The sequence below is a fragment of the Pteropus vampyrus genome, unplaced genomic scaffold (assembly GCF_000151845.1).
Source record: "Pteropus vampyrus isolate Shadow unplaced genomic scaffold, Pvam_2.0 Scaffold1000000569, whole genome shotgun sequence".
NCBI lineage: Eukaryota > Metazoa > Chordata > Mammalia > Chiroptera > Pteropodidae > Pteropus > Pteropus vampyrus.
Window position 1 is genome coordinate 32,738 of NW_011914971.1, and position 61,219 is coordinate 93,956.

Here is a 61,219-nt window from a genome sequence, read left to right on the forward strand (position 1 = left end):
AATATGTACTGCTACACCAGACTTAGCTTTCTGACGGATGGGGTACTGCCTTACGCTGATAGGCTCGGCAGAACTCAGCAGGGTCACAACAATAGGAGGCTGATGGGCTGCTAATCCGGGTGGGTGAGTCTCAGCCCACACCCGAGGGATCCTGCACTGCAGTTCTTTTAACAATGATGCATTAGGGGAGGGATCGAAAACAGGCTCCTCCAGTAAAAGGTATTCTTCAGAGAGGGGGCAAGTGAGCATTCATTATTGCAGATGGAGTGGCCCCCAGAGTTAGTTCAGCGTGTCCTTCCTTAAAAGAGATGGCGGCCTGTAATTTTTGTAGTAAGTCTCTCCCCAGCAAGGGGTACGGGCATTCAGGCATAACCAGGAACGAATGAGTGATGGTCCCTTTTCCTAGGTCAGTAATTCTGGCCTGGGTCCAAGGGTAAGATTTCTCTTTTCCTGTGGCTCCTTGTATTAAAGCCTTTCCTTTAGATAGAGGGCCTTGGGCACTCCGCAAAACTGAGTAAGTAGCCCCCGTATCCACTAAAAAATTTACAGGTTGGCCCCCGACTTGCAATGTTACCCTGGGCTCCTGGGGGCTCATAATGTAGGAGCCCTGACCTCCTCATTCTGCATCCTCCAACCTAATGAGTGGGGCCTTTTTCCCTGGGCCCTGGCCCTTTTCAGGGCACATGTTCTTCCAATGTCCTTTCTTCTTACAGTATGCACATTGGTCCTTCTCTAAGTTACTCCGACCCCGGTCCGCCTTTCCCTCAGGGGGTCGGCTTGGCCCTCGGCCCCGGCCCGGTCCCAGTCCCGGCCGAGCGGGCCCCATGACTTATCTTGTCCAACAAACATAACCTTCTGGACATCATCCCTGTCGTTGAACACTTTCTGGGCAATCTCGAGAAGCTTAGATAAGTTCTCTCCCTCAAACCCTTCTAGTTTTTGCAATTTCTTTCTGATATCTGGGGCCGACTGACTAACAAAGGCTAGATTCATGGCTCACCGATTATTTGGGTCCTCCAGGTCTATGGGAGTATTCAGTCTATAAGATTCTAGTAACCTCTCTAAAAATGCTGCCGGTGACTCCTCTTTAGTCTGAATAACCTCACTTACTTTGGATAAATTAACTGGTCGGCGAGCCGCTGCCCGGAGACCTTGGAGTAATAACTGGCGATACCTTAGGAGAGCCTCCTTACCTTGATGTGTGTTGGGGTTCCAGTCAGGTAGGGTGCTGGGAAATACAAGTTGTACCCGTGCGGGGTCAGTGGTGGGCTGCCCAGTGGGGTCGGAGACCCCCTTCGCAGCTTCCCTTAGAATGCGTTCCTTCTCCTCTGTAGTGAACAAAACCTGTAAAAGTTGCTGGCAATCCTCCCACGTGGGTTGGTGGGTGAAGAAGATGGATTCTAAAAGGGAGGTCAAGCCTTGGGGTTTTTCTGAGAAGGACGGAGTTTGCAATTTCCAATTATACAGATCGCTAGTTGAAAAGGGGACATATACCATGAAAGAGGTCTGGGTGTCTCCCCCAGGTGGGGCTATCTTTCAGAGAGGCGCCAGGACAGCTGCAGGTTGCGACGAATCGGGGATGGGGTCAGGATCCTGTGGAGGGTAGTAGACAGCCCCCGTCCGAGTATGTGGTGGGCTCCGAAGAGGGGCTGCCTCCCGAGAATCAGAAGGCCTAAAGGGGTTACCAGGAGAGCAATAGGGAGGGGGATTGAGGATCTCCGGATCCTCCGGATGTGCCTGTAGAACAGGTTCAAGGGGTTTCTGAGGTGCCGGAGTGCTCCTTGGCTCTGCCAGAAGAACCGTATGAGAGGCAGGCGCCGGCAGAGAGTCAGCCACCAGAGAGTCTGACTTACTCTGACAATTTTTCAGATACTTAGGAGCATCAGACATAATGTCTATCCAAACATCTATGTATGGGGCCTGATCAGGGTAACCAGGATTCCCATAAACAACACTTCTGACTCTGAATGCAGTCTGCAAATCAAAGGAACCCTCAGATGGCTATCCAACTCCGAAGGCCGGCCAGTCCACTTGGCAGAGCCTCTGGAGATCAAACGAAGTGACTGATGACCCATAACCTCGGGCCCGTCGCCTGAAATCCTTAAAATTGTCCACAAGGCACCACAAGGGAGTGGGCTTAGAAGAAGCCTGTCCCATGGTGGCGGGGATGGAAGTGAATAAGAATAAAAGTCCTGCGAAAGATAAGAATGTTGGACAAGGTCCACTCGGTGACTTAGGTGGCCACTTGGGCGGTGCTGTAGTGCTGTAACAGCAAGAAACCCTGAAAAAAGAAGAATGAATAACAAGAAAAATCACATGAGACATTCAGGGACCAGAACGATCAGACAATGAGACAAACTTGACGGAAACCACGGAAACCACGATAAGTAAACTTATGAAGACCCAGGCAATAGGAGGGTAACAGTACATTCTACCGGTCTGGACAAACATACACAATACAGGCAGACAAAACAGACTACAGATAACACAAAACGCTAGCATATCAGAAACCGAATCCGAAACAGGTACTGGGTCAGGATCTGACGTCTCAGACCTGACCGTGCTAGGGAAGTTGTGCTGGGTCCAGCCTTCCACTAGTTCTTAGGGCCCACAGACAGAAACAGGTCTAAGAGGACTCTTAGACTAACTCACCGGTGATCAGAAGGCTCACGTCCAATTTTCAGAAATATTTGTCCACCGGTCTTTCTGATCTGGGGCCGCCCAATGTCCGGGGCTGAGGAACGTCTGTCAGCGGCCACCCCCTGGACGCGGTCGTGCCCCACCCGGAGCGACCGGGGTCATGGGTCTCAGAGAAAACTCCCCTTCTCTCTCTGGGGAAAATCTCGCTGAGGGCCTCCAAATGTTATGGCGTGAACGATTCTGAGACCCACGGAGCCAATTAAGATTAATTATGAGCCTTTACTAGCCGGCCAGCGACTGACTCTCTACCACGCAGGGCTAGAGGAGATCAGCCCGAGCTTTCAGAGCAGGCAGCTGATAAAGCTCAAGACCATATCCTGGTGGTCTCCTGAACAAGCCAGCAGATTACAGAAGTGGAAGTTGGCTTTTAGCATATCTTTGCCCGGAAAAACACCCTTAATTAACAAGTAAGTGGATTACAGAAGCAGACATTGGCCATCTACATATTTTATACAATACACTTCCTAAACCACACACAAGCAAGTAGGACAACTTCTGATATCTAAAGATATTCCTTCCCTGTAGCTGACTTAGCTAGTTTGCTCACTTGAAAATTTTCCACCCTTAACATAAGGATGACTTCGGGTCAAGATTAAGAAAGAAAAATATTAGAAAAATACAAACAAATAGGGATTTCTGTCACACTTTCTGGCTTGCGGGGGCCCCCTTTGCCTGAACTTTTAAAGAAAGTTCCCAACTGCTTGCTCACCAGTAGTGTGAGTTTCACTTCCTCAACATCTTTGTTAACACTTAGTAATAGGCATTCTTAATTTTAGCCATTCTAATAGGTGTGTAGTAAGCTCTCACTGTGGTTTTTTAAAAGCTTTATTGAATTCGAATACCGTTGACTCATTTAAAGCTTACAATTCAATGGTTTTTGGTATATTACAATGTTAATTTGTAAAGTTGTGGTAAAATATATATCACATAAAATTTCCTATTTAACCATTTTTTGCCCTCTGAAAATCTTTTCTGTAAGACTATGCTTCATGTCAGTACATGAACTCTGAATTTTCACATTACACATTTATTTTAGAAAGAATGTTTCCATCCCTCTCTTCCCATTACTAAAATAAATACATACACAGACAGACAGATCACTAAACTCTGACTGTTCTTTGCCTTTCACCTTGACAAAAGACAGAGATTAGGAAACACGGGCAGGAAAAAAATGGCCTGGAAAAACTTTTTATGTTTAATAACTCCCATTTAACCATTTTTAAGTGTACATTTAAGTAACTTTAATTCCATTCAGTGTTGTACAACTATCACCACTATCTAGTTCTAAAAGATTTTACTACCTCAAGCAGAAAATCTGGATTCCCCCGCCCCCCGCCCCCCCCGCCATCTCCAGGCCCTGGTAATCTCTGATTTAATTTCTTCCTGTGAATTTGTCTACTCTTCATATTTCTTGTAAGAGGAATGATATAATATTTATCCTTTTGTGTCTATCCTATTTCACTTAGCATAATGTTTTCGAGGTTCATCATGTCATAGCGTGTATCAGTACATCATTTCCTCTTATAGCTAAATAATATTCCGTTGTATATCACATTTTTAAATCCATTCATCTGTTGATGGATACTTGGGTTGTTTCCAACTTTAGGCTATTGTGAATAATGCTGCTATGAACATTGGCATATCTGTTTGAGTTCATGTTTTGAAAACCTTTGGGCAAATATATTGGAATGGAATGCCAGATCATATTGTAATTCTATCTTTAACTTTTTGAGGAATGGAAAAAATGTTTTCTATAGTGGCTGCCATTATTTTATACACCTGCCAGCATTCTATGAGAGTTCAAATTTCTCTACATCTTCATCAACACTTGTTATTTATCATTTTTTAAGTTCTAGACAGTCTAGTGTCTGTATCTCACTTGGTTTTAAATTACATTTCCATGATGACTAAGATATTGAGTATCTTTTCATGCTTACTGGTTATTTGTATACTTTCTTTAGACAAATGTCTATTCAAATCAGTTACATGTCTTGAATTGTGTTTGGACATTTTGTTGTTGAATTGTAGGAGTTTTATATATATTCTGAATATTAATCCCGTATCCGATATATGGTTTGCAAATGTTATCCCATTCCATAGATTGTCTTTACCCTCTCCTTATATTCTCCTTTGAAGTATAAAATTTTTGGATTTTGACAAAGTCCAACTTTACTATCTTGTTGTCTGTGCTTTTGGTGTCGTACTAAGAAATTATTGCTTAATCCAAAGTCATAGATTTTCACTTGTTTTCTTCTGAGATTTTTATAGTTTTAGTTCTTCAATTTAGGTCTTTTATACATTTTGAATTAATTTTTGTGCACTGTATGAGGTAAGGGTTCAAATTAATTCTTTTGAATGTGGATATCCACTTTCCCCAGCACCTTTGTTTTCATTTTGTTTTGTTCTGTTTTGTTGTTCAATTACAGTTGACATTCAATAAAATATTAGTTTCAGGTGTACAGCATAGTTAGATATTTATATATCTTAAAGTGATTTCCCCCCAAAAGTCTAGAACCTACCAGGTACTATACATGTTTATTACAGTATTATTAACGATATTTTCTAAGCTCTACTTTACATCTCCATGACTATTTTGTAACTGTCAATTAGTATTTCTTAATATCTTCATCTTTTTCACCCACGCCTGCAACTCCCCTCCCGTCTGGCAACTATCAGTTTGTTCTCTGTATCTACAAGTTTGTTTCTGTTTTGTTTGTTCATTTATTTTGATTTTTGGATTACACATATCCTCTGATAACCACTAGTCTATAGTCTACGTCCATGAGTCTTTGTTTGTTTGTCCTGTTCATTTGTTGCTTTTAGGTTTATATCCCACATATAAGTGATATCATGTGATTTTCAACTTTTTCTGTCTGGTTTATTTCGCTTAGCATGATAACCTCGAGGTCCATCCATGTTGCAAATGGCAGTATTTCATCTCTTCTAATGGCTGAGTAATAGTCCATCGTATATATGTACCATCTCTTCTTTATCCAATCATCTATAGTAGGACACTTTGGTAGCTTCCATGTCCTGGCCACCATGAATAATGGTGCTGTGAACATCGGTGTGCAAATATCTTCTCGGATGCGAGTTTCAAGACTTTGGGGTAAATACCCGGCAGAGGAATTGCTGGATCACATGGTAGATCAATTCTTAGTTTTTTGAGGAACCTCCATACTGTTTTCCATAGTGGCTGCACCAATTTGCAGTCCCATCAGCAGTGTAAGAGAGTTCCTTTATCTCCGCATCCTCTCCAACATTTGTTATTACTTGTCCTGTTGATTATAGCCATTCTAACAGGTGTGAGATGGTATCTCATTGTGGTTTTGATCTGCTTTTCTCTAATAGGAAGAGATATTGAGCATCTTTTCATATATTCGTTAGCCTTCTGTATGTCCTCTATGGAGAAGTGTCTGTTCAGGTCCTCTGTCCATTTTTTGAATGGATTCTTTGTTTTTTGTTGTTATTGAGTCGTATGAGTGCTTTGTATATTTTGGATATTAGATCTTTATTGGAGGCATTACTTGCAAGTATATTTTCCCATTGGGATGGTTGTCTCTTTATCTTGTTGACGGTTTCATTTACTGTGCAGAAGCTTTATAGTTTGATGTAGTCTCATTCATTTATTTTTGCTTTTACTTCTCTTGCCTTTGAGGTCAAATTCATAAAATCCTCTTTAAGTCCAAGGTCCTTGAGTTTAGTTCCTATGTTTTCTTCTATGCATTTTATTGTGTCAGGTCGCAAATTCAGGTCCTTAATCCATTTTGAGTTAATTTTGGTGTGTGGTGATAACAGTCTAGTTTCATTCATTTGCAGGGGGCTTTCCAGTTTTCCCAGCACCATTTATTGAAGAGGCTTTCCTTTCTCCACTGTATGTTTTTGGCTTTTTTTGTTGAAAATTATTTGCCTATATAAAGATGAGTTTAATTCTGGACTCTCGATTCTGTTCCACTGGTTTGTGTGTGTGTTTTTCTGCCAATACCATGCTGTTTTGATTATTGCCGCCAAAAGGGATTCTGATGGAGATTGCATTAAATCCGTATAATGCTTTATGTAATAAGGTTATGTTCACTATGTTGATTTTTCCAATTCAAAAACACGAAATATCTTTCCATTTCTCTATATCTTCTTTGATTTCTTTTAATAGGGTCTTATAGTTTTCATTATATAGATCCTTCACGTTGCGTTAGATTTATTCCTATGTATTTTATTCTTTTTGTTGCAATTAAAAGGGAATTATTTTTTCCACTTCTTTTTCTGACACTTCATTATTAGAGAATAGGAATGCTATGGATTTCTTAACATTGATTTTGTTATCCAGAAACTTTACTGTATTTGTTTATTTTTTCTAGTAGTGTATTTCTGGAGTCTTTGGGGTTTTCTATAGAGAGAATCATGTCATCCGCAAATAGTGACAATTTGACTTCTTCATTTCCTATTTGGATGCCTTTTATATCTTTCTCTCATCTGATTGCACTCACTAGGACTTCTAATGTTATATTGAATAAGAGTGGTGATAGTGGACAGCCTTGCCTTGTGCCTTATCTTAGAGGGAATGTTTTTAGTTTTTCACCATTAATTATAATGTTGGCTGAGGGCTTGTCATATATGGCCTTTATTACGTGAAGGTACTTTCTTTCTATACTGATTTTGTTAAGTGTTTTGATCATAATTGGATGCTGTATCTTGTTAAAGGCTTTTTCTGCATCTATTGATATGATCATATGATTCTTATTTTTTAATTTGTTTATGTGGTGTATCATATTAATCAATTTGCATATGTTGAACCATCCCTGTGCCTGTAGGATAAAGTCAACTTGATCGTGGTGCATAATCTTTTTAATATGTTGCTGTATTTGGTTCGCTAGTATCTTATTTAGGATTTTTGCATCTGTGTTCATGAGAGATATCAGTCTATAGTTTTCTTTTTTTGTGTTATCTTTACCAGGTTTTGGTATCAGGTTAATATTGACCTCATAAAATGAGTTGGGAAGTATTGCCTTCTCTTTGCTTTTTTGGAAGAATTTGAAGAGAATAGGTATTACATCTGCTTTGAATGTTTGGTAGAATTCACTGGTGAAGCCATCTGGTCCTGGACTTTCACTTTTGGGTAGGTTTTTGAATATTGTTTCCATTTCCAAACTGTTGATAGGCATATTTAGGTTTTCCAGTTCTTCTTGATTCGGTCTAGGAAGGTTGTATTTTTCTAAGTACTGGTCCATTTCTTCTAGGTTATTAAATTATACTTCTTCATAGTATTGATATATGATCCATTGTATTTCTGCGTTGTCTGTCATAATCTCCCTTTTTGGCACTGATGTTGCTTATTTGTGTCCTTTCTCTTTTTGCTTTAGTGAGTCTAGCCAGGGGGTTGTCAATTTGATTAACCTTCTCAAAGAACCAGCTCTTTGTTGCACTTATTTTTTCTATTGTTTTTTGTCTTCAATTTCTTTCCATTCTGCTCTGATTTCGATTATTTCTTTCCTTCTGCTGACTTTAGGCTTCATTCATTCTTCCTTTTCTAGTTTTTGAAGAAGAAGCATTAGGTTGTTTATTTGGCCTCATTTTTGTTTTTGGAGATAAGTCTGTAATGATATGAACTTTCCTCTTATGATTGCTTTTGCTACTTCCCAAAAGTTTTGATATGTTGTACTATCATTATCATTTGTTTCTATGTATCTCTTGATTTCTCTTTTTATATCTTCTCTTACTAGTTATTCTTCAATAGAATGATGTTTAATCTTCATGTATTTGTGGGTTTTCCTGCTTTCGTTTTGCAATTGCACTCTAGTTTCAAGGCATTATGATTAGAGAATGTGGTTGGTATGATTTCAATCCTCTTATATTTGTTGAGGCTCTCTGTGTCCCAATATGTGGTCGATCCTTGAGAATGTTCCATGTGCACTACAGAAGAATATATAAGCAGCTGTTTTGAGATGGAAGGCTCTGGAAATGTCGATTATGTCCAGTTGGTCTAATGTGTCATTTAAGGATGTTATTTCCTTATTGATTTTCTGTTTGGATGATCTGTATATATCTGATAGTGGGGTATTTAGTTCCCCTATGATAGCGTTTTGGTCTGTTTCTCCCTTTAGTTCTGTTAGTAATTGCTTTACATATTTCAGGGCTCCCCCATTGGGAGCATAGGCATTATTAATAAGTGTTGTACCTTTTTGGTTCATGATTCCCTTTACCGTTATGAAGTGTCCTCAGTATCTCTCTTTACCTTTTTTATTTTGAAGTCTGCTTCTTCTGATATTAGTACTGCTATTCCCACTTTTCTCTGAATGCCATTTGCTTGAAATATCATTTTCCACCCTTTCACTTTGAGTCTATATTTTTCTTTGGAGCTGAGATGTGTCTCTTGAAGGTAGTATATAGTTGGGGTTTTTTTGTTGTTGTTGTTGTTGTTTTTTTTGATCCATTCTGCAACTCTGTGCCTTTTTATCGGTGAGTTCACTCCATTTACATTTAAGGTGATTATTGAAATATGAGATCTTCGTATAGCCATTTTATCTTTTGCTTTCTGGTAGCTCGGTGTTTCCATTGCTTCCTTGTCCTTGGCTTTGGTGGGTTTTCCCTCTAGTCCTTCTTGTTTTATGTTATATACTTCAGTTCTGATTTATGTTATATACTTCAGTTCTGAATCTTTGGTGTGTGGTTACCATTACAAATATGTAAAGGATAGTTATATATCTATATCTATATCTATATCATCTATATCTATACTTATATCTATATCTATATCTATATACCTATATCTATCTATCTATATATATGTATGTGTTTGTGTATGTGTGTATATATATATATATATATATATACACATATATATGTATGTATATATATATATATATATATATATATATATATATATAAAATTCGCAAAGGGGAATAGAGATAAGGCACACGCAGAAAAAAATAGACTAGTATTTGCGAATCTGGATCTTTGAATCCTCCACGCGAATCTGGATCTTTGAATCCTCCACGTTTCAGTCATTGTTTTCACATTTTGTTCCTGTATATCTGAATACTTACTGTTTAAGCTTATAATGCTCTGTTCTTAAGGGTTGCACTCCTCTGCTTCTATTTGCATAATAGTCACTTTATTCCTAATTATGTTTTTTTTTTTTTTTTTTGCCATTTTTTTTAGGTGAGCTGACCTCTTTCAGTGTTTCCTGTAGTGCAGACCTCATAGTGGAGAATTCCCTCAATTTTTGTATGCCCTGAAAGGTCTTTATTTCTCCCTCATATCTAATGGAGAACTTAGCTGGATACATTATTCTAGGCTGGTAGTTCCTTTCACTTAGTGTTTTGAATATTTGATTCCACTTCTTTCTGGCCTATAAGGTTTGTGCTGAGAAGTCCAACAATAATCTAACGGGTTTTCCTTTATAAGTTACCATTTTCTTCTCCCTGGCTGCCCTGAGAATTGTCTTTGTCATTGATTTTTGATAATTCTAATACAATGTGTCTTGGCAAAGGCCTTTTTTGGGTTGAGATAATTGGGTGTCTGTTGACTTCTTGAATTTCAAGCTCCAGTTTCTTCCTTTGCTTTAGGAAATTCTAGTCAACTATTTGTCTGAAAAAGCTTTCTAATCCCTACTCCTTTGCCTCACTTTCGATAATGCCCATTATTCTTTTTTTAACATTCAATATTATTTTTTATTTTTTTATTTTTTGCATTTGCTTTTCTTTTTTTAAGTTTATCGGGGTAACATTGGTTAATACAATTATATAATTTTCAGGTATACATTATAATTTGACATCTATATATTCTATTGTGTGATCACCACCCAGAGTCCAGTTTCTTTCAGCTACCATATATTTGATCCCTTTTTCCCACTTCAACCTCTCCCAACTCCCCTATATTTGACACCCTTTTCCTTGTCTACCTCTTCTTTCCTCTCTCCCACTCCCTACCTTCCCTTATTCTTATATTTCTTCTCCAGATGGTAGCAGCTAGTTTTTGTATTTCTCTTTCCTTATATTTCATTCTTCAGTTTCTCCCTTCTTCCTTCTGATTTATTTCTATCTTCGATATCACTGATCCTTTCCTCCATTTGGTCAACTCTATTCCCCAACCTTGTTATTTCATTTTTCAACTCCTGCAGTGTGTTTTTTATCTCCAGAAGATCTGTTCTGTTCTTTTCGAGGATTTCAGTCTCCTTGAAAAAGAACCCATTCTGCTCATCTAGTTGTTTTTTCAGCTCCTGAAATTGTTGATATGACTTGTTTGAGAACTCACTGAGTTTTTTTTAGAAGGACTACCCTGAATTCTCTGTCATTTAAGTCACATATTTCTATGTCTGTAAGGTTATTTCCTGGAGATTTTTCTCTTTCTTTCTGAGCTGCCTTGTCACCTTGGTTGTTCACGGTGTTTAATGGACTATTTCTCCACTTGGGCATTAATGGAAGTGTGTTCTGCTGTTTTTACAAAAAGAAGATTTATCATATAAAGGTCTCTCTTTAGCCTGCTGTAAAGAAGGCGGTTTTTTTTTGGCTTCCAGCAGGTGGCGTCTAAGCCTCTTGGATCCCCGCTTTATATAAAACCCTAATAATGCCTTTTTCTTATAGATGTTTAATCACACTCACTACTCTGTCTCAGTCCCTGTCAGTGTTAGCGAAAATTTTGGTAGCTTTTGCTCAGATTCCCGTGGGGCTCCACGATATTCGGTCTTGAGGGTTTGCGGGGAGGGGCTCTCTGGGTTGGTGGTTGGGGTCTGTAGCTCATTCTCAATTTTGCAACCGCGGCTTGTAAAAATCAACTGTTGTTTCTCTGCCATCCCACTTCTCTGCTTTCTGTCCTGATGACTGGGCCCTGCCACTGGTCGCGTGGAGCTCACAGCATTCCCAGGCAGGGCTGTTCAGGGAACTCGCCACACAGTCCCCCCTTCCCCTCCTCCTACAGGTAGCTCCAGCAGCTGCAAGAGGCAACTTCTTTAATTCTCCCAGTCCACCACCCGACACCCAGGGTTCTGACCTGTGGTAGCTCTTATGTGCAGATTTCAAGCTCAGACGTGCTGGTGTGCATTTTGGGTGTTTTTGTTGAGTTTTAGATGTTCAGCTTATTGTTGTTTTAAGGGGAGAGATCTGGGGATGTCTCTTACTCCATCATGTTTTTCCAAACTCTCTGCATTGGTATTTTGATAAGGATTCCATTGAATCCATATACTGCTTTCGGTAGTATGGATATTTTAATGATGTTAACTTTTTCCTAACCATGAACACAGTACTTTCTTCCATTTATTGGTATCTTCTTCAACTTATTTCTTCAATGTCCTATAATTTTCCGAGTCAAAGTCTTTTACTTCCTTGGTTAAATTTATTCCTAGGTATTTTTGATGCAACTATAAATGTAATTGCTTTCTAAATTTATCTTTCAGATGCTTTGTTATTGGTGTATAAAATACAAGTGATTTCTGAATATTAATTTGTATCCTGCTACTTTAATGAATTCTTTTATCAGTTCTATTACTTTTTTAGTGGACTCTTTAGGGTTCTCCATATATTTGTCTCCATCTGCAAATAATGAGTTTTCTTTTGTTGATTTTAATTTATATGGCTTTTTTTTCTTGTCTGATTGCTGTGACTAGGACTTCCAATGCTATGTTGACTAAAAGTAGTGAAAGTGGGTATCCTTATCTAGTTTCTGATCTTAAGGAAAACTCTTTTATCTTTTCCTCATTGAGTGAGATGTTAGCTGTCAGTTTGTCATAAACAGTCTTTATTATGTTTGTTTTTTCTCTTCTCACTTGACTGAGAGTTTTTGTCATAAATGGATGCTGGATTTTGTCAAATGCTTTTTCTGAATCTATTGATATGATCATACGATATTTTCCTTCATTTTGTTTATGTGGTGTATCATGTTAAGTGATTTGTGAATAGTGAACCAACTTTATATTCCAGGATAAATCCTCCTTGATCCTAATATATAATCTTTTTAAAGGATTACTAGATTTTGTTTGCTAACATTTTGTTGAGGGTTTTTGTTCATGTATGATGTTCATCTATGAACATCTATAGATGTTTATTTATCTATTTTGAAGATCTGTGTTCGTCAGGGATATTGTCCTATAATTTCGGGGTTATTTTTGTAATGTCTGTCTGGTTTTGGAATCAGGGTAATGCTGGTCACATGAAGTGAGCTTGGACTCTTCCTTCCCCTTGATGTTTTTGGAATAGTTTGAGAAGCATAAGTGTTAATTCTTCTTTGAATATTTGATAAAATTTACTGTGAAGTCTTCTTGTCTAGAACTTTTGTTTGTTGGGTTTTTTGTTTACTGGTTCGATTTTGCTAGTAGTTATCCCTCTGTTCAGATTTTCTAATTCTTGATTCCGTCTTGAAAGATTGTATGTTTCTAAGAATATATCCATTTCTTCCAGATTGTCCAATTTGTTGGTGTATAATTATTCTTAGTGTTTTTTTGTAATCCTTTGTATGTCTGTGAAGTCAGTTGTCACTTCTCTTTCGTTTCTGATTTTATCGATTTGGTTTTTCTCTCTGTTTTTCTTGATGAGTCTGGTTAAATGTTTATCAATTATGTTTATCTTTTCAGAGAACCAATTCTTGGTTTCATTGTTCTTTTGTATTGCGTTTTTAGAATCTATCTTATTTCCCCTTTGATCTTTATTATTTCATTTCATTTACTTTGGGCTTTGTTTGTTGTTCTTTTTCTAGTCACTTGAGGTGGTAAATTAGATTGTTATCTGAGATTTTTCTTGTTACTTGAGGTAGGCCTCTATTGTTATATTTTTCCCTCTTAGAACTGCTTTGGCTGTGTCCCACAGATTTTGAGGTCATTTTGATTTCATTATCATTTTCTCAAGTTATCTTTTGATTTATTCTTTAATCTAATTATTAATCCATTTATGTTAGTAGCATGTTATTTAGCCTCCATGTATTTGTGTGTTTTTCAGTTTTCTTCTTGTAATTGATTTCTAGTTTTATATCACTATGATCAGAGAAGATGCTTGATATGACTTAACTCTCCTTAACTTTATCGATACTTGTCTTGTGGCCTAACATGTGGTCTATCCTGAAAAACGTTTCATGTGCACTTGAAAAGAATGTATTTTCTGCTTTCAGGTGAAATGTTCTAAAATTATCATTCAAATCCATGTGGTATAATGTGTTATTTAAGGAGGCTGTTTCCTTGCTGATTTTCTGTCAGAAAGATCTGTCTTTCAGTGTCAATGTGGTATTAAAATCCTCTACTGTGAATGTATTACTGTCAATCTCTCCCTTTATCTTCATTAATATTTGCTTTATATATTTAAGTGCGCCTACATTGGGTGCATAAATGTTTACAAGAGTTATGTGCTCTTGTTAGATTGATTTCCTTATCATTATGTAAGGTTCTTTTTGTCTCTTCTTATAACCTTTGTTTTAAAGTCTATATTGTTTGATATAAGTATTGCTACCACAGCTCTTTTTCATTTCCATTTTTATAAAATATCTTTTTCCATCCTTTTACTTTCAGTCTGTGTGTGTCTTTTGATCTTCTGAAGTAGGTCTCTTATAGGCAGCATGTGTATGGGTATTTTTTATTATCCATTTGTCCACCTGTCTCTTGATTGGAACATTTAATCCATTTACATTGAAAGTAATTTTTAATAGGTATGTAGTTATCTTAATTTTATGTATTTTTGATCTTCTCCTTCTCCTCCCCTCCCTTCCCCCACCCTTTCCCCTTCCTTTTCCCCTCCCCCTTCCCGCTTCTCCTCCTTCTCCTCTCCTTCTTCTTCTTCTAATGAAGTCCCTTTACCATTTCTTGTAATATTGGTTTGGTGGTGATGAACTCCTTGTTTTCACTTGTCTAGGAAACTTTTATCTCTCCTTTTGATTCTACAGGTTATCCTTGTTGCGTATAGTAATCTTGGTTGTAGATCTTTACTTTTCATCACTTTGAATATTTTGGCATTTTAATTATGATGTGTCTTAGTGGGAGCTGTTTGGAGTCAATTTTGTTTGGGAGTCTCTGCACTTCCTGGACTTGTATGTCTATTTCCTTTGCCAGGGTAAGGAATTTTTCAGTCATTATTTCTTCAAACACATTTTCAATATCTTGCTCTCTCTCTTCTCCTTCTAGTACCCCTATGATGTGAATGTTTGTACACTTGATGTTGTCTGAGAAGTCCCTTAAACTATCCTTTTTTTTTTTTTCAATTTTTGGTGTTCTGATTGGGTATTTTTTGCTACCTGTCTTCCAAATTGCTCATTCAGTCCTTCACTTCATCTAATCGCTCTTTATTCCATCTAATGTATTCTTCATTTTAGTTATTGTATTCTTCACTTACGACTGGTTCCTTTCTACAGTTCTTATCTCTTTGTGTAAGTTCTCACTAGGTTCACCTATTCTTCTTCTAAGTTAATTGAGTATCCTTATAGACAGTGTTTTGAATTCTATATCTGGTAAATTACTTGCCTCCATTTTATTTAGTTCTTTTTCTGGAGTTTTCTCCTGTTCTTTCATGTAAGACATGTTTCTTTGTTTTCTCAGTTTGTTGGCCTGTCTCTGTTCATTTATTTGCATTAGGTAGGTTTACTACATCTCTCAGTCTTGGCCAGGTGGCCTTCTATAGTAGGTGTCTTTGGGGCCCAGTGGCTCAGTCTCCCTGGTCACCTAAGCCAGGTGCTCCAAGGGTGTCACTTGTCTTTTGTGTGCTCCCTTGTTATAGCTGAGCCTTGATTGCTGTTGACAGGTCAGTGGATGGGATTGACCCTTAAGCTGACTGGCTTTGACTACAACAAGTTTTTGTGGGGGCTGACACCCCCATAGGGAGATTTGTTATAGTGGGGCTCTGACTCTTGCTGAATCTATCCTTTTTGTGTGTTATTTGTGGACCAATTGGGTGGTGCTCTAGTGTGGCCTGAAGCTGACCACCAGTTGTATTGGTTCCAGAGCCCCGTAAGAAGGCCTCCAATAAATGCCAGGTTCGGCCAGCGGCTGACTATGCCCAGCCCGAGGCTATCTGGTAGGGGCTATAACATGATCAGCAGTCGGAAGCTGTCTGTATTGGACTCGGAGTCATGAGGGAAAGGCTATGCCATGTACTGAGACTGGCTGCCACTAGTGCCGGGCCGGGGACCGCTTAACAAGAGGTACAGCACACATCAAGGGCAGCTGCTTCTTGTTTGCAATTTGTGGACCTTTCAGAGATTTTACTAAAGTGCAAAGCATAGGCCAAGGCTGGCTGATTGTGAGCAACAGCCTCCGAAAGAGGGCCAGTCCTGTGCATGAGCTGGAAGGGGCTGGTTCTCAGAGAATCACCAGGGTGGGTCAAGCAGTGTTAGTAAGACAATTCAGTTCCTCATCATACATCCTTGGAACTTTTTCAGCTGCTGCGCCAGCACTGGAACTCAGAGTGAGTGAGTTCATCAGCAGGTAAGTCCATGAGCAAGCCCTTTAAGAGCAAAATCTGGGACTTCAGCAGTTCTCCATCTCACCTGGATAGAATCTACTAATTTTCACAGCCAGATGTTGTGGGGACTCCTCTTCTCAGCACTAGTGGTCCAAGTTTGGGTGTCCAGTGTGGACTGGGACCTCTTGATCCTCAGGGGAGACCTGGGTAGCCAAGATATCCATCCCAATTCTTAATTGCCACAAGTGGATGTGGGACCAGCTGGTTTCATGTCTCCACCCCTCCTACCAGTCTTGATGTGGCTTCTTTATATCTTTAGTTCTAGGAGTTCTGTTCAGTCAATCTTCAGATAGTTCTCAAGGGTGGTCGTTCTATCAATGTGGTTATGGGAAGAGGCAAGCAGAGAGTTCACCTACCCTGCCATCTTGACTGGAAGTCTGCAAGTGCTATTTTTAAAGACATCCATTTTCAGTGGTAGTTGCTAAGCCTGTGAGAAAACCTTCAACCTCTAAATCCCACGAGTTCTGAGGGGATTAGTAGGCCCCAGTCTTTGCTCCTTGCCTGGGTTCATGATACTGAAATGAACCTGTCTTCTGGGGAAGGGGGACTTGAGGATGTCTTTCAATAACTAGGTAGGGGAATCTAGTGTTTTACCTTTCTCCCACACACAATAAGATGATGACACTACAAGATTTCTTAATTCAAAGAGAAATGAGTCTGTACATCATTGAAATTAGCATGGGAACTGAAAGAGCTGAACCACAATTCCCAGGCTATAAGAGAAACAGGACTTTAATATAATAATATCCAAATCTATCATCGACTATTTACAACAAATAAATATTGCCCCTCCCAATTGGTAAATAGGCCGTGGAGAAGAGGCATCAGAGAGATGGGGTGGGAACATCCTCTCTTGTGCTGGTATTCCGGACACACCAAGAAAAGTCTCCCAATATCCTCCTTCTCAAAGCAGGAGAGTCCGGCTGTGTCCCTACTGCAGAGGAAGAGGTTGCACTGCCAACCTGGACACTCATTGGCCCCTGAGCTTAATAATAGCTGATTCTTGTTGGCCTTGAGTGTTCTGCTGGCCAACTAGAAATGGGCCCCAAATGACAGCATAGCATGTAGCTACAGGACAGAGTGGCACCTGTAAGCCTACCAGGAGCCATATTTCAGATGTTCCTCCAAGTGTCTGCCCAGCAGATGGAGTCTGGGTGCCCCAGCAGTCACCATGCCCCCAAATCTGGGGCTTACCAGGGAGCCAAGGACACAGGTTCTCTGGACTGGCCAGCAGGAAACTCCACCCCTGTTCTCCCCTATCTGCTGCCCTTCCTCACCTCTCATTCTCCTTGGGCCACTCCATGTCCCAGAAACAAGCCCCGAAATTGCTCCTCGGTCATCAGTTGTACTTATCAGCAGCTACCTGCAGCAGCATGATCTCTGTTATTATTTCCTACCCATGAAGCAAGAGGAAAAGAGAGGATGCAGACAGGGCCTAGATGGAGAATGTTATAGGGGCTTTGTGCAGAGTAAGGAGTAAGACAGCGAATCAGTCCTGGGTCTTTGCTCACATGGGAACCGTCTCCTTCTATTCCATCCAAGCTCTACCTGTGCTCAGAGTTGGGCATAAATAGACCCTTTTCCAAGACTTTATCCTTGTAGCTATCCCTTTACCTCTACCCACCAACGGTATGGGCCTGCCACTTCTCTGTTATCAGACTCAACCAATAAATGTAAAGTATTGGAATGGAGTCAATGAGTATTCTACCCAGGAAGTGGGAAGGTTCTCTGATTTTCACTCCCTTTCCCCCACTGCAGGAAGTGCCACAGATATTCACCTTATTCCTTTTCTGGTGGTTAATCTCCTAGAAGGAAGACAGCCTAACTGCATCAGAAAGAGCCCCCTAGCCATCACTATTTCCCTATGCTCACCTCTTCTCATGTTTCACTACTGCCAGGTCCCAGGAACGTGCCTGACACACACAAAAGACAGGGCTTGGAGCTAGACCAAGTTCTAAGCTCCAGAGAAAAGGGTTCATGAGGGCTAAGGCTCAGGGATCTAGTAGCTGTACCCTCCCTGATGACAGATGGGGAAGCTCAGGCCTCAGGCAGGAAGGAGGCTACTAGACCATTTATGAGCTTCCCGACTAAAAGGGGCCTGACTTCAGGGGCCTCTCCCCTCCATAAGCACCACATGAGGGGAAGATTGAGTCCAACTCAGTCGAAACCTCATGGAACTTTGAATTCAGAAAGTTCTGCTGCTTTACCAGCCTGGGTAAATTAGACACATATATTATACAGAGCTACTGTTAATTCACCACTAAGGTCGCCATGACTACCCAGCCCACAGGGGAAGCAGTGAGGCTCTTTTGACAGGAGATTGCCATGTGCTGAGAGCTCAGGGCTCAGTAAGAGGCTTTCCATTCCCAAGCCTCAATCCTGGTCACCCCTACCCAACCCCTAGGCTCACCTACCTCCAGATAATCTTCCATCACACAGTCCAGCATTTCCAGTTCACTGAGGATTGTGCCAAGGAAGATAATGACACTTTGTGCCATTGAGTGGGAATTGGATGTGGCCCTGCTCTCCAGTGGCTCCACACACCCTTTTTTGAAAACTCCCCATGCTCAGCCTCCTGCCCCACTACAGAGTTCCTAGGTAGAGCAGCCTAGGACTCTTAGAGTCTCCCTTCAATTCTCTTTTCATACTCTATGAATACCAGACTCCTCCTAATCACCTACTAGGGTTTGCTTTTGGCAATTACAGGGTCTGTGGTCCAGGGCCCCTGCCCACTCGCAAATCCATCCTACGCCCAGCAATTTCTACCCTCCTCCTCGTCACTTCTAATGGAATATTTCAGGCTTTGTTGCAAGAAGAAGTAGAACTGAAGGCAAAAGCCCACTTCTCTCTTAATCTGGCCTCCAGTTGAGAGAGCAGAGCCTCCTCTCTTCAAACCTGGAGCCACTCTCCCCATAGGCTCATTCACCTTTTTCCGTAGCCTCTTCTGAGTTCCCTGGAGATTCCTCACGAGATGGCAAACCACTACTCCTGCCAGGTTCACAGACAAGGTCAGTAAGGCCATACCCCTCTCACTCCATTTCTCACCACGACCACTGGCCTCAAACCCTAGATATCTGACCTGATTCATCTGATACCAATTCTATTCTGTCCTCCAGCATGTTTTGATTCTAGAACAATCCCAGCACCAACATTGTTTCAGTGTGTGACATTAGACCTGTGGTCTGGCCTCTCTAAGCCCATTTTCTCATCTGGAAAGTGTGAGAACTCCACCTAGCTCACAGGTTCTTCTGAGGACTCAGTGTAATATTACCATCATCATTGTTCTTACCCTTACACCTCCAGGTGGAGCAGGGCAGAACCCTAGAACCTCATAAACATCCTGTGAGGCCTGCAGCACAAGACTGTTATCCCCCCATTTCCCAGAAAGAGGCCCCCAAAGGGGTAGTGACTTCCTCAGGAGCCCACGGAAGAGAGGCCAACTGCCTCTCTTAACTAGAGGCTTTTTTCTAGCTGCCTTCACCCTACCCCCAGCACCGCCATTAACTAGAGTTCTGTCTTCTGAGCTCTCAAGTTATATCCAAGCTCTCATGTGGACAAAGCCACGATGGGAGAGTGAAAGATGGGATGTCTCAGGAGCCTAGTTTAATGGCTCCTGCCTGCCCCCGGCTCAAAGGAGTCTCTACTCACCAGGTTGGACACAAGGCTATGTCAAGTTTTCACCTCCCCAAGGAACACCTCAGGACATTTTCCTGCATAGCTGTCTTTCTTCATCCATTCAGAAACAGGACCTCCGAGGTGCCATGTCTGACTTATAAGGTAGGGAGTGACAGGATGCTTCATTTGCTGACCTTTTTTTTTTTTTTTTTACGACAATGACATTAGTTAACAAAATCAAGAAAGTTTCAAGTGCATAATTCAATAGTATGATACACACACACACACACGTACATATTGCATTGTGCGTTCACCGCCCATGTTTTTTTAAAGTTAGATTTTTTTCTATCACTGCATATTAGACCACTTTTACTCCATCTACATCCCCCCACACTACTACTCCACTACCCTCTGGTAACGACTAATCTATAGTCCATGTCCATGAGTCCCTCTTTGTCCTGTTCATTTGTTGCTTTGAGGTTTATATCCCACATATAAGTGATATCATGTGGTTTTCAACTTTTTCTGTCTGGCTTATTTCGCTTAGCATGATTAAGCTCCATCCATGTTGGCACAAATGGCAGTATTTCCTCTCTTATGGCTGAGTAATATTCCATTGTATATATGTACCACAGCTTCTTTATCCAGTCATCTATTGTAGGACCCTTTGGTAACTTCCATGTCCTGACCACTGCTATGAACATCGGTGTGCATATATCTTTTTGGATATGGGTTTTCAAGTCTTTGCAGTAAACACCAGTAGAGAGATTGCTGGATCACATGGTAGATCAATTCTTAGTTTTTTGAGGAAACTCCATACTGTTTTCCATAGTGGCTGTACCTATTTGCAGTCCCACCAGCAGCGTATGAGGGTTCCTTTTTCTCCTCATCCTCTCCAGTACTTGTTATTACTTGTCCTGTTGATAACAGCTATTCTACCAGGTGTGAGATGGTATCTCATTGTGGTTTTGATTTGCATTTCCCTAATTGCTAGCAATGTTGAGCATCCTTTCGTATGTTTGTTCACCATTTGTATGTCTTCTTGGGAGAATTGTCTCTCCATGTCCTCTGTTTATTTTTTAATTGGATTGTTTGCTTTTTTGTTGTTAATGAGTTGTATGAGTTCTTTGTGTATTTTGGTTATTAGGCTCTTATCGGAGGCATTGCTTGCAAATATATTTTACCATTCGGATGTTCGTCTCTTTACCTTGTTGACAATTTCTTTGGCCGTGCAGAAGAAGCTTTTTAGGTTGATGTGGTCCGATTCATTTATTTTTGCTTTTACTTCCCTTGCCTTTGAGGTCAAATTCATAAAATCCTCTTTAAGTCCAAGGTCCATGAATTTATTCCCTATGTTTTCTTCTATGCATTTTATTGTTTCAGGTCTTATATTCAGGTCCCGAATCCATTTTGATTTAATTTTGGTGTGTGGTGATAGACAACAGTCTGGTTTTATTCTTTTGCAGATGGCTTTCCAGTTTTCCCAGCACCATTTATTGAAGAAACTTTCTCCACTGCATGTTTTGGCCTTTTTGTCAAAAATTTTTTGCCCATTTAAAAAATGAGTTTACTTCTGGCCTCTCGATTCTGTTCCCCTGGTCTCTGTGTCTGTTTTTCTGTCAATACCATGCCGTTTTGATGACTGTCACTTTGTAGTATAATTTGAAGTCAGGCAGAGTGATGATTCCAGCCTTGTTCTTTTTTCTCAGGATGGCTTTGGCAATTTGGGGCCTTTTGAACTTCTATACAATTCTGATGATTTTTGTTCTATTTCTTTAAAAAAAAATGCCAGTGGGATTTTGATGGGACTTGCATTAAATCTGTATAATGCTTTAGGTAATATGGTCATTTTAACTATGTTGATTCTTCCAACCCAAGAACACAGAATATCTTTCCATTTCTTTGTATCTTCTTTGATATTTTTTAAATAGGGTCTTGTAGTTTTCATTATGTAGGTTCTTCACATGTTTCATTAGATTCATTACTAGGTATTTTATTCTTTTTGTTGCAATTGCAAAAGGAATTATTTTTTCCAATTCCTTTTCTGACACTTCATGATTAGAGTATAGGAATGATATGGATTTTTTATAATTGATTTTATATCCAGAAACTTTACTGTATTTGCTTATTGTTTCTAGTAGTGTTTTTGTGGAGTCTTTAGGGTTTTCTATATAGAGAATCATGTTATCCACAAATAGAGACAGTTCGACTTCTTCGTTTCCTATTTGGATACCTTTTATATCTTCTCTTGTCTGATTGCACTTGCTAGGAACTTCAATGTCATATTGAATAACAGTGGTGATAGTAGACAGCCTTGCCTTGTTCCTGATCTTAGTTTTTCACCATTAAATATAATGTTGGCTGAGGGCTTGTCATATATAGCCTTTATTATATTAAGGTACTTTCTTTCTATACTGATTTTGTTAAGTGTTTTGATCATAATTGGATGCTGTATATTGTCAAAAGCTTTTTCCGCATCTGTTGATATGATCGTATGATTCTTACTTTTTAATTTGTTTATGTGGTGTATCACATTAATCGAGTTGCGTATGGTGAACCATCCTTGTGCCCCTGGGATGAAGCCCACTTGATCGTGGTGAATAATCTTTCTAATATATTGCTGTATTCAGTTCGCTAGTATCTTATTTAGGATTTTCGCATCTGTGTTCATGAGAGATATCGGTCTATAGTTTTCTTTTTTTGTGTTATCTTTACCAGGTTTTGGTATCAGAGTAATATTGGCCTCATAAAATGAGTTAGGAAGTATTGCCTCCTCTTTGCTTTTTTGGAAGAGTTTGAGGAGAATAGGTATTACATCTTCTTTGAATGTTTGATAGAATTCACTGGTGAAGCCATCTGGTCCTGGACTTTTCCTTTTTGGTAGGTTTTTGAATATTGTTTCAATTTCCATACTGCTGATAGGTATGTTTAGTTTTTCTTGATTCAGTCTAGGAAGTTTGTACCTTTCTACGTACTTGTCCATTTCTTCTAGGTTATTAAATTTGTCATTATATACTTTTTCATAGTATTGATATATGATCAATTGTATTTCTGCATTGTCTGTCATAATTTCCCTTTTTTTGTCACTGATTTTGCTTATTTGTGTCCTTTCTCTTTTTTCTCTAGTAGTCTAGCCACGTGTTTCTCAATTTTATTAGCTTCTCAAAAAAAAAAACCAGCTCTTTGTTGCGTTTATTTTTCTATTGTTTTTTGTTTTCAGTTTCATTCAATTCTGCTCTGATTTCAATTCTTTCTTTCCTCCTGCTGATTTTAGGCTTCATCTGTTCTTCTTTCTTTAGTTTTTTAAGATGAAGCTTTAGGTTGTTTATTTGGCCTCATTCTTGTTTTTCAAGGTAGGCCTGTAATGATATGAACTTTCCTCTTATGACTGCTTTTGCCGTTTCCCAAATGTTTTGATATATTGTACTATCATTCGTTTCTATGTATCTCTTGATCCCTATTTTATTTCTTCTCTTTCTTAGTCATTCTTCAGTAGCATGTTGTTTAATCTCCATGTATTTGTGAATCTTCCCACTTTCTTTCTGCAGTTGATCTCCAGCTTCAAAGCATTATGATTAGAAAATATGGTTGGTATGATTTCAATATTCTTATATTTGTTGAGGCTATCTGTGTTCCCAGTATGTGGTCAATCCTTGGGAATGTTCCATGTGCACTAGAGAAGAATGTATAAGCAGCTGTTTTGGGATGGAAGGCTCTGTAAATGTCATTATGTCCAGTTGGTCTAAAGTGTCATTTTAGGGTGTTATTTCCTTATTGATTTACTGTTGGATGATCGGTCCATGTCCGACAGTGGGGTATTTATGTCCCCTACTATGATAGTGTTTTGGTCTGTTTCTCCCTTTCGTTCTGGTAGTAATTGCTTTATATATTTCAAGGCTCTCTGACTGGGAGCATAGATATTAATATGTGTTATGTCTTCTTAGTGCATAAATCCTTTATCATTATGAAGTATCCCTTAGTATCTTTCTTTACCTTTTTTATTTTGAATTCTATTTTGTCTGATATTAGTACTCCCACTTTTCTCTGAATGCCATTTGCTTGGAGTATCATGTTCATCTGAATCTATATTTGTCTTTGGAACTGAGATGCGTCTCCTGGTGATAACATGTGGTTGGGTTTTGGTTTTTGATCCAATCTGCAACTCTGTGCCTTTTTATTAATGAGTTCAGTCCATTTACATTTAGGGTGATTATTGAAATATGAGGTTTTTCTGTAGCCATTTTATCTTTTGCTTTCTGGTAGTTTGGTGTTTCCATTGTTTCCTTGTTTTTGCATTTCTGTCTGTTTTTTAAATTTCATTGGGTTTGTGGATTTTCTCTCTGGTCCTTGTTGTTTTATGTTGTGCACTTCAGTTCTGGATCTTTCTCATGTGATTACCATTATGAATATGTAGAGGATAGTTGTGTGTGTGTGTGTGTGTGTGTGTGTGTGTCCATTTTCTTCTGTGTGTGCCTCATCTCCATTTCTCTTTGTGAATTTGGATCTTTGAATCCTCCCCTTTTCTGTTATTGTTGTCTCAGTTTGTCCCTATGTATGCAGAACTTTCATTACTATCTTACAATAGCAAATCTCTTCTTACTGTTTAAGCTTACAATGCCCTGTGTTAATAAAGGTTACACTCCTCTTCCTCTAGTCGCCATACTCATAGTTTTTTTCTTTTTTATTTTGTTTTAGGTGAGTTGACCCCTTTTGGTATTTCCTCCAATGCAGGCCTCGTAATGGAGAATTTCCTCAATCTTTCTATGTCTGGAAAGAACTTTATTTCTCCTTCATATCTAAAGCAGAGCTTTGCTGGATACATTACTCTTGGCTGGTAGTTCCTTTCATTTAATAGTTTGAACATTTGATCCCACTCCTTTCTTGCTTGTAAGCTTTGTGCTGAGAAGTCTGATGATAATCTAATGGGTTTTCCTTTATAGGTTACCGTCTTTTTTTCCCTGGCTGCCCTGAGAATTCTTTCTTTGTCATTGATTTTTGATAAATTTAATATAATGTGTCTTGGAGAAGGCCTTTTGGGTTGAGATAATTAGGTGTTCTGTTGACTTCTTGTATTCCAAGCTCCAACTCATTCCTTAGATTTGGAAAATTCTCTGCAACTATTTGTCTGAAAATGCTTTCTAATCTCTGCTGCTTTTCCTTCCCTTTGTGAATGCCCATTATTCTTATGGTGTCAGCTAGTTCTTGTATTTCTCTTCCATTATTTTTCATTATTCAGTCTCTCTCTTCTTTCTTCTAAAATATGTCTAGATTTCAGTCTTTAATATCACTGATCCTTTCCTCCTTTTGGTCAACTCTATTTCCCAAGCTTGCTATTTCATTCTTCATATCGTGTAGCATGTTGTTCACCTCCAGAAGTTCTAATTGGTTCTTTTTTAGTATTTCAATCTCCTTGCTAAAAAAAACTCATTCTGCTAATCTAGTTGTTTTTTCAATTCCTAGAATTGTTGATATAGATCATTTTGGATCTCATTGAGTTTTTTCAGAAGTACAATCCTGATTTCTCTGTCATTTAAGTCATATATTCCTATGTCTTTAAGCTTATTTTCTGGCGATTTTTTCTTTCTGAGATGCTTTGTCACCTTGGTTGTTCATAGTGTCTTGATGGACTATTCTCCACCTGGCCATTAATGACAGTGTATTCTTTTTTTTTTTTTTACAGAAAGACTTATTATATAAAAGTCTCTCTTTAGCTTATTGCTAAGAATGTGTTTTTCTTTTGATTTCCAGTAGGTGGCATCCAAGTCTCTTACATCCCTGCTTCGAGACTTAAAATTGGCTTTTTTTTTTCTTATATTCAATTACGATCACTACCCTCAGTCTCAGTCCCTGTCAGTGTTACCTACAGTTTTGGTGGCATTTGCTCAAATTCCCCTGGGGTTCTGCAGTGTTCAGTCTTGGAAGATGTGAGGGGAAGGCACCCTCTGGGTTGGTGGTTGAGGGTTGGTGCTATCTCTATGTCTCAGCCTCACTCTGCACAACCATGGCTGCTGAGAACCAGCTGTTGCCACTCTGCAGTTAGTTCCTGCTCTGCTTTCTTCTCTGATCCTGGGTTCCGCTGTTGCATGCAGCTCACAGATCCCTTCAACAGGGCTGTTCAAGGAACTGGCCACCACTTTTCCCTTGACCCTCCTCCAGCAGGGAGCTCCAATTACGAGAGGCAGCTTTTTTGTTCCTCATAATCTTCCCCCTAACTCACAGTTCTGACCTCTGGAAGCTCTTATGTGCAGATCACTCACTCACTGCTTCTGTGAAGACCGGTTGTTACCTGTTGAGTTTTAGATGTTCGCCTTATTGTTATTTCAAGGGAAATGATGTGGGAACATCTCTTACTCTGCCATGCTTCTGACATTACTCTTATCATTATTGTTTTTAATATAAGGATTTTACTTTTTAGATAAACAGAACATAGAGTCAAGTGTCATGTCCTGGCTGTTTTATGGGTATATTTATGTCCTTCCAAGAATTATAATTTAATAATATCTAACTTCACGTTCCATCAGATATTAGATGAGCCGATTACTTTTCATATACTTTCGGCTAAAAGAAAACTAATTTTACAGAGATGTGCTACTTTGTACTATTTCAAGTAGATCTACCAGTAATACATTTTTTAAACAAAAGCAATACATGTGCATGAAAAAATTATTCAAACATTTTGATGAGCAAAAAATTAAAACAACAAAAAAACCAGGCTTTTCCTTTTCACAGGCCCTGGTCCTGCTCTGTAGAGGTAATTTTTATTATATATAAATACTATATAATCACTTAATTTATCAATTTTGAGTAAAATCATTGACTTCCTATAAAAGATAAAGAATAAATTTCATTTTTTCCACTTTGTTCTCCTAAAAGCACATTTTCCATTTGTTCTTTAAACTGTTAAGGATTTAAAAAAAATTTTGCTTTATCTTAATAATATATTACTATATTTAATATTATGCTTAAATAATATACTGTTTTTCTATTTTCAGCAACATTAACTGACTCAGTAAGATGTAGAGATTAGTGCCCCACTTCCACCCCTTGCAACATTCTCCATCATGGCTTTTAAATTTTAGCCAATACAGGTGGATGTTTATTTAGTCAAATCTTATGTAATTTACACTCTCCTTTGTTATTATAATAAAATCTTTCATGCTTTGTCCAAACATATGGAAAATAATGGAGAAAATATACATGGCAAATATAAATACAAGACTAAAGCCCAAATTTTGATAAAAGTTTGATAAAAGTAATATATTCTTACTTTAAGGTAAGGAGGAAGAGACTGAGGACCTTAGAAGCGATAGTAGATGCAGAAGATGTGCTCGTGAATGTGTTTATTCATAACAATACCTCAAATAAGCTCAAGTGCTCTTGTTCCCACTAAAGATGTATTAAAAACATTATGACCAGCAAGCAGGGGACACACATTACTTTTTAGTGCACCTGGAGTGTTAAGACAAATTTCCCATGTGAACTCCTCAGTGAATCCTTATGACTGCTGCTGAGGGGATGCAGAATTAACCATAAGAGAATTCTGTATAGGACTCAAAGCTATCTCTATATGCTTCAGGCTGGACTTGGGGTCGCAGGGGTCTGGAGGGGAGGGCGGGGGAAGGCAGAGCACACTCAGAAAAGAAGAATATGAATGAAACACACTAGGGATATCTGAAGAGACTGCTCAAGACCTGAATTAGCTCCAGGCTTTGAATCCTAGTCTCACCCTCCACCCTACAGACCTTAAGAGTTGGTACCTTAGCTCACCTTAACCCATTCCTGGCTTCTGGGTGTAGCACATGTGCATATGTATAAATATTTGTGTTTCTCCCAAAATTTCTATGCTAAAATCCTAACTCTTAAAAATGACAGGAGTTGGGGCCTTTGGGTGGTGCTTATAGACCCTCATTAATGGGATTGGTGTCTTATAAACGAGGCACCAAAGAGATCTCTAGCCCCCTCCCACCATGTGAGGACACAGAGAGAAGGTGCTGGCTACCAACCAGGAAGAGAGCCCTCACCAGAAAGTGACTTGCTAGCACCTGATCTTGGACTTCTCAGCCTCCAGAACTATGAGAAGTAAATTTCTATTGTTTCTAATCGACCCAGTCTCTGGTACTCTATTATAGCAACCCTAACGGACTAAGATGTATTTCAAAACTTACATGGAGAGTAAGAACTATCTTCATTTTGGCAAATGTAAAGTTGGGTCAAGTCAACGAATAAAAAAATTTTAAGTAGAAAATTATGGATTATTGGATTTGAAAATACTGAATTGGTTTGTAAAAGGATGAGTGTGTGTGTGTTAATGTCCCAAAAGTCTTTGTGCCGTTGAAAGCTTTACTAACTCTAAAATTATAAAGGATCCAAATTTATAAAATTATCATTTAAAGGCTTAACTATGTATAATCCTCTTATACTTAGATTTATGAATTCAAAGAATACATTTTTAATTTTTTGTATATAGGTCCCTCTGATTGAAAATGTGACAAAACAAACACTACTTAAAATTCACAAAACTAAGTTTAAAAGTTCTGTGTCTGGGTTTACACAAGCCAAAAACATTATGTAGGGAAGCTAGAGCTGAGGACAGAGGAAATAGAGTAAAAATCCCCAGGAAATAGCCAAATTTTCAGGATCAACTTCAGATTTTCAAGGATTATGAATTGGTGGGCCTCGAGTGAAGATCTCTAAGGGGCAATGGAACTAGGTGACATCTGGTTCCCACATGAAATTAAGAGAAAATCATCTAAGGTCTCTCTGACAGATTGAGGGTAGAGCTGGAATGAGAGATCTAGAAGGCCCAGAAGGGTGCAGAGGTACATGTAGCTGGATGGTGAGAGAAGGGCAGTAGTTCAGCCTCCTCTTCTTATTTTCCCCTCCCCCCCCCTCAGGAACCTTTGTGACTAGGCCACAGCTCTGTGATGTGGGTGGGCCTGGGGTTCTGCTCCCAAGTAAACTTCCAGTGCTCAGTTGCCAGAAGTCAGCAGTGATATTCAAACCATGGAAAATCCTCTCTCTTGAAGAGCATTATTGACACATGGATAAGCCTCGTCTTCACTCCCTGATTGATACCATCCTCGCCTTCCTGTGTGGACTGGGGCTCTTCCTCCTGTTACTCTTCTGCTTCCAGAGTAATCCATCTATACCACCACCTAGGAAACATAGAAACATCAGGAAGGTAAGGAACCCTTGGCCCAGACCCAGCAAAGCTGATCTTTTTTCTTATTATTTCACCTTTTCTGAATCACCTAGAGAAAATGGTGAGACGGGAATTCTTGGGAATGAATAGAACATCACGCTCTAGGAACAAGCCAGGCCGAGCAGGGGTTAGAGCGAGCACACGGATTTTGATCTGAAGATCTTGGATCAGGAGTCCAGGTGTGGTGGAGGGCTCCAGGGCACAGTCCCAGATGCAGTGACTAATGGTCAAGGACTGGATACTAAGTAAGAGTTGGATCTCTACAGAGTGACAGGCCCCTGAGCACTAGTTCACCAACCGCTTTCCCATGGCAGGTGTCTAAGTCGAGCCTCTCCTCTGTTGGGGCTGATCCGAGGTCAGTACAGAGCCCCTGAGCGCCTCTGATTAGAGGCTGGAGTGGGGCTCTGGCCTGGGAAACCAGAGTCCTACCTGACTGAGCTCAGAGGGGCCTGTAGTTCTGAGAATGTGTGTTTTTTTCTTTTTCTTGAGCAAGAAATCCATGGTGGGTTTCATCAAGATTCTTTTTTCCATTCATCCAAGAAGAAAAGCAAAATATTTTATCTGCTTTACAAAAAAGGTAAAAGGGGAAAAATTAGAGAGTCTCATTAATTAAATGTAGAAAGTCACTTTGTTCATGAACACTGAGCTTCTGTAGCTTGTCTAGAGACAGGAGAGTAAGAATGAGTCTAGCTCCTCACATTTTCTTGTCTCTCAGCATTCGGTGGAGCCAAAGAGGAGGAGAAAGATCAGGAAGAAAAGTAGAGTTTTGAAAGGTGAGTTTCTGCCCCTCAGCCCTGTGCCAAGGGGTTTGCCCCCCACCTCTCTGGTCCCTGAGGGTCCAGGTCCAGGTCTCCAACGATGCCAGCAGTGGAGCCTGTTTCACAGGAAACAGAGCCATCGGGAAGGCTCTTGGGAAGGAAATTAAAATCCAGATACTTCCCAGAATTGTGTTCTGAATGAAGCATCTGAGAGCCTGGAAATGGGTGTCACCCAGCAGGGGCATTTGGACTGTCGTAGATCAATAGTATCTGACTGAAAGGTGAGACCCCCCAGCCCCACCCCTCCGCCAGGTCCACCTTTGAACAAGTTGTTTATCATCACTCAGTTTCCTCTGTAAGGTGCCCCCTGACCTCTTGCTCCCCTATAGGGCAGTTGTGAGGTCCGCAGTGGGTAATAGATGTGGAAGCACTTTGTAAAAGAAAAAGTTTTACCCTTCTTGAGCCTTGTGATCACTGTCAGGAATTGTTGTCTTTGACCTGAATGCTTGGGCTCCAGAGATCTCCCTTCAAAGTGTCTCCCCTAAAGGGCCATTACCCTAGCCTCCTGTAAGACCCCTAAGGCCCTGCCTTAACCACATGACCCGGTCTCCTGATTTCCAGCTAGCAGAGATTGCCTGCAAGAACTGGAAGAGGCTCAGAGCCTGATTTCTCTTCTGCAAAGGTAAAGAATCTTCCCCTTCTCTTGGGTCCGCCACCCTTTGGGCTGCTGGACACCTTGAACTGACATGGAAGGGAGAGCAATGGGATCAGGATATAGCTACACCCTGGGGTGACAGACAGCAGGAGCACTGTGGAATAAATGTCGGGGATGGGGAGGACCCTAGGCACCAGGTGCCCACCCTGCAGGATCTCCTGGCCCCACGTGCCCCTGGCTGCAGCTTGTGCCTCCGTGTCCTGCAGCCACCTGGGAAGGCTCCCTGACAAAGGCAGCTTTTGTCAGAGCTCAGGTCAAGAAGCCACTGGTGAGGCGTGCAAAGCAGTTCCTGAGGGAGCCCGCCAGCCCTGTGCAGAGCCTGTGGAAGATGCTGCTCCGTCACGTCCCCGTTGGCTTCCCCAGCTCCTCCGACTGAACGCCTGCTACCTCTGGCCTCCTCCCTGTCACAAAGTCCTACTACCTATTCAGTTCCTGTTCATTCACACTCATCCTTGAGTGGCTCTCAGCCACCAGAGCCTTTCCTTCCCCTGGACGACCTTTCACCACGGCCACTTGCACTTTCCCCTTCTACCTCATACCTCCATGATTCAGAGGCCCACTTTCCACCTCCAACAGCCTCCTCTGCACCACCACTGTCAGACTCCACTATGACACCTCCTCAGTGTGACTTGATGGCACTCCCACTCAGGACCATCCCACAAAGCTCATCTCCACACACACCTTGGTCGGCTTCTCCTGTCGCAGTCCCAGCCGTCTCAGGCCTTGACCACTCAAGCTGTTCCATTTTAACCCCGTCTCAGTGGCAGGCAGCTGCCAAAGCCTTGTGCCTCTCAAACTCATCACAGTGCAAATCCCAACAAGAGCAGCTGTCCCACCACTCACAAGAGGCCTTGCTCAGGAGAGACTCCACAGACAGAATGGTAGAGGCTGTTAGCCCCTCCTTACTCGAATCCGATGACCAGAATCTCCTGGAGATACAAGTCACAGAGAGAATCAAGATAAAGATTTCGAAGGAAAAAGGCAAAGACAGATTATATCCAAAACAAATGAGCCCAGACTACCACCTGAATTCTTTGGGGAAAATGTTGCCATCACTAGGTGCTGAGCAGGACACCACAATCCCCCAACCCTTCTGGACCGCGAAAGATAAGCCAGAGCAACTGCCTAGTCCTCAGCAGCTCTCATATCCTAAGGTCTTGGGGGACCATCTACAGCAAAAATACAACCAGCTTTTTTGGGGTCTCTCCTCTCTGCACAGCGAATCCCCGGTGGCTACTTCCAGGATCTCTGAGAATTCTTCCACACTACAGTCTCCCTCATTCTTATTCAATGGAATCTCAAATCCCTGCCCAATTCATCTGCAGGCTAAACTACCTCCACTGCTTTCCCATTCCCAGCCCCTGCCCCAGCTGGAGTTCCAACCTCAAGCCTTGATTCCAAGGATGCTGCAATTACAGGCCCCACCTCTGGCTCAGGCCCAGGCCCATTTCCAATCTCCTGTACAAATCCTAGGACCTTCTTCTCCATCCCAGATTAGAGCCTGTGGTGTGTCTTGCCCGACAGCCCGGAATGAGCTAAAATCTCTCACCTCAATTGAGATTCAAAATACAGAATGGCCCTTGTTGCCGAAGCAACTAGAAAGTGGGTGGGCTCCGCCGTCTGTGATCGAAAGATCTCAGGAAGTCTTTAATATCTTCACTCCCAACCTTCCCGAGGACAGCTGGGTGGGCTCCATCCTTCCTGAGAATTTCCAATCAGTCCAGAGCTCCGGAAGCAATTGGAGCAACACCTCCAAAAATGGCTTATCCAAAACCGCTGGGAGCTACCTCGGAAGATACAAGAATCTCTGGAACTAAGGCAGCTTCAGAGCGAATTACCAGGGAAATGTCCGGTAAAGGACAAGCATGGGGCCTCACGGCCCTCTTCCTTCACAGGTGAAAGCAGCAAGGATCCGCAGAAGGTGGGGTTCCAGCTAAAGCAAGACATGAGCAAGGTCCCTAAAAACCTCTCCAGGTCCTCCGAGAGGCCTATAGTGGCATTTCAGGAAGTAGACTCTGAAGGGTCAGAAAATGACTGGATGCTTTTAAGAAAGGACTTGACAAGTGGTTTGCCGAGGAGCTTAGACAAAAATCTAGAAAACATCCCAAAAGGCCATTTAGGCAGGAATTGGGGGCAAACCAGCGAGGGTTTAATCCCCGTGAGTGTGCGTCGATCCTGGCTTGCTGTCAACCATGCTTCTCCCAAGTCCAACGCTCACATGGAAACCAGGAATTTGGGAATCTTAAAGGGTTGGGAACCCTGGGTGAACACCTCCCACAGGGTTTCCTTCCTCGACACAAACACTCAAGAGATGCTGGAAGCACATATGACAAAGTTTTGGGTGAGGCACATGTGGGGCCTGCCCCTCAAGCTCATCAAGTCCATTAATCACTTTAAGTTGAAAAAGGATCAACCCTCACCCACTCTGCAGTTTGCCTTTACTCCCTCAGCTCCCTGTGTCCCTGGAGATCACTCGATAGTCCAGGTTGCTGAAGTCCTTGGAAAACTTCCTCAGCCCCATCTAGGAGAGAAAGCGATAGGAGAGGAGTCAGTTCCCACCCTGGAGAGGCCTCTCCTGGCCCCCTTACCTGTGTGTGAGGAAATCCAGAGGGCTCTGGGACAGATCTCACTTGGTGATGACCATGGGACCACAAAGGCCCCTCTGGCTAGACAGGAGGGCAGGTCGCCACCTCAGGCCGTCACACTCACCTGGCAGAGTGGGATTGTGGAGTGGGCCATGAAGGACAGCACAGAGCCCAGTCCAGGTTCAACAATGTCCAGGAACGAGCCAGGAGGGAAGAGTGGTCTACATGCCTCACGAGACCCCAGCCATCAGGTAACAGTGCCAGAGATGAACATAGGACCCCAATCTTTGAGGGCCAAGGAAGCCAGGGAGGCAGGGAAGGCCACATTGTCCCCTGCTTTTCAACCAGAGTCTAGAGACATCTTGGGAACCAATGTGCTGACAAAGTCCCAAAACAAAAATGCACATTTGGGTAGTTTAGAGGCTCCAGGGACCAGTAAAAGTCCCCTATACCCTAGAATGACTGTTCTCCAAGATCCAGGAGAGCCACGCCTTAACACAGAGATGGTTAGTGAGTTTAAGTCCAACGTAAAGGTACAGTCAGAGAACCTGCCACACGAGTGTCCCAGACACAAGCCCCTTGCTACTGACAACTTGGCCTCTCAGGTGCCTCAGTGCCATCCCCAGGGAGTGCCCAATGGAGACAAGCTAGTTTTCCAGATGCTGTGTGGCCTCAAGGCAGCCTCAAGCAGCAGTCCAGAGCAGCAGGAGCCCAGAACCAAAAGATATCAAGGCTTTTGGAAGAATCAGAGCGAGATGTTTGTCCCTACTCATCAGAGACAGGACTGCAGGTGGCCCAAACCAGGAGAGCATGCAGAAAAGCTCGAGAAATTGGGGACCTGTCAAGACAGGAGTATGAGTTCCTCTGCCCAAGCCAGAAAAACTGTAGGCTCTGTTGGGAAGAAATACCTCCAGCTGCTGCCAGAGAAAAAACAAAGTGTTTTACAAAGCTTCTTCAAAAGAAAAATGAGGATTTTCCCCCATAAAAAATTCCAAGGTCAAGATGCTTTGCAAAAGTGCAAGCCCAAATCAGCCACTGCCCAGAGCCAACAGTCAGTCAAAAGCAGATCAATTCTGGACAGCGAGAATGTGGAGGCTCAGGAGCTCATGACAGCTGTGGGACAGATTCTAGAGAAGAAAATGGCCATTCACCATGGACTTCATGCCACGAAGTTAAAGGAGCACAAACGGGAACACCCAGCCCCAGTATGTGTGTGTGTCTGCTGCCTTCCTTACTCCACAGAGCAAGCGAGAATGATGAATTACACCCCTCACAGTCAGCAGGCTGACTCCAAAGACCAAAATTGTTCTACCAGGGAAAAGCAAGTCAGACCTGAGAAGTCCTTGAAAAGTGTCAGATTCGATGATGAGCAGCTGGAAGTGAGTCGCAACCCATCCCTGGCCCCCAAGAAAACACTGTCTCCAGTCAGTGCCTGCCAGTATAGGCCAAGGATGCCGTGCACGCCAGGCCACCAACCACACTGCCCACGGCATTTTTTTTTTCGAGGAAGGGTCTTGCCTGGTCCGTGCTTCACTAGCCTTTTCTAGCAGGCAAATATGTCTCCAAGAAAAAAAAAATCAGTCCATGTAGAGAAGCGTTTTCTCATTACTACATTCAAAATATTTACTTTTCCCCAATATATGTTTTTTTCTCATAAAAGGGTGGTGTAGTGACTTCTTGTGCTTGCTAGGTGTGTGCTTTGGCCTCGAGAAGAAAGGGGCATGGAGGGAGGCTGATCGTGGCATTGCGAGCTTACTCCTTACCCCAAGTCCCTTCATTGCCCCTGATATTTTCACAATACTTTCATTACTCAAACAACAAAAACTACTCTAAAACAAGACGAAAAAACCCATAAAAACTCCACTCGAGGATCTGGTTCAACCCATCTTTCTCCTGCTTCCACTCAGCTTTGAAATCGTGCAGCTGTAGGAAATAGGTTTACAGGGGCCTCACAGGGTTGGACATTCCCACTCAGGCTCCAAGAATTGTCAGGAAGTTTTGGAGTGGGGAGTTCAGAAGCAAGAGAAATCTTGCCCCTGGATCTCTTGGGCCCTAAAGGCTCCTTAAGGTCCCTTCTCACTCTAATGAAGGCTGCGATGGGGATGGCCTTGTGAACCCCTCTCAGCTTAGCCTGAATAAAATGTACAGCTCGCCCTCCCCCACCTCTGCCTTTCCCACATGTAGAGACCAGACAGATGGCACTTCCTGCTTTGCGTGTGCGTAGGTGTGAGCCTCAGGGAGGATGATGATGAGGGCTGTGTTCACTCCTGCCACAAATGAATGAATGGTCATGGTCACTGGTGACCTGCCTTTCCCTCTATTAACCCCAGGGGAGGAATTCTGGATGAATGGAACAGGGTGTGACTGTATGTGGGTAACTATCTGACAGTCGGATACCGTGAAATTTGGGTGGGATGTGGGTGAAGAATTGAAAAGGTTGGATCCAAGAAAGGAGGCAAAGTGACACAGAGTGTCCATAAATATGCAGCGACCGAGAAGCCCTGATGTCCCATCATCATCTACAGGTATGGGAGGAGGGAAGGGGAAAGGGCCCCAACCTCTGTCTCCACCTTCTTCAGCTCTGAGATCCCAGATATAAAGAAGCCACCTCTAGGGCCAAATCTGCAGAATTAAAGCAAGTCAGGAATGGTTAATTGTCTCCACAATACAGTTTCTAAGCTTGCACATCCTTGCCTCCTGAATTCTAGAAAAGATGACTTAACAACAGGTGGAAAAGCCAGGACTAGAGAACTCAGTGTCACTCCCAGTCTGGTGACCTTTACATAAACACATGGCCCAAGGTCTGCTCCAGGGGAGAGTTGGGGACTTAAAAGGATGAGAGACTGGCCTGCCATCACGTAATAATTCTTATGTGATTCTAGCCTTGCTTATCCCAGAGCCCTGCAGGAGACGAAGACACCACACAGGATTTATCACACGGGAGCGCAGAAGTGACCTGTCCAGAATGGGTGGTGCAGTCCAGGATTGGTCCTCGGCGTGGCCTGCTCCTAGTGTAGCTTGCCTCCTCTCTGGCCCCAAACCACACAGAAAAAAGGGAGACCAGGAACAATCTTTCTAGAGTGATTCTGCACTTTGTGCCACACTTGGCACACAGGGGGCCCAGCTCGGGTGTCCTTGCAGTGGTGGAGAGTCCTGTTCTAGAACAACCCTGATCTGATGACAGCAGGAATGGTCCTGCTCCCACACCTGTCAGGACCCCAACATGTGGGACCAGGACCAGGGTTGAGGGGTGCAGGAGCATAGGCATTCTCATGACACAGGATCTTCCTGGAGCTAGTTCCTGCTTCTGGGATCCTGAGCAGCCACCAGGCTGGGCACAGCAGTGCAGCCTGGACCTGTGGAAGGGTGGGACCCAGGGCAGGAAGTGCCCCAGGTCTTCGAGTGCTTGGGAGAGGGTGTCACACAGCTGAGACCTTGAGCCTGGCTGTGCTCATGGGTCGTCTCAGGCACCGAATGGTGAATTCTGAGAGTCGGGGGGGAGCTGGACATGCACCCCATGCTCCTGTCAGCATAAGTACCAGAGTGACTGGGATGCTGACGGAAGCAGCAGCAGGAAGGGGCAAGTCCCACTGCTCATCTGTTGTTGCTGTCTTTCATAAGGCACAGTAAGGCCAGCTATAGAGGGACCCACACAGGGACCTCTCACATAGAGATGACACACACAGACACCTCCTAACAGAGACCTGTCACACAGAGACCTAACCCCAGACACCTCCCAAAAGAGAACTCTTCACACTGAGGCCTCACAGAGATGCCTCACAACAGACATGTCACAGAGCCACACAACACAGACTTCACAAAGGTACCTCCTAACAGACACCTCTCACAGACACCTTCCAGAGAGACCTCTTGTTGTCCTACAGAGACTTCATAATAAGACCTCCACACAGATTTCACAGACATCCCACAGAGACCACCCATATAGACTTCACCCAGAAACAACACACAGACAGCACATGTGGCCTCACGGAAACCACCTGAGCACCACCCACTGACAATTCCTTCTTAGTGAATGCGCAACTCAGACAACTGACAGCAAAGAGAGGTATTACTTGTGTCCCCTTGAGATCCTCGAGACACTCTGACATTGTCAGGTCAGCATCATACTAAATGGTGTTCTCTACTTGGAGAAATGCTTGGGAATTTTTGTTCTTTTGTAATGTCATTGCCTCAACAAAAAAAATAACAAATTCCACATGTAGATTTGCAAAATTAATTATTCTTCAGGTTTTCAGTAGCTTGACCTTCAGAATTCAACATACGGTACATCAAAGACTTTACATGAGGAATAAAACTTCTGTCATTGTCCTGATTGAGCTGAAGACCATTAAAATCTTAGAAACCTCAGGGAAAAACAAAAGCCTTTACTGTGAAGTTGGCTTCAGTAAACATCAAGTAAGATTAGACTAAAATCTTGTATTTTGGTAACTTACATTTTTGAATACATACTGAGTTTGTGTCATAATTTTTTTCTGTGGAAATGTATCAGTTTCAGAATTGAAGATAAAATCTACCTAGAACTAATATAACAAAACTACATTTTATATGTAATATTGTTTTATAGAAAATATATAAGAAAACACTTGCTGTGCACAAATTCACTGAGGAATGTGAAGTTTTAAAGATGGAAGAATGACATCACCAGTATATGTTTGTGGCCAGTTTCTGAGCTATGTGGTACATTTATATGCACCTATGTAATGGAGAACTCATTGTTGAATCTCATAGTCCATCAAAGAATTCACACAGGAGAAAAACCCTATGAATGTAATGAATGTGGGAAAACCTCCTCCCAGAAATCAAACCTCAGTAGACATCAGAGAGCCAGTTTCTGAGCTATGTGGTACATTTATATGAATCTATGTAATGGACAACTCTGGATCTGTTCACTTTCTGTTTTTGAGTGACAATCTCTATCCTTCCTCTGTTGGTGTCCTTCAACTTAATGCTGTTAGATTTTTCCGTGCCTGCTATGTCAGAATGTTGATCTAGCCCTGTTTCTAGGATCTTGTAGATCCATGAGATTTCTCAAGGCTGTGTGTGTAGGTGGAGGGTGGGTAAGGGTGGGAGGGAGGTGGATGCTGATTTTTTAATTTAAAGTTTTCAATTACAATTTTTATTCACTATTTTGTATTTCAGGTGTACAGCATAGTGGTTTGACATTTATATATTATTTATGAAGTGATCCCCAGGTGTTGGTTCTTACATGTTCTTTTGGCTTTCATTTTATGCCATTCTAATGGTTCGTTTTTCACCGAGTAATTAAAAAGCGAGTCTTCCTAGCGGTCTTGTATGCATGTAACCTGAGCATCCAATCCGGGACCTTTTCCTTAACTCCATGATGCTTGCTCACACTGCAGCATTGCAAACCAGTTAATTTTACCTTGCTTGGATAGCAGGTTTTAGAATTGGAATAAAATCAATGCTACTTTCATGTCCAGTACCACATAGTATTGAAAAGTACTCACTTTTGGGGGAAACAGTATAGTATAGTCTTAGCCAAGAAAATATTTGGTCAATCGCTTGTCATTTCAGGATGTGGTTTGGTCAGCACAGAGAAGGACATAAATGGGATTCTCATTTTTAAACCTGGACCACTAAAAGTTTCTCTCAATCCTGGCAAATTGCTTTCTGCAAGTATGATCTGGTAGATTGAGTATGTGGACAATATGTCAGTCGATTCCCACGAGTAAGTTTTCCGTTCCCCATCTCCTTTCGATATGGCGTGAGGGAAAATGATGGTATATCTTTAGCATTAATTGGAGGACAGGTATTTCTTCGACAGTGGCTTATTATCACTTAACTTAGTGGCATCACTGCCAAAGAAAAGAGCCAGGAGTAAGAACCCACCATTGGATGAAGGCTGTATCATAGTACCACTAGGACTAGCGCACCAGAGACTGGATCAGCACTCTTGGCAGGAGAATTCAAGTAGCTAAGGGAATGTTTACTCCTCATTCTGACAGCTTAATGCAATGTGAGCTTACTGCACTGTACCAAAAGGGAAATGAAAGTCAAAAAGCATCTTTTTCTACATGCTTGATTTTTTCAGGAAACTTGACTTATAGAAAACCAAAGAAAATTATCCAACTTGGAATACTTTAAAATTAAAAAAAAAAAAATTAACTTCAGTTTAGAATTGTTGTAGATATAAAGAAAAGTTACAATGGTAATTCCTATATACTCCTCACACAGTTCCCCTTCTTAACATCTTTTATACCTCTGGTGCATTTGCCATAAGTAACTTTGATACATTATTAACTAAACACATTATTTTTCTGATTTCACTAGTTTTTCTCTAGTGTTTTTGTATTCCAGGATTTCATCCTGGATACCACATTACATTGAATTGTCATGGCTTCTTAGCTTCTACTGGTCCGTGACAATTTCTCATACCTTCCATGGTTTTGATTACCCAGACAGTTTTGAGGAGTCTTTGTCAAGTATTTTGTAGAATATCTCTCAATATGGGTTTCTATTATCTTTTTTATGATTGCACTGGTGTTACAGGGTTTTTGTAGGAAGACCACAGAATGAAGCTATTCTCATCCTATCAGTAGTATATGATGTCAATGTGAATGATCACTGATAATGCTAAACTTGATCACTTGGTTGGAGTAGTGTCCCTCAACTTAAAAGCAGGTAAAGCACCGTGCTTGCTACTTGGTAAAGATTTCTTTTATAAATTGTTTATCAAATTGTACATAAGATAAGATCAGATTTTTTACATGTTTCTGATTTTAATGTTGGAAAAAATATAAATAGAAAATAACAACACCCAGAATTTAAAAATAGCCTCAAGCCGATCCAGTTCAGAGTCCAAATTTTTGGTTTTTAGTGTTTATTAGAATATGAATGAATCGTTGCCCTTTTCTTTGTTCCCCAGGATTTAACTTTAGGATTTTATTTATCTTCACATCTCATTAGGAGAGAGGTATCCAATTCATAATACCTCTTAATCTTGGAGTTTAGAGCTTGAGTAAGGAAAGGATTGACAGAAATTTGTTTGCATTTTATGAGCCAATCAGCCCAGAGTTGATTATGTTAATGCAGAAAATGGAAGCAATACAAAAATGACCAGCCATGATAACTAAGAAATCTATGATGGTAGGAGAAATAAATCAGTCTTAAGAGCTAGATGGGGTATCAAAAGCCAAATGCCTGCATAGAGTTTTTTAAAAGCATTGATAAATTTATGGTACTAATAAGATTTCAAAAGAATGGGTATGTTATCATTAGTTTGGGACATATGGGCCACTGGCAGTTGACATAATGAGATGGATACATATAAGATTATGAGCTGATGGTCACTCCCAGATATTAGTGTAATAGTGAAACTATGGAAGGGTTATAAAGCAGCAAGAATTCCTAGTGAAGCAAGAATACATGAGCATATGTTATTACACACATACAATGCATATCATCAGACTTAAGTGTGGATGAAAATCTAATAGGAACTCATAAAATAACACCTCTGGGAGAGAACAAAGTTAATTGGAAGAAATGTGGCAAGCAGTTCTATTGATAAACAACGTGTTTCCAAACAGGCATGCATTTATCATAGAGGATAATAACCTGGGCTTCTGATCAAGATGGTGGAGTAGGTAAATGCTATGCTTTCCTCTTCTCACAACCACACCAAAATTACAACTAAACTGCAGAACAGTCATCATGGGGAGTTGCCTGAAGTCTAGCTGAACAGAAGTCTTTCAATTGGAAACATACAGAAAAGGCTACCTTGAGACTGGTAGTAAGGGTGGAGATATAGACCGGGCTGGTCGCACATTTGTGTGTGGCAGTTGAGAATTGGGAGGGATATCTCAGCTATGGAGGTCCCCTGAGAGGAGCAAGAGGTCCTGGCCCCACACTGGGCTTCCCAGCCTAGGGTTCCAGTGCCAAGAAGAGAAGTCCTCATGTTTTCTGACTGTGAACACCAGTGAAGATTGTAGCTGAATGAAATAGAAGGTGAATGGAGTCATAGACATTCCTTTTAAGAGGCTTTGCTTGCAGAACTTATTTGCTAATGGACTCTGCATCAGCTCCAAGTCTGGGGCAGCAGATCGAAAGGCTCCAGGGACATAAGGAGAGGAAATGAGGTATCTAGCTTCAGTGAGGGGGCCAGAGGGACAGCTTTCTCAAGGCAGAAGTGCTGGTGGAGGCAACTATTTCTTCAGTGAGTCCTACCCATACCTGGTATGCACTTGCAGGTAGCCATTATGACTGAATTTCCATCAGTTTGGCTAACACTGGTCGATCCGCCCTGGTGATATCCTGATACCCTGCCTCACTGAACTTGCAGTCCCACTGAGCCACTTTCAGTAGCTTTTCCATACAAACGGCCTGCCTTGGTTCATGCTTCAGACTTTCCTAAAACTTCTCAAAGGATCTCAAAACCCAAACAGTATCTGGCCTCAGTGTACCTTGTAATTCTTGATGAACAGACCTAAGTCTGGCATTAGCAGCGCCTGCCTGGTTCATGGCTTGGCCACTTGATGTGCCCCTAAGCCTCGTGTGGGTGGTAGCCACCTACAAATTGCTTGGTGACTCTTGGCAGGTGGCCCTGGGTAGGGCATCGGCTACAGCTGAATGTGTCCTGCAGCTAGGCCTCGTGCAGGAGGCCACAGGGCCGGCACACCCAAGGGTTGGCTGTGGACCGAGTCTGAGCAGCACTTGGGGCTGCATCTGAACACAACACACATAATGGGCGGACCGGGTAGGCACTAGAGCCCTGGTAAAACAGATCCTTCTATGTGGGATTTGTCCCTCTGGCCCCCTCTTAAAAGGAATGTCTATGTGAGAACCGGCCAGTTCTCACAATGAATCAGCCTAAGGATCAATCCCTCTCAGTGATGTGCAAACAACAACCAAGGCTCACATACAATAAGAGACACACACAATCCATAGAAGGCACACAGCTGGAGCATCTGGCTCGGTGACCAGGGAAGACTGTGCCACTGGGCCCCACACGACACTTACTGTACAAGACCACTCTACTAAGACTAGGAGAAATAGCAGCCCTATCCAGTACATAGAAGGAAACACAGAGAAACAGCTGAAATGGAAAGACAAGCGTCCCAAATGAAAGAACGCAATAAAGCTCCAGAAAAAAAAATGGTGACACAATCTAACATGCAGAATTCAAAACACTGGTTTTAATGATGCTTATTGAACTTAGAGAAAAGAATAGATGAATTCTGTGAGAACTTTAACAAAGAGATAGAATATAAAAATGGAGATCGAAAACATAAAAACCAGTCAGAAATGAAGACTACAATAACTGAAATGAAGAATTCCTTAGGAGGAATCAATAATAGACTGGATGAGGCAGAGGACAGAATCAGCGATTTAGAAGATAAGGTAACATAAAACACCAAATTAGAACAGCAGCAAGAAGAGAATCCAAAATGGTATTTTAAGGGCTCTCTGGGACAAGACCAAGTGTACCAAATACCGCATCATAGAGGTACCAGATGGAGAAGAGAGAGAGCAAGATTTGAAAACCTATTTGAAGAAATAATGATGGAAAACGTTCCTAACCTGGTGAAAGAAATAGCTATAAAAGCCCAGAAAGCACAGGGAGTACCAAAGAAGATGAACCCAAAGAGACCCACACCAATCACATCATCATTAAAATACCAAAGGCTAAAAATGAAGACAGAATTTTCAAAGCAGCAGAGAAAGCAATTAGTTCCCTACAAGCGAACTCTCATAAGACTGTCAGCTGATTTCTCAACAGAAACTCTGCAGGCCAGAAGGCATTGGTACAAAATACTCAAATTGATGAAAAGCAAGGACCTATAGCCAAGATTACCCAGCCAAGCTATCATTTAAAATCAAATGACAGATCAAGAGCTTACCAGACAAGAAAAAGCTAAAGGGGTTCATCACCACCAAGCCAGTATTATAGGAAATGTTGGAGGGACCTCTTTAAGAAGAAGAAAAATATTAAAAATATAAATAAAGTAGCAATAACTACATTATCTATCAACAATTACTTTCAGTGTAAATGGATTAAATGCTCCAATCGAAAAATAGGGTGGCTGAATAAGAAAACAAGACCCTTACATATGCTGCTTACAAGACACTTCAAATTGAAAGACATACACATACTGAAAGTAAAAGGATGGAAAAAGATATTTCAGGAAAATGGAAACAAACAAAAGCTAGAGTAGCAATACTTATACCAGACAGAGTAGACTTTAAAACAAAGGCTATATAACAAGAGACAAAGAAGGACCTAGTAATCCTACTTCTGGGTATTTATCCAAACACACCCAAAAGACTACTTTGAAGGGACGTAAATCCATATGTTCATTGAAGCATTATTTATAGTAGCCAAGATATGGAGGTAACCTGGGTGTCTATCAATAGCTGAATGGATCAAGAAGAGGTGGTACATATATACAATGGAATATTAATCGGCTATTAAAAAAGAATGAAATCTTGCCACCTGAAACAACATAGATGTACCTAGAAGGTATTTCACTGAGTGGAGTAAGTGAGACAGAGAGACATGCCATATGGTTTCACTGACATGTGGATCTAAAGAACAAAACATTTTGATGGTTGCCAGATGGGAGGGAGTTTGGGGGTGGGGTTGAAAAGGGGAAAGGATTAAAAAGTACAAATTGTTAGTTACAAAATAGTCATGGGGATCTAAAGTGAAGCCTAAGGAATATAGTCAGTAATATTGTAATAACTATATACGGTATCAGATGGATACTAGATTTTTGGAGTGATCACTTAGTAAGTTATATAAGTGTCTAATCACCATGTTATACACTTGAAACTAATATAATATTGTAAGCCAACTGTAGTTGAAAAAAAGTTATTTTTAAAAAACAGCATAGGTAGAATGTAATCATGTCTCTCTCATGATAAACAGGAATAAGACTTTATTGTTAGACTGCTCAGGAAAACATAACATTATTGGTGGCTAGAGAGCACAGCAAATCCAAGAGAAATAGAAAGCAACAAGTACACTGAGAAAATTGGCACAGAAAATAAGGGAAGGAACGAAAGAGATCACTGAATGAATAGCATAAAAATAAAAAGAACTAGGTTATGCACGTCTTATAGATACATAATTCGTTAGAAAGAAAAAGGTTACACATAAGAAAGTGCTTCAAGGTCTGAAACTATAGAACTGCCACATCCCAAATAATGTGGTGCACTAACAGTGACAGTTAAATAAGGTTAAATTGCTAAAGACTCAAAGTATCCCAAAGGGTAATAATTACAAATCTACAATTTTTTAAGGAAAAAAGGTACATTGCATCACTGTCAAAGGTTGCTTCACAGCAAGGGGTTTGGATGAGGGCCAGGCATGAGCTCCCATTTTCCTCTATTGTACAGACATGTGCACAGAGTACCCCAGAAGCCAAAACTTGATTCACTGCTGAGATTTCTTATCCTGTGCTGGATACACAGACATATTCTTGCCATGTAACCAGCCCCATCAGAAGTCTCTGAAGGTCACATGAGAACTGGTGCAAATTATCAGCGTTGTTATCAAACACTGCTGATAAGCTGTTAAAACCTGCCCCCAAACAGCTTGGTTCCATGGTTACAAAGCAACACTATTAGTCAATGTATTTCATTTCTTGAGTAACAAATAGTGATATACAGATACGTTAGCTCAGGCCTATTCCAGGTCCAATGGACTTAACCTTCACAGCATATGTCACCCTCATGATTTTTAGTCAAAGCCTTTTACAAAAAAAAAACCCATTACTTTGGTTTGATAGCAGTCATTTGCCTTTCAATAGATCATCAAAGTACACATACAGATTTTGAAGAGTTGTAATAATCAGTGAAGGATTGTATAATTTAAAACCATCCTAGAACACGGGCACAAATTGTCTCATATTTTCATGATTTTACACTTTTCCTCTTTTCTTTTTGGCTTCCCTGACCTATAGTTGTCTACACTTTATAGTATATATCTGTTGAATAATTAAGAATCCTAATGAATTTGTGAAGATTTAAGTCTAAATCTTTAGACCTAGTTCTATTCCATATACATAATGTTTTGTGAAATGAGAACCATACAAGACAACCACATTGGTATCATTCCATAGTCATTGGGCTCTGATCTGCTCATTGATTGGGGGGGCGGGGGGGACATGGATCAATCCTAGAAATATGCATATTAGCCTGCCCATTGCATAGCTCCTTCATTTCTTTAAAAGTAGAGGAAGTTTTGGCAGTCTTTTGCCCAAAAAGCATCTGAGTCTAAGTTAATAGGGCATTTTTCACTTGTTCTAAGCCTCTCTTAAGGCATCAATGTTATTTTAGATTATTTGCTTTTATAACAACAATTTATTGGTTCCTCTCCACCCAGCAACAATCTCACATTGCCCTCAATTACCATTAATTTTAAAATCAGTCTTCCCCCTTGATGTCAGTGATAGTGATGGTAGCAAGATGAAATGACCAGGGCTTCCACTTTGGGCCATTTCCAGTCACATAGGGTTGTGTTGGATAAGTATAGAGAAACATGGCAATCCCACCCACAATGCAACAGAATATTTGAAAAGTCAGGCCTAACTTGATGAAATATGGAGAGATTATCCATCCCATCAATCCTTTTGAGATTCTTGCCATTAGTCAATGTAATACACAAAGTTTGGTTTTGGAAGGTTCTAGACTCTTGGATCTTAATTTCAGCCCCATCATAAGGACTTCCAAATCTGATATTGAAATAGAAAATTGTTGTGAGGTAGGGATGAGTTATATGTGATATCCTTTTTCATCTCCTGTGCAATAGACTGAATGTGTCGCCCCCCAAAATCTACATTTTGAAGCCCTATTCTCCAATGTGATGGTATTTGAAGTGCGGGACCTTTGAATATTTATAATAATGAGCATTTATTAAACACGTATAAAACAGACTTTATCCAAGGTACTGGGAATATATTCTGCCCATGTGGACCTTATAACCTTCCTGGAAAAACAGTAGCCATGTATGTTCTGGCTGTTGCTGTGAAAGATATAGTACTCTGAAATTTAATAGGATTTGTTATATTTTAGCACAACAATAATGGAATTAAATTAGAAGCTGTTAACAGAAAGATCGCTAGAATTTTCTCACATACTTGAAGACCAAGTAAAACAGGTATAAACAACTCATGGGTTGGAATAGAGCCAAACAAAATATATTTTGACCTGAATGAAAATGAAAAAGCATTTCAGGATTAGTGGGAGCTGCTTCATTGAGTACGTAGAGGGATATTTATAGCACTAACAGATAATGTTAGAAAATAAGATTTCATTTTTTAACTTATTTTTATCTTTATTTTTAAAACATTTTTATTATGATGACATTGGTTAACAAAATCCAGTAAGTTTCAGCTGTACATTTTAACAGTAAGGCATATATATATATTACATTGTGTGTTCACTGCCCATAGTTAGATTTCTTTCTGTCGCCACATATTTTACCCTATTTACCTTCCCCCCTCCCACCTCCCCTCTGGTAAACACTAGTCCATTGTCCATGTCCATGTGTCTCTGTTTGTTTGTCCTGTTCATTTGCTCCTTTTAGGTTTATATCCCACATGTAAGTGATATCATGTGATTTTCAGCTTTTTCTGTCTGGCTTATTTTGCTTAGCATGATAATCTCGAGGTCCATCTATGTTGTTGCAAATGGCAATATTTCATCTCTTCTTATGGCTGAGTAATATCCCATTGTAGATATGTACCACCACTTCTTTATCCAGTCATCTATCGTAGGACATTTTGGTTGCTTCCATGTCCTGACCACTGTGAATAATGCTGCTATGAATATCGGTGTGCAAATATCTTTTCGGATGCAAGATTTGAAGTCTTTGGGGTAAATGCCCAGCAGAGGGATTGCTCGGTCATATGGTAGATCAATTCTTAGTTTTTTGAAGAACCTCCATACTGTTTTCCATAGTGGTTGTACCAATTTGCAGTCCCACCACCAGTGTATGAGAGTTCCTTTTTCTCTACATCCTCTCTAACACTTGTTATTACTTGGCCTGTTGATAACAGCTATTCTACCAGGTGTGAGATGGTATCTCATTGTGGTTTTGATTTGCATGTCCCTAATAGCTAGCGATGTTGAGCAGTTTTTGGTATGTGTGTTGGCCATTTGTATATCTTCTTGGGAGAAGTACCTGTTCAAGCCCTGTGCCCATTTTTTTGATTGGACTGTTTTTGTTGTTGTTGTTGTAATCGAGTCGTATGAATTCTTTGCATATTTAGGATATTAGGCCCTTATTGGAGGGATTGCTTGCAAATATATTTTCCCATTTGGATGATTGTCTCTTTATCTTGTTGACGGTTTCATTTGCTGTGCAGAAGCTTTATAGTTTGATATAGTCTCATTCATTTATTTTTGCTTTTACTTTCCTTGCCTTTGAGGTCAAATTCATGAAATCTTCTCTAAGTCCAAGATCCATGAGTTTAGTTCCCATATTATCTTCCATACATTTTAATGTTTCAGGTCTTATATTCGGGTCCTGAATCCATTTTGATTTAATTTTGGTGTGTGGTGATAGACAACAGTCTGGTTTCATTCTTTTGCAGATGGCTTTCCAGTTTTCCCAGCACCATTTATTGAAGAGACTTTCCTTTCTCCACTGCATGTTTTGGCCTTTTTGTCAAAAATTATTTGCCCATATAAAAAATGGGTTTACTTCTGGCCTCTCAATTCTGTTCCCCTGGTCCGTGTGTCTGTTTTTCTGCCAATATCATGCAGTTTTGATTATTGCCGCTTTGTAGTACATTTGAAGTCAGGCAGAGTGATGCCTCCAGCCTCGTTCATTTTTCTCAGGATCACTTTGGCAATTCTGGGTCTTTTGTGCTTCCATACAAATCTGATGATTTTTTGTTCTATTTCTTTAAAAAATGCCAATGGGATTTTGATGGAGATTGCGTTGACTCTGTATAACACTTTATGTAATGAGGTCATTTTAACTATGTTGATTCTTCCAATCCAAGAACACGGAATATCTATCCATTTCTTTGTATCTTCTTCGATTTCTTTAATAGGGACTACAGTGTTCATCATATGTCTTTCACATGTTTCATTAAATTTATTCCTAGATATTTTATTCTTTTTGTTGCAATTGCAAAAGGAATCATTTTTTCCACTTCATTTTCTAACACTTCATTATTAGAGAATAGGAATGCTATGGATTTTTTAAGATTGATTTTGTGTCCAGAAACTTTACTGTATTTGCTTATTGTTTCTGGTAGTGTTCTTGTGGAGTCTTTAGTGACAGTTTGACTTCTTCATTTCCTATTTGAATGCCTTTTATATCTATCTCTTGCCTGATTGCACTCGCTAGGGCCTCCAGTGTTATATTGAATAAGAGTGGCTATAGTGGACATCCTTGCCTTGTTCCTTATCTTGGACTGTTTTTAGTTTTTCACCATTAAGTATAATGTTGGCTGAGGTTTTGTCTTATATGGCTTTTGTTATGTTAAGGTACTTAATATACTAATTTTGTTAAGTGTTTTGATCATAAATGGATGCTGTATCTTGTCAAAGGCTTTTTCTGCATCTATCGATATGATCATATGATTCTTTTTTAATTTGTTAATGTGGTATAGCACCTTAATTGATTTGCATATATTGAATCATCCCTGTGCCCTTGGATGAAGTCCACATGATCATGGTGTGTAATCTTTTTAATATGTTGCTGTGTTTGGTTCCCTAGTATCTTATTTAGGATTCTTGCATCTGTGTTCATGAGAGATATCGGTCTGTAGTTTTCTTTTCTTGTGTTATCTTTACCAGGTTTTGGTATCAGGGTAATATTGGCTTCATAAAATGAGTTAGAAAGTATTGCCTCCTCTTTGCTTTTTTGGAAGAGTTTGAGGAGCATAGGTATTAAATCCTCTTTGAATGTTTGGTGAAGCCATCTGGTCTTGGGCTTTTACTTTTTGGTAGGTTTTTGAATATTGTTTCAATTTCCATACTGCTGATAGGCATATTTAGATTTTCCAGTTCTTCTTGATTCAGTCTAAAATGGTGCATCTTTCTAAGTATTTGTGCATTTCTTCTACATTATTAAATTTGGTATTATATGCGTTTTCATAGTGTTGTCATATGATTCTTTTTATTTCTGCAGTATCTGTTGTAATTTCTTCTCTTTCACCCTGATTTTGTTTCTTTGTGTCCTTTCTCTTTTTTCTTTAGGGAGTCTAGCCAGGGGTTTGTCAATTTTATTAACCTTCTCAAAGAACCACCTCTTTGTTGCATTTATTTTTTCTATTGTTTTTTGTTTTCAATTTCTTTCAATTCTACTCTGATTTTGATTATTTCGTTCCTTCTGCTGACTTTAAGCTTCATTTATTCTTCCTTTTCTAGTTTTTTTAAGATGAAGCATTAGGTTGTTTATTTGGCCTCATTCTTGTTTTTTAGGTAGGCCTGTAATTATGTGAACTTTCCTTTTTTTGACTGCTTTTGCCATTTCCCAAAGGTTTTGATATGTTGTACTATCATCATCATTCGTTTCTATGTATCTCTTGATCTCTTTTTATTTCTTCTCTGACCTTGTTATTCTTCAGTAGCATGTTGTTTAATCTCCATATATTTGTGGTTTTTCCCATTTTCTTTTTACAGTTAATCTCCAGCTTTAAAGCATTATGATCAGAGAATAAAGTTGGTATGATTTAAATTTTCTTATATTTGTTGAGGCTATCTCTATGTCTCAGCATGTGGTCAATCTTTGAGCATGTTCCATGTGCACTAGAGAAGAATGTATAAGCAGCTGTTTTGGGATGGAAGGCTCTGTAAATGTCAATTAAGTCCAGTTGGACTAAAGTGTCATTTAGGAATGTTATTTCCTTATTGGTTTTCTGTTTGGATTATCTGTCCATGTCCAGCAGTGGGGTATTTATGTTTCCTACAATGATAGTGTTTTGGTCTGTTTCTTCCTTTAGTTCTGTTAGTAACTGCTTTATTCATTTCGGGGTTCCCTGTTTGGGAGCATAGATATTAATAAGTGTTATGTCTTCTTGGTGTACGATTCCCTTTACCATTATGAAGTATCTTTCTTTACCTTTTTTATTTCAAAGTCTGTTTCATCCGATATTAGTACCGCTACTTCTGCTTTTCTCTGAATGCCGTTTGACTGAAATATCATTTTCCACCCTTTCACTTTGAGTCTCCATTTGTCTTTGTAACTGAGATGTGTCTCCTGGTGGCAGCATTTTGTTGTGTTTTATTTTTTGATCCAATCTGCAACTCTGTACCTTGTTATTGGTGAGTTCAGTCCATTTACATTTAGGGTGATTATTTAAATATGAGGCTTTCTTATAGCCATTTTATCTTTTGCTTTCTAGTTGCTTGGTGTTTCCGTTGCTTCCTTGTCCTCCGTGTCCTTTTTTTAAAATTTTGGTTGGATTTTCTAGATTTTTGCTTTGGTCCTTGTTTTATGTTATATACTGCAGTTCTGAATCTTTGGCGTGTGGTTACCATTAGGAGTATGTAGAGGATAGTTATATATATATAAATATGTTATAGTCCATTTTCTTCTGCATGTGCCTTATCTCCATTCCCCTTTGCGAATTTGGATGTTTGAATCTTCTCCTTTTCTGTTATTGTTGTCTCAGTTTGTCCCTATGTATGCTACACGTTCATTACTATCTTGCATAGCAAATCTCTTCTTACTGTTTAAGCTTTCAATGCCCTGTTCTTAGTAAGGCTTGCACTCTTCTGCTTCTATCTCCCTCCTAGTCACCTTACTCATAGTTATGTATTTCTTTTCATCATTTTATTTTTGGTGTGTTTACCCCTTTCAGTATTTTTGTAATGCAGGCCTCGTCATGGAGAATTCCCTCAATTTTTATATGTCTGGAAACGTTTTTATTTCTCCTTCCTACCTAAAGGAGAACTTTGCTGGATGCATTATTCTTGGCTGGTAGTTCCTTTCATTTAATAGTTCGAATATCTGATTTTACTCCTTTCTGGATTGTAAGGTTTGTGCTAAGAAGTCCGACGATAATCAAATGGGTTTTCCTTTATAGGTTACCGTCTTCCCTGGCTGCCCTGAGAATTTTTTCTTTGTCATTGATTTTTTGATAAATTTAATATAATGTGTCTTGGAGAAGACCTTTTTGGGTTGAGATAATTGGGTGTTCTGTTGACTTCTTGTATTCCAAACTCCAGCTCGTTCCCTAGATTTGAAAATTCTCAACTATTTGTCTGAAAATGATTTCTAATCCCTGCTCCTTTTCTGCACCTTTGATAATGCCCATTAATCTTATATTTCCGCTCCTGATGATATCAGCTAGTTCTTGTATTTCTCTTTCATTATTCTTCATTCTTTAGTTTCTCTGGTCTTCCTTCTGATTTATTTCTAGATTTCTGTCTTCGATCTCACTGATCCTTTCTTTCATTTTGTTGACTCTTATTTCCCAAGCTTGCTATTTCCTTTTTCATCTCTTTCAGTGTGTTCTTCATCTCTAGAAGTTTTCTCCTGTTTTTTGTTGTTGTTGTTGTTGTTTGAGGTTTTCAATCTCCTTGCTAAAAAACTCATTCTGCTGATCTAGTTTTTTTTTCAGTTCCTGGAATTGTTGATATGACTCGTTTCGGATCTCATTGAGTTTTTTCAGAAATACCATCCTGAATGCTGTGTCATTTATGTAGCATATTTCTAAGTCTTTAAGCTTATTTTCTAGAGATTTTTCTCTTTCTTTCTCAGCTGCCTGTCACCTCGGTTGTTCATATTTTTTAATGTACTATTTCTCTGCCTAGGCATTAATGGAAGTGTATTCTGCCTTTTTTTTCCAGAAAGGTTTATTATATAAAGGTCTCTCTTTATCCTGTTGCAGAGAAGGCATTTTTCATTTTGTTTCCAGTAGGTGGAGTCTGAGCCTGTTGGATCTCTGCTTTATATAAAGTCTTACAATGCCTTTTTTTTTTATTATTATTACAATTATTTGATCATGCTCGCTACACTCAGACTCAGTCCTCGTTAGTGTTAGGGATAGTTTGGTAGCATTTGTTCAGATTCCCCTGTGGCTCCGTGGTGTTTGGTCTTGGAGGATATGTGTGGAGGGGCTCTCTGGGTTGATGGATGTGGGTTGCGTCTCGGCCTCGCGTTTTGCAACTGTGGCTGGTAATAATCAACTGTCGCGTCTTTACCGTACCCACTTCTCTGCCATCCTCACTTCTCTGCTTTCTACCCTTATCCCTGGGTACTGCTGCTGCATGGAACTCAATGCTCTTCCAGGCAGGGCTATTCAGGGAATCCACTGTACTGTCTCCACTCCCCTGCCTCCTTCAGGGAGCTCCGGCTGTGAGAGGCAGCTTCTTTGTTTCTCCCAGTGTACCTCCCCACTTTCGTGGTTCTGTCCTGTGGTAGCCTTTATTCGCAGGTCCCACGCTCAGACGTGCTGATATGCAGGTTGGGTGTTTTTTGTTGAGTTTTGGAATATCAACTCGTTGTTTCTAGGGGAGAGATCTGGGGACATCTCTCACTCTGCCATGTTTCTGATGTCACTCAGAAAATAAGCTTTCAAATCAATGACCTTAGCTTCCATCTTAAAAACCAGAAAAAGGAGCAAATAAAACCAAAAGTATGAAGAATACAGGAAATTAAAAACAGTGCGGAAATCAAAAAAATAGAAACAGGCAAAAAATTATAAAAAAATAATGAAAATAAATCTGTTCTATGAGAAATATATATTATTTATAAACATCTATTCTGGATGATCAGAAAAGAAGACAAAAATAGCATGTTGGGAATAAGAGAATTAACATAATAGATTCTACAGTTATTAAAAAGATAATGTAATTATAAAGAGATTATGCTAACAGATTTGATAACTAAGATGAAATGGATAAATTCCTCAAAAGACAAAACTACCAGATTTCACTCGATAAGAAATAGCCACAATAGTCCTGTGTGTATTAAATTGAATCTGTAGTTTAAAACCTTCCCACAAAGAAAACTCTAGGTCCAAGTTGCTTCACCAGTGAATTGCTTCACCAAACATTTGGAAAAAAATAATGCCAATTCTATATAACTAAAGAGAAAATTGGAAGAGATGGGATTACTTCTCAATTTATGTTACAAGGCCAACAGTACCCAGATTCTAAAACCAAAGACATTGAAAGAAAAGAAGACCTCAGGCCAATATCCCTTATGAATATAAACAGAAACATATTTAACACAATTTTAGCAAATGGAATCCAACAATCGTTAAAAACGCTAGTACTTACACAAGTAGTGTTTATCCTAGGAATGCCAGGTTGCTTTAATCTTTAGAAAGCAGTGTGATTAGATTTCAGAATAGATTAAAAAGAAAAAAAGCCATTCTGAATAAATACACAAAACTCATCTGCTAAAACCTTATTGCAATTTCTAATGAAAACCTTGAGCAAATTAGGAAATAGTGAGAAAAATGTCAGTATTCTTAGAGCTGATATTCAGTTGGCACACAGAAGTGAGGCTGTTCCAGTTGTCAAGTTGTAACAACATTCCTACACTTTGTACTGGTTGGCGAAGAGCTTCTTCCCTGAGCCTTGACTGCCCCCTGCTGCTCTGTGCACTGTCCTCTCACCTGGGACTAGCTATAACCTTTGCACCCTCTAGGCAGCTAAATTATCGAGAACCCCAAACCAGCCCTACATCACTGTCCTTATTGGTTATTGCTTATCCATAGTAGAGGTTAAATATGTTGACTATCATCTCTATTTATATCTGTATCGACCTGGACATTTAGTTTTGAAATCGTTTAGAACTAATCACTAGTTAGTCATACAGCTTTAGCATAATAAAACCATGTCTAAAACTGCTGGGGACACAGAAAGCGTCATGTTATAACTCCATACTCTGAGGGCTCATGAGCCAAAGGAGCCAGAGGAGAAGGATAGCACCCATCCTCTCTCTGCTTAGACCTGGCCTCTTATAAAAGGCTAGGGGTTGGCGTTTTGATTGTGTGTCTAGGGAAAGTCATGGATCTAAATGGTTCCTATAGTTTTGAAGGAGGGGTGGCTTATGGAGAAGGACTGGGCAGCCTGAAGTCTGAAAGACTGAGTTGGAGCAACTCCAAGGGTATACCACTGTCTTTGAGCCTTTCTAAGTAGTTGGCTGTTTAATGAATGTAATTGATTTTGTGTACCAAGTTGGAAGTTTATGTGGGCTATAAACTCAAAGTATAAATCCATGCATGATGTTAAAATGTATAATCAACTAGAAGAAAAATTGCTCTCTTGCAACAATTTCAAAGTAACTGGTTGAAAATGGAATACTAATTTCACTTATCTACGTGAACCAGTTTTATGTTTATAGAACTGTGCAAATTGTTCAATAATCAATATTCTTAAAAGATTGGAGATAAACTATTTGAACAAACGTTCACTGTACCGCTCTCTATGACGCTACCAGCACCCCACAACAACAACCATTTAGGAAAAACTTTATGCCTTGGCTTGTTGAATAAAATAAGTGTCGTTTTGTTTGATCATTTGATAAAGATGAGAGAAAAATTGTAAATATCTAATGCTAACAATGTTTATCTTTGAAAATGTTGCAAAAGAATAGAAATTTATAAAAAGAAAAATGCAAGTAATTTTACTTGATAAAGAGAATAAAGATTAAAAAGAATAAATACCTTGGACTGTAGTACATCTTTAGATTTCAGATAGCCATTTGATCAATCTCACAGTCTCAGGTGAAAAAGAAGGACTGTATGATGAGAATTTGCTATGTCACACTGCCTGTGAACCGTCCTGGGCAACAAAAGGATGCAAAACTGTTTCTTTAGGCTGGAGAAATATGTGAGACTTTTTTTTTCGAGATGGTTTACCCTTGTACCTTACTTTTTACCTTTAGGGCAACATTTTTATTATATTCCCCAAGTCAGTTATGTTTGTGGTAATGTTTCCAATCCAGACAAATTGATCAATTAATAAAAAAAGAAAAATGCTACAAGGCATTCTGTTGTTTGAAACATTGATGCAATTCTCGCTGACTTTATTAGAAATGTAATCATCATGTTTTGAAACACCATCCAAGAGTTGCATCGATTGAGCACCTGGTGACCTTTATTGGAGATAAAGCATAAATAAAAGTTAACCTCCATTTTACAGAATTGTATGATATGTGTCAATTGATCAATTGGTGTAAAGAACTTGACATAAGAATAAAAACAACCTAGAGAACAGATGGAAGAAACTTTTGTTCGTACTTTTATAGGGAATGTCTTCTGTGTTTTCAGTTTATTGCAGATATAATTAATAATGTTGATATGGCCATATTCAAAATGATGCTGCTAGAAAAGGTTAAAGAAAGGAACAAGAAAAGGATATGGCTATTTGGCATCCTGGATGTTGGCTAAGTGGCAATTTAACCACACAAGAACATATTTTATTTCATTGGATAAAACATATGTAATATATGTTAACACATATTTATGTCATATGTAATATAGATTTTTTTTTTCAAATCAAATCTATTGGGGTATAATTTCCATACAGTTAAAGGTACTCATGTTAAGAGTATAGCACAGTTAGAGGAATTTTGACAAATGTATGCAGTTGTGTAATCACTACAGCAATTGATATATAGAAAATTTCTGTTACTCAGTTTCCTTGGGCCCCTTGGAGATCAACCTCCACCTTTGTAAAAAAGCAAAGCAATTATTTGCTTCCAGTGACTATGATTTTCCGATTCTTGAATTTTATGTAAATAGAATCTTACAGTGTGTACTCAGTGTTCATTTTCTTTCACTCAGCATGTTTTCAGATTCAACCACGTTGTTGTGCGTGTTAACCTTCCAGTCCTGTTTATTGCTAAGCAGGAATATGGATATACCAAAATATATTTACTCATTCACCAATTGATGGACATTTGAGTTGCTTCCAGTTTGGGGCAATATGAATAAAGTTGTTGCTATGAACATGTGTGTGCTAATTTTGTGTGGACATAGGTTTTTATTTCTCGTATGAATTTCTAGGAGTGAGATTTTCTGGGTTGCAGGGTAAATCAGTGCCAAACTGTTTTCCAAGTAGCACTTCATTTTACATTTTCATGAGCAGTGGATGGGAGTTCTAGTTGTTGCACATCCTTAACGCATTTGGTATAATCTTTTTAATTTTAGTCATTCTAGGGGTGTGAAGTTACTTTCATTGTGGTCGTAATTTTTCTTTGATGACTAATAATGCTGAGCATGGTTACATGTGCTTATTGAGCATTCACGTATCTTCTTTGGTGAAGTATCTTATTAAATCTTTTGCCGAGTTTAATTGAATTGTTTGTCTATTAAGTTGTAAGAGTTCTTTATTACCTGTAGTGTTTGACTAAAAGCTAGGAGGGAAAGCAAATTTAGCTGGATCCCAGCAAGCAAGTGGGGAGAATGGTGAGGCCAGAGAGATATGGACAAGGGAACGAGATCTGGCAGGACTTGACGTACGGGTAAGCCTTTGGATTTATTACAGTTAGGTGGGATACCATTGGATGATTTTGAGTAGGGAGTGGCAAACCACTTTGAGAGCTCTGGGAACAGGCCAGGGGAACTGGAGTGAAACTGGATCCACTGGGGGGCTACTGCAGCAGTTGGACAGAGAAAGAGAGAGAGACCGCTCAGCTGCAGTTCTGAATGTTCTTTCCCCACTTTTGTTCCTGATGTCCCAACTACATAATTTCAGATGTGAGAGACTGAGTGTTTTCCTTGATCTCTACAGAGCATGACTCACTTGAGGCCGTTTCCTGGAACACACTTTACAGAGGATTGAGAGAGGGCTGACAATGGTGGCTCTCTTAGCTTAACCCAGTTCTTAGTTGTAGTTGACATATTATGGTGGTTTTTGTGGCTCTTTGATTAGTGTTTGCTTTCTCCGTCTTGGGCTAAGATCATCACTAGAATGAGAATGTTATTTCTCTTTTAACTCACTATTATATCCCCAGTTCTAGCACAGTGCCTACCTTGTAGCCTTTCCTTAATGTGTTGTTTTTTTTTTATTGGAGAGAGTTTGTGTGTGTGTGTGTGTGTGTGTGTGTGTGTGTGTGCGCGCGCGCGAGCGAGCGAGCGAGAGAGAGAGAGAGAGAGAGAGAGAGAGAATGAGAGAGAGCCAGACAGACAGACAGACAGACATGGGGGATGGGGAACAAGAGCACTTTACAAAGAAATGGGGCAATGTTTTCTGAGAGTGGAGTACATAGAGCCTGTGTATTGTGTTCTTTTCTACTTTCTCAAATTAGATTTATCACCATAAATTTCTTTATCTTATCAAAAATGATCTCCATGTTTTTCCCTTATACGCATAAAAAATTGTTTCTGGGGAAATTTTAAATGTCTCACAGCTATTCAAGTACTATATTTAGTACATGTTTCTTTTCTATTATTTGGTTATCTTGAAAATGTACCAGCATTACTATCTTACATTAAAGAGGCACTAAATAAAAATTTGTTCTTTGAAGCATTGAGACTATAAGTTTTAAGGGGCAAAAGCCACATTTTCATAGTTCTGTTACTCTGGCATCCAGGTCAATGGTCTTGTAGTGATGGGATGGCAGTGACCATGGGGCCAGGCCACAGCCGACATGGGAATGCAGTTTCACTTTAAGCCCTTTGAATTAATCCCCAGAAGGTGAAAATTTCTCTAAAGGAGGTTTTTGTTTTTGTTTTTGTTTTTATTTACATTATAATTTTGTCCTGAGAAAATACCAAATTACAATAAATTATAAATACTTATAAATATCTTTTTAAAAAAGTTTCTGTGAATAAAGATCACGTGCATCTTGTTACTGAAGAGAAAATAAAACATCATTTTATGCCACAGAAAATTGCTGGAACCCCTTTAAAATAATACTGACTAAAGACTGTGAGTTCATTTAATATTCATCATAATATACTTTGTGTATATATTTTTAGTATTTGCCATCTTGATTAATAAGCATCTGATCACTCTTAAAAATTGTTTCACAAAGTTTTTGGAATTTCTCCACAAAGCAAAGCAAAACAAAACAAAATGATACAACTCAAATATGTTTAAGGAATATTATAACGCATATGTCCATCATGTATATCATAGTCTCTGACAATCCAGCCTAAAAATATAAAACACTAATTTTTGCTTTGCTTTACCCAAAGTTTTCCACACTCTTTTGACAAAGCAGTATTCTTTAACACCCACTTATAAAATTATGGTATATCATCATTAAATTACTGTGACCTTTTAACTGAAAGATGATTATAAAATGGAAGAATCACAGCAGGATAAAAAAAAAAGTAAATGAAAATATAAGAATGTTTACTTTTTGGATTGTAGACTGTTTCAATTGTTATTTTAAAATGAGCAAGTCTACCCTGCTTTCATGTAATAATAATTCTACTTTTAAGCCATTTCTGATAAGACATTTATTATCATAAAACAATGTGGTGAAAGTTTGTTACGCTGGGGGTAAGACATTAGGAGTTTACAGCCCCTCAGAGTGGAGGAGGTGTTTTTAAATTATTTGATTCTATGATATGAGTCAAATCTTGGAGCAGCAACCTCTGTGCCTTACCAAATCTCAGGGTCTTTGCTTCTTAATATGTATCAGTTACCAGCTGTCATTGCTTAGTTTTTATGTCACCATGACCTCTAGTCAAGTCTCTTCAACAGACTCAATTTACTTAAAAACTAGGTTAGACCACTATGATGGCAGAATTATGTCCCCTTCCAGCTTTCATATGTTGAAGTCCTAAATCTCAGGACCAGAGAATGTGACCGTATCTGGAATAGGACTTTGAAAAAGTATTAAGGTAAAATGAGTTTGTATAGAAACGCTCTAATCCAATGACTGGTGTTCTAATAAGAGGAGGATATTAGGACACAGATGTGCACAGACTGAGGGGCAACCACATGAGGACACAACGAGAAGGTGGCCATGTGCAAGCCAAAGACAGAGTCCTCAAAGAAACTAAACCCGCTGGTACCTTGATCTTGGACGTCTAGCCTCCAGAGCTATGGGAAAATGTATGTCTGTTGTTAAGCCACCCAGTCTATGGTATTTTGTTATGGCAGCCCTGACAAACCAATGTGATAACCACTCCTGTGGGGAAAAAAATCATGTGTTTTGTTATTCAAGTAGGATGACTTAAACACTGATTACTTCTACCTTGAGGTAATAAAAGGCAGTGATAAAGAGGACTATAGAGTGCCTGAACCGCGTCTTGTGAAACAAAACTAGTTAATAAACACCTGTCAGCTGTGCATGATGCTGTGCCGTCCATCTGACAGCAAGCGGGCAAGAGAGGAAGGGAGCACCTGCCTTCAGACAAGCAGCTTCCTGGCTTGTCCTGAGTCTGACAGTGAGGACAACAGCTTGGGGGCCAGGACGGCAACAGCCACACAAGGCCTGGAGAGACCACAACAAAGTTGTGAAAGAATATTCTGTGCCATGCCCAGAAGCATCATTTCCTCCCATCACTGTTCTTGTGTGAAAAATTCTTCCCAATACATATTTCTGTCCCAAAATGTAGTGTTGGATGCTTTCCCTACTAGAAAAGTAGTAGGGAATTTGTTTTACTAGCATCTCCGTTGTATAAACTTTCGTGGTTGCAAAGGCACTGAGAAGAATGCATCTTTCCCACACCACTGTCCCTCAAAATGTCATCTGATCCACAAATATCAAGGAACTCACCACCCAGGTAACAGGTGCTTGAATGTGATTTAACACTCTGCATCTTCTCCATGGTCTCCCTGTGCAATCAGGTCACCTCACAGCATTAAAGCATCTCTGTGAGAAGCCCTGAAGGCGTTGGCTATTATCAATTTTGGCAACACTCTCTCCTGCTGGTTTCTCTGAGGTACCTAGAACCATCATCTCCACGCACAACTGTTCTAACAATGATTGAAACTTCTTTGAAACTTCATTTCAATGATTTGGCTTTTAATTCTCAATTTGTTTCTGTTCCTAAGCTCATAGGGCTTTTTAACCATTTCATGAATAACACCTTTAAGAAAGTAAGGTGACCCTCAGATCTAACATGCTAAGTTTTAACCTGGTCAGTCCTTAAGGCTGATGTTTTCCAAGAGACGAAACTTGTTTGTTGTGAAATAATAGAGGTTTGATATAAAAATAAGTATACAAAGTAAACCAACAAAAAATTGGTACCTTCACAGCTTAATTCTTAACATATTTTCTCATGTATATAAGAGATGAAAATTGGCAAATATTTAAGTACCAATATTTAAAAAACAACTGAGCTTAAATCTCTAGATTTACAGATTTTATCAAATAAGAAAATAAGATTTCATAAAATTTATTTCATAAAATGCACTTGTATAAAATTTTAAATCTAAGCATCAAATGACTTGCTCAAGTAACACACCTAGCAGATGGTATCCTGGGCCTACATTCTACAAAATAAATTTATTGACACTGTCAGTTGGTATAAAAAGTGCTACTAGTATAAAGTTGAGGTGGCAATAGAAGGGCAGTGATCTTCCTCCTGAAGTTTAAGAGTGATACCTGACCTGAGAGATGGTTGAATTGAGGTGGTTGTTGGATACAAATGGTAGAGATCGTGAAATCACAGGGAGCAGATGGTGTCAATTCCAGCTTCTGGACTCAGAAAGAGGAAGAACTGCAGATGTTATTACTACAGGGTGAGAAATTCTAATATCAGCTGCATTTCCAGATCCAGGGGCGAGCTAACATGCCTAGAACCAGAGAGCTGTGTCACCCATATTTCTTCCAGTAGAATTTATCATCTTCTAAAAAGCTCATCTTTTGTGCCTGGCGTACATTATTTTACAGCTTTTTGGAAGTTCCATCGGCACCACTTGCATGTCTGTGAGAGGATGTGGCTGTGGAGAGCACGGAGTGTGTGTCCCTGGGGAAGCGGCTCCTGGTCACTATAATTCATGGGCACCGGGCAGCAGCAGGCAGAGGGGCAGTGGCAGACCTGAGTAGGGAAGATGACTTGTGCCCCTTTGAGAAACGCGACAATCCAAGTGGCCAGGGACACAATCATAAAGACTGATCCTGCTCCAGGAATAATCATGAATCTTCCCAACCTCAAAGATGTGGCCACAGCTGTGGATCCCCTGGGTCATTCTGGACCTGGGTGTTCCCTAATGTTCCTTTGGCATGAGCACCTCAGAAAGTGCAGCTGTACGTATCTGGGACACTTCCCCAAGTGTCTTCCTGTGAACATTTGTTATAAAGTGTATGAAACTGAAAATAATATTGTAACCTTTCAAGGGGAGTCACTCTTAA

At 40.0% G+C, this 61,219-nt stretch overlaps 3 long non-coding RNA genes and 1 pseudogene across 3 annotated transcripts in view; 2 read left to right on the forward strand and 2 right to left on the reverse strand.

The window, feature by feature from the left end:
• LOC111735422 overlaps window positions 1-2,254 on the reverse strand; it is a 5,490-nt gene extending 3,236 nt beyond the window's left edge. The window contains exon 1 of the long non-coding RNA XR_002778777.1: window positions 1-2,254. This exon is cut by the window's left edge and continues 2,186 nt beyond it. This is a non-coding gene — a long non-coding RNA (uncharacterized LOC111735422).
• Window positions 2,255-16,842: 14,588 nt separating this feature from the next.
• LOC111735424 lies at window positions 16,843-17,801 on the reverse strand. The gene is made up of 2 exons (XR_002778779.1): window positions 17,406-17,801; window positions 16,843-17,062 (listed from the first exon to the last, which is right to left on the reverse strand). It is a non-coding gene; the product is annotated as an uncharacterized LOC111735424 (long non-coding RNA).
• A 6,199-nt stretch (window positions 17,802-24,000) lies between these two features.
• On the forward strand, window positions 24,001-39,727 carry LOC111735423. Its single transcript, XR_002778778.1, has 2 exons — window positions 24,001-24,190; window positions 38,217-39,727. It is a non-coding gene; the product is annotated as an uncharacterized LOC111735423 (long non-coding RNA).
• Window positions 29,525-37,662, forward strand: LOC105311134 (annotated as a pseudogene).
• Window positions 39,728-61,219: the final 21,492 nt, after the last annotated feature.